Below are 72,089 nucleotides of genomic sequence, written 5' to 3'. Positions count from 1 at the left end.
CCATCTCACCGACTTCACCGCCATCTCATCTATATATTCACCAATGTCACCGACTTCACCGCCATCTCATCTGTATATTCACCATCTCACCGACTTCACCGCCATCTCATCTGTATATTCACCGTCCCACCGGCTTCACCGCCATCTCATCTGTATATTCACCGTCTCACCGACTTCACCGCCATCTCATCTGTATATTCACCGTCCCACCGAATTCACCGCCATCTCATCTGTATATTCACCGTCTCACCGACTTCACCGCCATCTCATCTGTATATTCACCATCTCACCGACTTCACCGCCATCTCATCTGTATATTCACCGTCTCACCGACTTCACCGCCATCTCATCTGTATATTCACCGTCTCACCGAATTCACCGCCATCTCATCTGTATATTCACCGTCCCACCGGCTTCACCGCCATCTCATCTGTATATTCACCATCTCACCGACTTCACCGCCATCTCATCTGTCTATTCACCATCTCACCGACTTCACCGCCATCTCATCTGTATATTCACCGTCCCACCGACTTCACCGCCATCTCATCTGTATATTCACCGTCTCACCGACTTCACCGCCATCTCATCTGTATATTCACCGTCTCACCGACTTCACCGCCATCTCATCTGTATATTCACCGTCCCACCGGCTTCACCGCCATCTCATCTGTATATTCACCAATGTCACCGACTTCACCGCCATCTCATCTGTATATTCACCGTCCCACCGGCTTCACCGCCATCTCATCTGTATATTCACCGTCTCACCGACTTCACCGCCATCTCATCTGTCTATTCACCATCTCACCGACTTCACCGCCATCTCATCTGTATATTCACCGTCCCACCGAATTCACCGCCATCTCATCTGTATATTCACCGTCTCACCGACTTCACCGCCATCTCATCTGTATATTCACCGTCTCACCGACTTCACCGCCATCTCATCTGTATATTCACCGTCTCACCAAATTCACCGCCATCTCATCTGTATATTCACCGTCTCACCGACTTCACCGCCATCCCATCTGTGTATTCACCGTCTCACCGACTTCACCGCCATCTCATCTGTATATTCACCGTCTCACCGACTTCACCGCCATCTCATCTGTATATTCACCGTCTCACCGACTTCACCGCCATCTCATCTGTATATTCACCGTCTCACCGACTTCACCGCCATCTCATCTGTATATTCACCGTCTCACCGACTTCACCGCCATCTCATCTGTATATTCACCATCTCACCGACTTTACTGCCATCTCATCTGTATATTCACCAATGCCACACGACTTCACCGCCATCTCATCTGTATATTCACCGTCTCACCGACTTCACCGCCATCTCATCTGTATATTCACCGTCTCACCGACTTCACCGCCATCTCATCTGTATATTCACCGTCTCACCGACTTCACCGCCATCTCATCTGTATATTCACCGTCTCACCGACTTTACCGCCATCTCATCTGTATATTCACCGTCTCACCGAACTCACCGCCATCTCATCTGTATATTCACCGTCTCACCGAATTCACCGCCATCTCATCTGTATATTCACCGTCTCACCGACTTCACCGCCATCTCATCTGTATATTCACCGTCTCACCGACTTCACCGCCACCTCATCTGTATATTCACCGTCTCACCGAATTCACCGCCATCTCATCTGTATATTCACCAATGCCACACGACTTCACCGCCATCTCATCTGTATATTCACCGTCTCACCGACTTCACCGCCATCTCATCTGTATATTCACCGTCTCACCGACTTCACCGCCATCTCATCTATATATTCACCGTCCCACCGACTTCACCGCCATCTCATCTGTATATTCACCAATGCCACACGACTTCGCCGCCTGCGTTACTCAGGACAGACTACTATTTTACAGCAGAGCTCAGAGCAGGGGAGGGAGAAGACGCACAAGAGTTTGGCAGTGCAAGGGACATGCTGATAGGAGCAGAGATAATGGTTTCTCCATTCTACTGCTTCTCATTACACCGTCCAATCACAGGGCGAGGGAGGGGGGGGGGCAAAATATGTGGCACTCAATTATAGCAGAGAATGATCAGGTCTCCTCTCCTTTGCAAAACCCAAACTCAACCCTTCGCTTCTCTTCTTCCGTCTCTTCTCTCCTCTTCCACTCTTTTCTCTTGTTTTCTCTTCCCTTTTATCTCCTCGCCCCTTCCCTGTTTTCTTCTTTCCCCATCTCTTTTCCTTCCCGTTCTTTCCTTTCCTCTGATCTACCCTTACCTTCTCTTTCCTTTCCTCTCATCTACCCTTACCTTCTTACCTTCTCTTTCCTTTCTCTTTTCTTGTTTCCCTTCTCTCCTCTCAGGTGATGACCAAATCTGCCTGGGTGGGATTCAAGAGGGGAATTCATTGAATCCCTAGTGATGCCTCTTGAAATTTGTGAAACCCAAACTCTCTTCTCTTCTCCCTTCCCTTCCCCTCTCCTCTTCTCTCCTCTCCTCCATTCCCCTCCCCTCTTCTCCTCTCTCCTTCCTTACCTTCCCCTCCCATCTCCTCTTCTCTCCTCCCTTCCCCTCCCCACTTTTCTTCTCTCCTCTTCTCTCCTCTCCTCCTCTCTTCTCCATTCCCTTCCTTTCCCCTCCCCTCTCCTCCATTCCCCTCCCCTATTCTCTTCTTCTCTCTCCTTCGTTACCTTCCCCTCCCATCTCCTCTCCTCTCCTCCATTCCCCTCCCCTCTTCTTGTCTCCTCTCTCCTTCCTTCCCTTCCCCTCCCATCTTCTCTTCTCCCTTCCCCTCCCCTCTCCTCTCCTCTTCTTTTCTTTCCTCTCTTCCCTTTCCTTCCATTCTCCTCTCCTTTCCTCCTTTCCCCTCCCCTCTTCTCCTCCCCACTTTTCTTCTCTCCTCTCCTCCACTCTCCTCCCTTCCATTCCCTCCCCTCTTCTCTTTTCTCTTCCCTTGCCCTCCCCTCTCCTCTTCTCTCCTCCCTTTCCCTTCCCACTTTTCTTCTCTCCTCTCCTCTTCTTTTCTCTCCTCCTTTCCATTCCCTCCCCTCTCTTCTCTTCTCTCCTCCCTTCCCCTCTCTTCTCTCCTCCCTTCCCCTCTCTTCTCTTCTCCCTTCCCCTCCCCTCTTCTCCTCTCTTCTCTTCTCTTCTCTTCTCTTTTCTTCTCTTTTCTTCTCTTCTCTTCTCTTCTCTTCTCTCCTCTCCTCTCCTCTTCTCTTCTCTCCTCCCTTTCCCTTCCCACTTTTCTTCTCTCCTCTCCTCTTCTTTTCTCTCCTCCTTTCCATTCCCTCCCCTCTTCTCATCTCTCCTCCCTTTCCCTTCCCACTTTTCTTCTCTCCTCTCCTCTTCTTTTCTCTCCTCCTTTCCATTCCCTCCCCTCTCTTCTCTTCTCTCCTCCCTTCCCCTCTCTTCTCTTCTCCCTTCCCCTCCCCTCCTCTCTTTTTCCTTCCCCTCCCCTTTTCTCTTCTCTTCTTCTCTTTTCTTTTCTTTTCTTCTCCTCTCTTCTCTTCTCCCCCCCAGGTTGTTGTTATCCTTTTAAGTCAATAGTAAAATGTTGTCATCTCTCCAACCAGCGGCTCTTCCAGATTTCCTATGACCTATATCAGGTGATTTTGGTGGCAGTTGGGTGACTCCAGGGGACCTCTGGCACATCCCATCACTCATCCTTTCGGGGGACACAACGTGAATTTTCCTGATATTTGAGACCCCTTGTTGCCCATGGAATGGAAACTGCTGAGCAATGCCATTGGGAGACTCATTAAGAAATTAGACGGCGGAACGAGGTTCTAATTAATGGAAGTGTTGGTGGAAGGAGACGTAAATACCGAGCGGGGAAAGTGGCGGATCAATAACGGCGGCAATGAAGGACATCAATCTCGTGTCTGGTTCCCCCGATCCATGGAAATAAATCTGACCCATTTACACCCCCCCTCCCCCGTATACCTCCAATTCATCAATAGACCTTTACAATGCAACAACGGGGGGGGGGGGGGGGGCTTATGTTCAAATCCAATTACTAGTCTGCCAGAGTTACGTACTAACCCAGGGATCGGAAGATCGGAAGATCGGAAGAGCTCCACCATCAACGCTCACCAAGTTCTTCCTCCTACACCTTGTAATGAACAGGCAAACCCAACTGGATTCCAATTCACCACCCCCATCCCCCCACTCTGTACACCCCCATCCCCCCACTCTGTACACCCCCATCCCCCCACCCTGTACACCCCCATCACCTTCACCCCCGTACACCCCCACCACCTCCACCCCTGTACACCCCCATCCCCCCACCCCTGTACACCCCCATCCCCCCACCCTGTACACCCCCATCCCCTCTCCCCTGTACACCCCCACCCCCTCCACCCTGTACACCCCCATCCCCCCCACCTCTGTACACCCCCATCCCCCTCACCCTGCACACCCCCATCCCCTCCACCCTGTACACCCCCATCCCCTCTCCCCTGTACACCCCCACCCCCTCCACCCTGTACACCCCCACCACCTCCACCCCTGTACACCCCCATCCCCCCACCTCTGTACACCCCCATCCCCCCACCTCTGTACACCCCCATCCCCCCACCCTGTACACCCCCATCCCCCACCCTGTACACCCCCATCCCCTCCACCCCTGTACACCCCCATCCCCCCACCCTGTACACCCCCATCCCCCCCACCCTGTACACCCCCATCCCCCACCCTGTACACCCCCATCCCCTCCACCCCTGTACACCCCCATCCCCTCCACCCCCGTACACCCCCATCCCCTCCACCTCTGTACACCCCCATCCCCTCCACCTCTGTACACTCCCATCCCCCCACCCTGTACACCCCCATCCTCTCACCCCCGTACACCCCCATCCCCTCCACCCCTGTACACCCCCATCCCCTCCACCCCCGTACACCCCCATCCCCTCCACCTCTGTACACCCCCATCCCCCACCCTGTACACCCCCATCCCCTCACCCCTGTACACCCCCACCACCTCCACCCCTGTACACCCCCATCCCCCCACCTCTGTACACCCCCATCCCCCCACCCCTGTACACCCCCACCACCTCCACCCCTGTACACCCCCATCCCCTCCACCTCTGTACACCCCCATCCCCCCACCCCTGTACACCCCCATCCCCCCACCCCTGTACACCCTAATCCCCCCACTCCTGTACACCCCCCATCCCCCCACCCTGTACACCAATGGCACCAATCACTCACTGTGTTTATACATAACTTAAGCATATAAAACTGTGTTTTATATATATAGATATAGCTCTCTATCTCCTGTCTGATCAATGTTTATAAACAATGTTACTTTGTATCTCTCTATCTCCCGTCTGATCAATGTTTATAAACAATGTTACTTTGTATCTCTCTATCTCCTGTCTGATCAATGTTTATAAACAATGTTACTTTGTATCTCTCTATCTCCCCTCTGATCAATGTTTATAAACAATGTTACTTTGTGTCTCTCTATCTCCTGTCTGATCAATGTTTATAAACAATGTTACTTTGTATCTCTCTATCTTCTGTCTGATCAATGTTTATAAACAATGTTACTTTGTATCTCCCAATCTCCTGTCTGATCAATGTTTATAAACAATGTTACTTTGTATCTCTCTTTCTCCAGTCCGATCAATGTTTATAAACATTGTTACTTTGTATCTCTCTATCTCCCGTCTGATCAATGTTTATAAACAATGTTACTTTGTATCTCTATCTCCTGTCTGATCAATGTTTATAAACAATGTTACTTTGTATCTCTCTATCTCCCCTCTGATCAATGTTTATAAACAATGTTACTTTGTATCTCTATCTCCTGTCTGATCAATGTTTATAAACAATGTTACTTTGTATCTCTATCTCCTGTCTGATCAATGTTTATAAACAATGTTACTTTGTATCTCTATCTCCTGTCTGATCAATGTTTATAAACGAATGAAACAAAAACGAAAAAAAAGAGTTTTTCGAAATTTCCTGAATTTCCAAAAAAGCAAAAAAACAAATGAAACGAAAACGAAAAAAAAAAACACGAAATTTTCGGCAGTGCACATGTCTATATCTAAATATGCTAGTACAGCCCCCCTCCCCCCCCAGACTTACAATGCTGCTGTCCAAAGAATGCAGCCACCACATCTAATGATTGGTAATCTGCAATATATTCCATTTTTGGCTTCAGGTTTACCGCACACCGCCATCATTGTACGTTGGTACTTCAATGCTAAATACCATTATGATGTCATCAGCTAGCTGCCATAACCCCCGTTATTTTCAGCAACGGTAGGCAAAACTGGTCAATGCGGAGGATTCGCCACAAGATCACTGGGTAAAAATAAAAAGTAAAATAAATAAGAAAAAAATATATATTTAAATCGCCTCGTCCGGACGAGCTCGCGCGCAGAAGCGAACGCGTACGTGAGCAGCGCCCGCATATGAAAACGGTGTTCAGACCACACATGTGAGGTATCGCCGCGATCGGTAGAGCGAGAGCCATAATTCTAGCCCTAGACCTCCTCTGTAACTCAAAACATGCAACCTGTAGAATTTTTTAAACGTCGCCTATGGAGATTTTAAAGGGTAAAAGTTTGACGGCATTCCACAAGCGGACGCAATTTTGAAGCGTGACATGTTGGGTATCAATTTACTCGGCATAAAATTATCTTTCACAATATAAAAAAAAAGTGGGATAACTTTACTGTTGTCTTATTTTTTAATTTACAGTTTTTCTCCATTGTTTTGGCTCATTTCTTGAAACAGAAATGACATTCTCAAAACAACATGGACAAATCTCCAAACCACTTCGCATATGTTCACAACTGAATGGCATTTCTCATTCATTTCATCAAATTGCAAATGTCTCAGTACATGTCTCACTGTCTCAGTACATTTTTCAAATGATTTAGTACAAGTAATCTACATTTAGCACAATTTCCAATTGAATAGATCTTGTTGATCTAAACTGATTGTCATTTCTTCAGTCTTATGGTCGTTCTCTCCAAAACAGGTCAGCGTCATTTCATTGTTTAAGTCATCACATGCACAATAGTCTGTTCAATTGTCAAAATTATTCAGGAACATAATACCATGAATACCATATATGAATCTCTTGGAACATTTCATAAAATGATTACAGCAATTGACAGTCGGGTGCAACTAGAACTTGACTAACGAAGGAGGAGTTGGAGTTGGTCTCAGATGACCAATCAAACAGTATGTTTAGTTACCTGACAGGTCCTGTCCATGATTGTGAATGCTGCCAAACATGTATATATAGAGCTTGACCATGCAGGACCAGTACAATTTCTGAACATGGAGTCACCTGGCCAAGTAAATGAACAATGGCAACTGTCTGCTTGAGGAAGAAGAAGAGGAGGAGGAGTAAGGGTGTGTGGTGGTGGAATAGGGGGAAGAGGCCGAGGAGCACGAAGACACCATGCTGTCCCTGATGAAATTCGGGCCACAATTATAGTCCATGTCATCAACCATGGCCTCACAATCAATGATGGAATTATATAATGTATAGGACAGGACACTGTGCATAGAGCAGTGTTTCTCAATTCCAGTCCTCAGGCCCCCCCAACAGGTCAGGTTTTCAGGATTTCCATTATTTTGCACAGGTGATTTGATCAGTCTCACTGCCTTAGTAATCACCACAGCCTTTTCATCTGAGGGAAATCCTGAAAACCTGACCTGTTGGGGGGGCCTGAGGACTGGAATTGAGAAACACTGGCATAGAGCAACAAATATGTTTATTCATTTACATATTCATTTAGTGTGTGTGATAGGCCTACAGTATAACAGTATCTTACCTCAGTGGGATGTTACGTATGATACTAACAATGACAAGAAAAATATTGTAGATGTAGCGCCTGTGTACTTCCAAGTACCGGTGCTATTACTGTAAAAGTTAAGGGATAATCAGAGTGTAGTTGACTCTGATTCTGATTGCAATTTTACAAAGGGTCTCTGTTTCAGCTGGGCTGTGCTGCGGGTCCATTCTGTGGTTGCTGGGGTGTCATACCACCCCGGGGCGACAGTGGAGTCCAGGCTGGGGTGCCTCTTGCCAGCAGCCAATCGGGAGGGAGTTTCTCTCGCGGGGCATGCTGGGGGAGGGTACTTCTGGAGGAGACGCTATTGAGGCGGGGTTCTTTTCCTGAGGTGGCACCCACCTTTAGGGTGACCACACATCACGGCCCCTGGGCGAGATGGCCTACCAGACAGGGTAGCGCGTGCCACGCGGTGTTCCTGGTTCCGGGACCATGTTGGCCCGGAACATTTAAAGCTGTGGCGGGGCCCCAGTATTCGACTGGGTCCCCAATTCTGAGAAGAACATGTACCCCAGGTTTGGAACCACTGGAATACTGGCCATTAGTATATTGAACTTGTGGAACATAGAACATTCCTATGTAGCTGTCTGTAACTCTAGTGTATGACTCTTCTGTATGACTGATTTGATGTTTTCTTTTTTTACTCTATTGTAGAGAATAATGGCACTGGAAGGAAACAAGACCTCTCACATACCCGTCTATGTGGATGAGGCTGGCTTCAACCTGGCCAAGGGCCAAAGACGTGGCCATAATTTTATTGGCCACCGGGCCACAGTGGATGTCCCAGGCCAGCGAGGGGGCAATATAACTATGTGTGCTGCCATTTCTGAGAATGGTGTGGCCACTCACATCCCCAGTCTTGGCCCATACAATACACAGAAGCTCCTCATCTTCTTGGACCACCTTCATTTGGATTTGATCCCTGAAAATGAGAGAGGTCTCATAGGACCTCACCTACTACAAAATATAATTGTATGGGGCAATGTGAATTTTCACCATGGCCCGCTTATCAGGGCCTGGTTCACTGCTCATCCAAGGATGGATATGGTGTTCCTACCACCTTACTCTCCTTTCCTCAATACTATTGAGGAGTTTTTCTCCGCTTGGAGGTGGAGAGTGTGTGACGGTATCGGTATGATATCCCCGTCAACGTTCCCTTCTTCCCATAACGAAAATCACCCCAATATTCCACGAGGAGGGATATCCCTGGAATCGCCCAGAAAGCCACACATGAGATCAGCTTACTGCTTGAACAACACAGACTTTAATGTTATAACACACAGCTTATATGTCATTTCCAAAACTGTTACAATGACAAATCTCCGCCCCCCTCACACTGGGGCTTCCATACAGATGACTAGGAAGACACGACGGGGCCAATGCTGAAAACACATTTTCTTTAGACAATGACATCAATGACGCTGAGCACTAGCTGTACTGAATACATCAACCAGACCGCTCGACCCCGCATATAGAGAGATAATTACCACAATGAAGCAATCAGAATAATTAACACAAGCCACTTAAACCCAGCTCTCCTTCACACAACACAATAGATCAATTAACCTTTAGAAATAGTGAGGGGACATTAGCACATCAATAACCTGGCTAGCAGGGAGCAGTAAACTGAGACATATAGGCAAATGTATCACAATGGCCCCCCTTTTGCTCCCTGCTCCGGCAAACCCGGTTGGACCTTCCCTGGTCCAGTAGGGTTGACGGGTTCAGAGCTATTAGTCAGAGGTTAACTCCGTTTGGCATGACTGACCTCCCTTGGCAACTGCTTCAGACTCAGGTATGTCACCGGGTCGTCAGATCACACGCCGGTCAGTCCCCAAGTCTTTGTGCGATCTGCAAAGTCACCAGAAGTCAGTGTGAAGACAGCGAATGGGTCTGTGCGCCGCCGTCTAGGTGTCCCGCTATGGGAGGGGGCAGGTTATGGCTCTGAAGTGACAATCCCAGGAGATTCATAAAAAGAAAAAGTTATATTTGTTGAAATGCTGTAGCACTGGTGCTCAGAGTCCGGGGGGGGGGGGGGGAGGGGAATCAGAGCCCCATAAGGTCAGCCACCCCCTGCTCCCTCCGCAGCCGCCGGTTCTCCTCTTGGAGCTTCTCCAGCTCCATCTCCAGTTCATGCTGCTGTGACCTCAGGTGGTTGTTCTCCTCCTCCATGCGGCTTATGCACTCCTCCAGCTCTATGTACTCACGGATCAGCTCCTGCTTGCTCATGTCCTGCAGGCTCTCCACGTGGTCCTTCATCATCAGGAACTGGGTGGTGGTGTAAGGGGCCACCGGTGGGCCCTTGGCGAACATCTCGGCACGCATCTGGGACGCCCGCTGCGACTCCCTCTCCTCCAGTCGCTTCTTCTCCTCCCAGGTCAGCTTGTTATACGGCTTCCAGGACCTCTTCTTCTTGAAGGGTGGCCGGCGGTGCCTCTTTCTGCCCAGCTCCCTCCAGGGCCCTTCCGGCTCAGGGCTGTCGCCCATGACCAGCTGACAATGGTGTTCCCTGTTGTCCGTAATAACAGATTGTACCATGAGGGCTTCGTAAGGGGTGCCCAATGGTTCTTCCTGACCCAGCTCCTTTGGATCCCAAGCCGAGTCTACACAATGGGCTGCTGCTGGTGGGCGGTACCCAGGTTGAGACCAATTTGACCTGGTGTTGTCATTCATGGGGCAATTCTGCTTGAAGTGACCCAGCTGTTTGCACCGGAAGCAGCGTTGTTCGTTGCCCTCCTGGCGTGGATAGAGAGGGCTAGATGTCACCGGTCTGTTAGGAGGTTGGTATCTAGCGGCTGGTGGGTGTGAGGGCGCCGTTGGTTGTGGAGGTTGTACCCGTGGTGTGACCTGGTTTGTCTTGCGAGTATCCGCATATTCATCCGCCAACTTCGCGGCCTCTGGTAGAGTCATGGGCCTGCGATCTCTCACCCAATCTTTGACGTCCGTCTGGATGTGATTGTAAAATTGCTCCAGGAGCATTAGTTGCAAAATGTCCTCTGCGGTGGTGGCCTGGCTGCTGTTAGCCCAGTTAGAGGCCGACCGGGACAATTGGCATGCCCATTCTGCGTAAGAGTCTTTCGTGGTTTTGCGTGAGTCCCTGAACTTCTGTCGGTGGGACTCTGGGGTTACTGCATAACGAGCCAGGAGCACTTCTTTAACCCGGGCGTAGCTATGGATATCCTGATCTGGCACGGTCCGGAAAGCATCAGAAGCTTTGCCTGACAGTTTGCCTGACAATATTGCAACCCAGTCTCCTCTAGCTATTCGGTGCAGGTTACATTGTCGCTCAAAATCCGCCAGGAAGTTATCAATCTCACAGTCCTTTTCATCAAAAGCTTTAAAAGCGCTAAACGGAATCTTCCTTGCGTCTGCTGTGCTGTACTCACTGTTTGGAGAATGTGCGGCTGCTTGTTGGACTGCTGCCAGTTTTAACTGTAGTTCTGCGTCCCTTATTTCTTTAGCCTCCTTCGCTAACAGGTCCATCACTTTCAGTACCACATCTGGCGTTGGGTTTGGGCCGAACCACGCTAGCTTCTCTCTCATTAGCTTGTTGGCTGGCGATTCCTCCTCCTGAATCACTGGTGTCTCCATCTCTTGTACTGCTGGCGTTGCTGCAATCCCGTCCTCCTGGTCTATCTCCATTGATTCCGCTATGATGACCCGCTTGGTTTTGTTGCTAGCAATCCTTCCACGAACTTCCAGTAGTTCTTCCAGTGTCTGCTTGGAATCCGGGTGTGAAGGGGAATAGAAGGGAAAAATCCCACCGCTACCAACCAATTGTGACGGTATCGGTATGATATCCCCGTCAACGTTCCCTTCTTCCCATAACGAAAATCACCCCAATATTCCACGAGGAGGGATATCCCTGGAATCGCCCAGAAAGCCACACATGAGACCAGCTTACTGCTTGAACAACACAGACTTTAATGTTATAACACACACAGCTTATATATAATTTCCAAAACTGTTACAATGACAAATCTCCGCCCCCCTCACACTGGGGCTTCCATACAGATGACTAGGAAGACACGACGGGGCCGATGCTGAAAACACATTTTCTTTAGACAATGACATCAATGACGCTGAGCACTAGCTGTACTGAATACATCAACCAGACCGCTCGACCCCGCATATAGAGAGATAATTACCACAATGAAGCAATCAGAATAATTAACACAAGCCACTTAAACCCAGCTCTCCTTCACACAACACAATAGATCAATTAACCTTTAGAAATAGTGAGGGGACATTAGCACATCAATAACCTGGCTAGCAGGGAGCAGTAAACTGAGACATATAGGCAAATGTATCACAGAGTGTATGAGCATCGGGCTCAAGATCAGAGGTCCCTGCTCCATACAATGGACGCTGCCTGTGAGGATATTACAGGAGATCAGTGTAGGGGATGGTTGCAACATGCACTCCGTTTCTTCCCTCGTTGCATCGCAAGGGAGAATATACGCTGTGATGTTGACGAAAATCTGTGGCCAGAAAGACAGCAGCGTGAGGATGGGCAGGAGGGTGAGGACGGTGGACAGGAGAGGGAGGGTGAGGACAGTGGACAGGAGAGGGAGGGTGAGGACAGTGGACAGGAGAGGAAGGGTGAGGACGGTGCCCAGGAGAGGGAGGGTGAGGACGGTGGCCAGGAGAGGGAGGGTGAGGACAACGACCAATGAAGAGATGTTACAGTAGTTGTAAAACTCCAGCTTTATTTACAGCATTGTAGGCTAAATGTAATTTTCCTTGTTTTATGTTTGTGTATTTATATTTCCGTATATTATGCTGTATACATTTTCTTTTTACTCTGATGTATGGAAGTTACTTTGTGTGTGAATGATAATGGTTACAATACTGCAATGTGTGATGTCAAACCTTGGAGGCGACTCTTACCCCAAAATCTTTTATTTATTTTCAGTTTTATACACAATTGTATTCAATTAGCTAGACAAAAACTGTACAGTAACCATTGTCAATGAAGGACTGGGCTAAGACTGAAAGGTGGACATGAGGGATATTTCAATGGTCCTCTGCCATAGAGACAAAACATCTTGACTTGTAGTGCTTACACAATGCCAAAGGGATGAAGCATTTTGGGGGCACTGACTATTTGAATGAGAAAGAAATTTAGTTTTGACACATGAATGAACTGTTTTGGGAAAGATATGAGCTTTTGAAGGTGAACCATGGTGTTGTGCCGAACCATCCGGGCTATTTTGGCAAAAGTACCAAGAGAGCTGAGAACGTCCGGTCTGTATCAAGAAATGAGCCAAAGCAATTGAGAAGAATATTTGCCATTTTGAGGGAACTGACTCTTTATATGGGAAATGAATACAGTTTTGAAGCAAGAGTGAACAGTTTTGGGAGAGATATGAGCTTTTGCACCTGAGTTATAGTGTTGTGCTGAACTGTAAGACTGTTTTGCCAAATGATCTTAGAGTTTTGAGAATGTCATTTCTGTTTCAAGAAATGAGCCAAAACAATAGAGAAAAACTGTAAAAAGGGTGTATTTTTTCCCCAAAAAATGCACTTGTAAGACCGCTGCGCAAATACGGCGTGACAGAAAGTATTGCAACGCCCGCCATTTTATTCTCTAGGGTGTCTGAAAAAAAATATATATAATGTTTAGGAGTTCTAAGTAATTTTCTAGCAAAAAAAAAAACACCCCTGATTTTAACTTGTAAACAACAAGTGCCAGAGGCTCGGTTCTTAGGCGGTTAATACCACATTAATCTGGGGGCCAGATTCACGTAGCTCAGCGGATCTATAGATCCGCTCGATCTACGTGAATTAAGATCCGCTCCCGCAAGTTTAGGAGGCAAGTGGCTAATTCACAAACCACTTACCTCCAAACTTGCGACGGCGGATCCTAAATCCCCCAGCGGAATTAAAATTCCGCGGCTAGGGGAGTGTCATATTTAAATCAGGCGCGTTCCCGCGCCGATTTAAATGCGCATGCGTCGTCCGGGGAATTTCCCGGCGTGCATTGCTCCCACTGACGTCAATAGGACGTCAATGGTTGCGACGTCAGCGGGACTTGCGACGTGCGTGTTCGTGAATCGGCGTACGCAAACGACGTAGGAAAATTTAAATTCGACGCGGGAACGCCGGCTATACTTAACATTGGCTGCGCCTGATAAAAGAAAGGGTAAGTATACGACGGAAAACCGCTACGGAAACGATGTAAAAACAATGCGACGGGTCCGCGTACGTTCGTGAATTTGCGTATCTCGCTGATTTACATATTATTTATTGTAAATCAGCGGGAACGCCCCCGGCGCCATTTTTAAATTTAAAAAAAGATCCGACAGTGTAACACTGTCAGATCTTAGCCCTATCTATGCGTAACTGATTCTATGAATCAGGCGCATAGATAGGACCAGTGTAAGTCAGAGATACGATGGTGTATCTGTAGATACACCGTCGTATCTCTTTGTGAATCTGGCCCTGGGGGTGCAAAATTAAACACGTTGGTACTTCGACGCTAAATACCGTTTTTATGGCATCAGCCAGCTGCCATAACCCCAGTATTTTCAGAAAAAAATTAAATTAATTTAAAGAGTCCCGTCAAGGTCGCACCCAGAGGCGAACGCACGCGTGAGTGGCGCCCCCGCATATGAAAACGGTGTTCAAACCACACATGTGAGGTATCCCCACGATCGTTAGAGCGAGAGCAATAATTCCTCTGTAACTCAAAATATGCAACCTGTAGAATTTTTTAAATGTCGCCTATGCGCGGAATTTTATTCTCTAGGGTGTCTGAAAAAAATATATATGATTGCCCATCAGTGCCACCTATCAAGGCCCATCAGTGCTGCTTATGAGTGCCCATCGGTGCCAGCTATCAGTGCTCATCAGTGCCACCTATGAGTGTCCATCAGTGCCACCTATCAAAGTCCATCAGTGACACCTATGAGTTCCCATCAGTGCCGCCTATGAGTGCCCATCATTGCCGCTTATGAGTGCCCATCAGTGCCAGCTATGAGTGCCCATCAGTGACACCTATGAGTGCCCATCAGTGACACGTATGAGTGCCCATCAGTACCACCTATGAGTGCCCATCAGTGCCACCTATCAAAGCCCATCAGTGACACCCATGAGGGCCCATCAGTGCAGCCTATGAGGGCCCATCAGTACCACCTATCAAAGCCCATCAGTGACGCCTATAAGTGCCCATCAGTGCTGCATATGTCTATCCTCTTCCAGAAGGCCCCCTTGTGTCTGTCTTCTTCCAGAAGGCCCCCTTGTGTCTGTCCTCTTCCAGAAGGCCTCCTTGTGTCTGTCCTCTTCCAGAAGGCCTCCTTGTGTCTGTCCTCTTCCAGAAGGCCTCCTTGTGTCTGTCTTCTTCCAGAAGGCCCCCTTGTGTCTGTCCTCTTCCAGAAGGCCCCCTTGTGTCTGTCCTCTTCCAGAAGGCCCCCTTGTGTCTGTCTTCTTCCAGAAGACCCCCTTGTGTCTGTCCTCTTCCAGAAGGCCTCCTTGTGTCTGTCCTCTTCCAGAAGGCCTCCTTGTGTCTGTCCTCTTCCAGAAGGCCTCCTTGTGTCTGTCTTCTTCCAGAAGGCCCCCTTGTGTCTGTCCTCTTCCAGAAGGCCCCCTTGTGTCTGTCTTCTTCCAGAAGACCCCCTTGTGTCTGTCCTCTTCCAGAAGGCCTCCTTGTGTCTGTCCTCTTCCAGAAGGCCTCCTTGTGTCTGTCCTCTTCCAGAAGGCCTCCTTGTGTCTGTCTTCTTCCAGAAGGCCCCCTTGTGTCTGTCCTCTTCCAGAAGGCCCCCTTGTGCCTGTCCTCTTCCAGAAGGCCCCCTTGTGTCTGTCTTCTTCCAGAAGGCCCCCTTGTGTCTGTCCTCTTCCAGAAGGCCTCCTTGTGTCTGTCTTCTTCCAGAAGGCCCCCTTGTGTCTGTCCTCTTCCAGAAGGCCTCCTTGTGTCTGTCCTCTTCCAGAAGGCCCCCTTGTGTCTGTCTTCTTCCAGAAGGCCCCCTTGTGGCTGTCCTCTTCCAGAAGGCCCCCTTGTGGCTGTCCTCTTCCAGAAGGCCTCATTGTGTCTGTCCTCTTCCAGAAGGCCCCCTTGTGTCTGTCCTCTTCCATAAGGCCCCCTTGTGTCTGTCCTCTTCCAGAAGGCCCCCTTGTGTCTGTCCTCTTCCATAAGGCCCCCTTGTGTCTGTCTTCTTCCAGAAGGCCCCCTTGTGTCTGTCCTCTTCCAGAAGGCCTCCTTGTGTCTGTCCTTTTCCAGAAGGCCCCCTTGTGTCTGTCCTCTTCCAGAAGGCCTCCTTGTGTCTGTCTTATTCCAGAAGACCCCCTTGTGTCTGTCCTCTTCCAGAAGGCCCCCTTGTGTCTGTCCTCTTCCAGAAGGCCCCCTTGTGTCTGTCCTCTTCCAGAAGGCCCCCTTGTGTCTGTCCTCTTGCAGAAGGCCTCCTTGTGTCTGTCCTCTTCCAGAAGGCCTCCTTGTGTCTGTCTTCTTCCAGAAGGCCTCTTTGTGTCTGTCCTCTTCCAGAAGGCCCCCTTGTGTCTGTCCTCTTCCAGAAGGCCCCCTTGTGTCTGTCCTTCTCAAGAAGGCCCCCTTGTGTCTGTCCTCTTCCAGAAGACCCCCTTGTGTATGTCCTCTTCCAGAAGGCCCCCTTGTGTCTGTCTTCTTCCAGAAGACCCCCTTGTGTCTGTCTTCTTCCAGAAGGCCCCCTTGTGTCTGTCCTCTTCCAGAAGGCCCCCTTGTGTCTGTCCTCTTCCAGAAGGCCCCCTTGTGTCTGTCCTCTTCCAGAAGGCCTCCTTGTGTCTGTCTTCTTCCAGAAGGCCTCTTTGTGTCTGTCCTCTTCCAGAAGGCCCCCTTGTGTCTGTCCTCTTCCAGAAGGCCCCCTTGTGTCTGTCTTCTTCCAGAAGGCCCCATTGTGTCTGTCCTCTTCCAGAAGACCCCCTTGTGTATGTCCTCTTCCAGAAGGCCCCCTTGTGTATGCCTGAGGACTGGAATTGAGAAACACTGGCATAGAGCAACAAATATGTTTATTCATTTACATATTCATTTAGTGTGTGTGATAGGCCTACAGTATAACAGTATCTTACCTCAGTGGGATGTTACGTATGATACTAACAATGACAAGAAAAATATTGTAGATGTAGCGCCTGTGTACTTCCAAGTACCGGTGCTACTGTATTACTGTAAAAGTTAAGGGATAATCAGAGTGTAGTTGACTCTGATTCTGATTGCAATTTTACAAAGGGTCTCTGTTTCAGAGGTTGGCTGTGCTGCGGGTCCATTCTGTGGTTGCTGGGGTGTCATACCACCCCGGGGCGACAGTGGAGTCCAGGCTGGGGTGCCTCTTGCCAGCAGCCAATCGGGAGGGAGTTTCTCTCGCGGGGCATGCTGGGGGAGGGTACTTCTGGAGGAGACGCTATTGAGGCGGGGTTCTTTTCCTGAGGTGGCACCCACCTTTAGGGTGACCACACATCACGGCCCCTGGGCGAGATGGCCTACCAGACAGGGTAGCGCGTGCCACGCGGTGTTCCTGGTTCCGGGACCATGTTGGCCCGGAACATTTAAAGCTGTGGCGGGGCCCCAGTATTCGACTGGGTCCCCAATTCTGAGAAGAACATGTACCCCAGGTTTGGAACCACTGGAATACTGGCCATTAGTATATTGAACTTGTGGAACATAGAACATTCCTATGTAGCTGTCTGTAACTCTAGTGTATGACTCTTCTGTATGACTGATTTGATGTTTTCTTTTTTTACTCTATTGTAGAGAATAATGGCACTGGAAGGAAACGAGACCTCTCACATACCCGTCTATGTGGATGAGACTGGCTTCAACCTGGCCAAGGGCCAAAGACGTGGGCATAATTTTATTGGCCACCGGGCCACAGTGGATGTCCCAGGCCAGCGAGGGGGCAATATAACTATGTGTGCTGCCATTTCTGAGAATGGTGTGGCCACTCACATCCCCAGTCTTGGCCCATACAATACACAGAAGCTCCTCATCTTCTTGGACCACCTTCATTTGGATTTGATCCCTGAAAATGAGAGAGGTCTCATAGGACCTCACCTACTACAAAATATAATTGTATGGGGCAATGTGAATTTTCACCATGGCCCGCTTATCAGGGCCTGGTTCACTGCTCATCCAAGGATGGATATGGTGTTCCTACCACCTTACTCTCCTTTCCTCAATACTATTGAGGAGTTTTTCTCCGCTTGGAGGTGGAGAGTGTATGAGCATCGGTCTCAAGATCAGAGGTCCCTGCTCCATACAATGGACGCTGCCTGTGAGGATATTACAGGAGATCAGTGTAGGGGTTGGTTGCAACATGCACGCCGTTTCTTCCCTCGTTGCATCGCAAGGGAGAATATACGCTGTGATGTTGACGAAAATCTGTGGCCAGAAAGACAGCAGCGTGAGGATGGGCAGGAGGGTGAGGACGGTGGACAGGAGAGGGAGGGTGAGGACAGTGGACAGGAGAGGGAGGGTGAGGACGGTGCCCAGGAGAGGGAGGGTGAGGACGGTGCCCAGGAGAGGGAGGGTGAGGACAGCGACCAGTGAAGAGATGTTACAGTAGTTGTAAAACTACAGCTTTATTTACAGCATTGTAGGCTAAATGTAATTTTCCTTGTTTTATGTTTGTGTATTTATATTTCCGTATATTATGCTGTATACATTTTCTTTTTACTCTGATGTATGGAAGTTACTTTGTGTATGAATGATAATAGTTACAATACTGTAAAGTAATTTTTCCTTGGCAGTATGAGCGCAATGTGTGATGTCAAACCTTGGAGGCGACTCTTACCCCAAAATCTTTTATTTATTTTCAGTTTTATACACAATTGTATTCAATTAGCTAGACAAAAACTGTACAGTAACCATTGTCAATGAAGGACTGGGCTAAGACTGAAAGGTGGACATGAGGGATATTTCAATGGTCCTCTGCCATAGAGACAAAACATCTAAACATTTTGACTTGCAGTGCTTACACAATGCCAAAGGGATGAAGCATTTTGGGGGCACTGACTATTTGAATGAGAAAGAAATTTAGTTTTGACACATGAGTGAACTGTTTTGGGAAAGATATGAACTTTTGAAGGTGAACCATGGTGTTGTGCCGAACCATCCGGGTTATTTTGGCAAAAGTACCAAGAGAGCTGAGAACGTCCGGTCTGTATCAAGAAATGAGCCAAAGCAATTGAGAAGAATCTTTGCCATTTTGAGGGAACTGACTCTTTATATGGGAAATGAATACAGTTTTGAAGCAAGAGTGAACAGTTTTGGGAGAGATATGAGCTTTTGCACCTGAGTTATAGTGTTGTGCTGAACTGTAAGACTGTTTTGCCAAATGATCTTAGAGTTTTGAGAATGTCATTTCTGTTTCAAGAAATGAGCCAAAACAATAGAGAAAAACTGTAAAAAGGGTGTATTTTTTCCCCAAAAAATGCACTTGTAAGACCGCTGCGCAAATACGGCGTGACAGAAAGTATTGCAACGCCCGCCATTTTATTCTCTAGGGTGTCTGAAAAAAAATATATATAATGTTTAGGAGTTCTAAGTAATTTTCTAGCAAAAAAAAAAACACCCCTGATTTTAACTTGTAAACAACAAGTGCCAGAGGCTCGGTTCTTAGGCGGTTAATACCACATTAATCTGGGGGCCAGATTCACGTAGCTCAGCGGATCTATAGATCCGCTCGATCTACGTGAATTAAGATCCGCTCCCGCAAGTTTAGGAGGCAAGTGGCTAATTCACAAACCACTTACCTCCAAACTTGCGACGGCGGATCCTAAATCCCCCAGCGGAATTAAAATTCCGCGGCTAGGGGAGTGTCATATTTAAATCAGGCGCGTTCCCGCGCCGATTTAAATGCGCATGCGTCGTCCGGGGAATTTCCCGGCGTGCATTGCTCCCACTGACGTCAATAGGACGTCAATGGTTGCGACGTCAGCGGGACTTGCGACGTGCGTGTTCGTGAATCGGCGTACGCAAACGACGTAGGAAAATTTAAATTCGACGCGGGAACGCCAGCTATACTTAACATTGGCTGCGCCTGATAAAAGAAAGGGTAAGTATACGACGGAAAACCGCTACGGAAACGATGTAAAAACAATGCGACGGGTCCGCGTACGTTCGTGAATTTGCGTATCTCGCTGATTTACATATTATTTATTGTAAATCAGCGGGAACGCCCCCGGCGCCATTTTTAAATTTAAAAAAAGATCCGACAGTGTAACACTGTCAGATCTTAGCCCTATCTATGCGTAACTGATTCTATGAATCAGGCGCATAGATAGGACCAGTGTAAGTCAGAGATACGATGGTGTATCTGTAGATACACCGTCGTATCTCTTTGTGAATCTGGCCCTGGGGGTGCAAAATTAAACACGTTGGTACTTCGACGCTAAATACCGTTTTTATGGCATCAGCCAGCTGCCATAACCCCAGTATTTTCAGAAAAAAATTAAATTAATTTAAAGAGTCCCGTCAAGGTCGCACCCAGAGGCGAACGCACGCGTGAGTGGCGCCCCCGCATATGAAAACGGTGTTCAAACCACACATGTGAGGTATCCCCACGATCGTTAGAGCGAGAGCAATAATTCCTCTGTAACTCAAAATATGCAACCTGTAGAATTTTTTAAATGTCGCCTATGCGCGGAATTTTATTCTCTAGGGTGTCTGAAAAAAATATATATGATTGCCCATCAGTGCCACCTATCAAGGCCCATCAGTGCTGCTTATGAGTGCCCATCGGTGCCAGCTATCAGTGCTCATCAGTGCCACCTATGAGTGTCCATCAGTGCCACCTATCAAAGTCCATCAGTGACACCTATGAGTTCCCATCAGTGCCGCCTATGAGTGCCCATCATTGCCGCTTATGAGTGCCCATCAGTGCCAGCTATGAGTGCCCATCAGTGACACCTATGAGTGCCCATCAGTGACACGTATGAGTGCCCATCAGTACCACCTATGAGTGCCCATCAGTGCCACCTATCAAAGCCCATCAGTGCCACCTATCAAAGCCCATCAGTGACACCCATGAGGGCCCATCAGTGCAGCCTATGAGGGCCCATCAGTACCACCTATCAAAGCCCATCAGTGACGCCTATAAGTGCCCATCAGTGCTGCATATGTCTATCCTCTTCCAGAAGGCCCCCTTGTGTCTGTCTTCTTCCAGAAGGCACCCTTGTGTCTGTCCTCTTCCAGAAGGCCTCCTTGTGTCTGTCCTCTTCCAGAAGGCCTCCTTGTGTCTGTCCTCTTCCAGAAGGCCTCCTTGTGTCTGTCTTCTTCCAGAAGGCCCCCTTGTGTCTGTCCTCTTCCAGAAGGCCCCCTTGTGTCTGTCCTCTTCCAGAAGGCCCCCTTGTGTCTGTCTTCTTCCAGAAGACCCCCTTGTGTCTGTCCTCTTCCAGAAGGCCTCCTTGTGTCTGTCCTCTTCCAGAAGGCCTCCTTGTGTCTGTCCTCTTCCAGAAGGCCTCCTTGTGTCTGTCTTCTTCCAGAAGGCCCCCTTGTGTCTGTCCTCTTCCAGAAGGCCCCCTTGTGTCTGTCTTCTTCCAGAAGACCCCCTTGTGTCTGTCCTCTTCCAGAAGGCCTCCTTGTGTCTGTCCTCTTCCAGAAGGCCTCCTTGTGTCTGTCCTCTTCCAGAAGGCCTCCTTGTGTCTGTCTTCTTCCAGAAGGCCCCCTTGTGTCTGTCCTCTTCCAGAAGGCCCCCTTGTGCCTGTCATCTTCCAGAAGGCCCCCTTGTGTCTGTCTTCTTCCAGAAGGCCCCCTTGTGTCTGTCCTCTTCCAGAAGGCCTCCTTGTGTCTGTCTTCTTCCAGAAGGCCCCCTTGTGTCTGTCCTCTTCCAGAAGGCCTCCTTGTGTCTGTCCTCTTCCAGAAGGCCCCCTTGTGTCTGTCTTCTTCCAGAAGGCCCCCTTGTGGCTGTCCTCTTCCAGAAGGCCCCCTTGTGGCTGTCCTCTTCCAGAAGGCCTCATTGTGTCTGTCCTCTTCCAGAAGGCCCCCTTGTGTCTGTCCTCTTCCATAAGGCCCCCTTGTGTCTGTCCTCTTCCAGAAGGCCCCCTTGTGTCTGTCCTCTTCCATAAGGCCCCCTTGTGTCTGTCTTCTTCCAGAAGGCCCCCTTGTGTCTGTCCTCTTCCAGAAGGCCTCCTTGTGTCTGTCCTTTTCCAGAAGGCCCCCTTGTGTCTGTCCTCTTCCAGAAGGCCTCCTTGTGTCTGTCTTATTCCAGAAGACCCCCTTGTGTCTGTCCTCTTCCAGAAGGCCCCCTTGTGTCTGTCCTCTTCCAGAAGGCCCCCTTGTGTCTGTCCTCTTCCAGAAGGCCCCCTTGTGTCTGTCCTCTTGCAGAAGGCCTCCTTGTGTCTGTCCTCTTCCAGAAGGCCTCCTTGTGTCTGTCTTCTTCCAGAAGGCCTCTTTGTGTCTGTCCTCTTCCAGAAGGCCCCCTTGTGTCTGTCCTCTTCCAGAAGGCCCCCTTGTGTCTGTCCTTCTCAAGAAGGCCCCCTTGTGTCTGTCCTCTTCCAGAAGACCCCCTTGTGTATGTCCTCTTCCAGAAGGCCCCCTTGTGTCTGTCTTCTTCCAGAAGGCCCCCTTGTGTCTGTCTTCTTCCAGAAGGCCCCCTTGTGTCTGTCCTCTTCCAGAAGGCCCCCTTGTGTCTGTCCTCTTCCAGAAGGCCCCCTTGTGTCTGTCCTCTTCCAGAAGGCCTCCTTGTGTCTGTCTTCTTCCAGAAGGCCTCTTTGTGTCTGTCCTCTTCCAGAAGGCCCCCTTGTGTCTGTCCTCTTCCAGAAGGCCCCCTTGTGTCTGTCTTCTTCCAGAAGGCCCCATTGTGTCTGTCCTCTTCCAGAAGACCCCCTTGTGTATGTCCTCTTCCAGAAGGCCCCCTTGTGTATGTCTTCTTCCAGAAGGCCCCCTTGTGTCTGTCCTTTTCCAGAAGGCCCCCTTGTGTCTGTCTTCTTCCAGAAGGCCCCCTTGTGTCTGTCTTCTTCCAGAAGGCCTCCTTGTGTCTGTCCTCTTCCAGAAGGCCCCCTTGTGTCTGTCCTCGTCCAGAAGGCCCCCTTGTGTCTGTCCTCGTCCAGAAGGCCCCCTTGTGTCTGTCTTCTTCCAGAAGGCCCCCTTGTGTCTGTCCTCTTCCAGAAGGCCCCCTTGTGTCTGTCCTCTTCCAGAAGGCCTCTTTGTGTCTGTCCTCTTCCAGAAGGCCTCTTTGTGTCTGTCCTCTTCCAGAAGGCCCCCTTGTGTCTGTCCTCTTCCAGAAGGCCCCCTTGTGTCTGTCCTCTTCCAGAAGGCCTCTTTGTGTCTGTCCTCTTCCAGAAGGCCTCTTTGTGTCTGTCCTCTTCCAGAAGGCCCCCTTGTGTCTGTCCTCCTCCAGAAGACCCCCTTGTGTCTGTCTTCTTCCAGAAGACCCCCTTGTGTCTGTCCTCTTCCAGAAGGCCCCCTTGTGTCTGTCCTCTTCCAGAAGGCCTCCTTGTGTCTGTCCTCTTCCAGAAGGCCTCCTTGTGCCTGTCCTCTTCCAGAAGGCCCCCTTGTGTCTGTCCTCTTCCAGAAGGCCCCCTTGTGTCTGTCTTATTCCAGATTGCACTTGTACACTTATGTGAGCACAATAATCAATGGGGTAGATTCAGGAACGATTTACGCCAGCGTATCCATAGATACGGCTCGTAAATTCAAAGCTACGCCGGCGAATCTATTTTCTGTATTCAGAAAGCTCGATACGCCGACATTAGCCTAAGATACGACTGGCATAAGTCTCTTACGCCGTCGTATCTTAGGGTGCATTCTCACGCTGGCCGCTAGGTGGCGCTTCCGTAGTTGTCAGCGTAGAGTATGCAAATTACATACTTACGCCGATTCACAAACGTACGTGCGCCCGGCGGTAGTTTTTTACGTCGTTTGCGTAACTCGTTTTTGGCATAAGGCTGCTCCTGCTATTAGGAGGCGCAGCCAATGTTAAGTATGGACGTCGTTCCCGCTTCGCGATTTCAAAATTTTACGTAGTTTGCGTAAGTCGTTCGTGAATGGCGCTGGACGCCATTTACGTTCACGTCTAAACCAATGACGTCCTTGCAACGTAATTTACCGCAATGCACGCTGGAAAATTTTAGGGATGGCGCATGCGCAGTACGTTCGGCGCAGGAACGCGCCTGATTTAAATGATCCACGCCCCCTACCGGATCATTTTAATTACGGGCGCTTACGCTGGCCCCTTTTACGCTACGCCGCCGCAAATTACGGAGCAAGTGCTTCGTGAATACAGCGCTTGCTCCTGTAATTTACGGCGGAGTAGCGTAAAGATGATACGCTGCGCCGCCGTATCAGTGCACGCCCCTACCTGAATCTACCCCAGTGTTTTTATTGATGATTTGACCAATTTTGCACTATGACTGTTCTCTAGAAACTTATGGGAGGAATAGAGAAGTAAAGGACACTGGATGCTTTGGTGAAGAAGAGGGAAAGTGACACCTGGTGGCCGGTTGTATAATTACCTTTGCCTGACATGACCCATTTATTTCTGAAGATCTAACTGTTTCGTAAGCTTTTATAAAAAAAATTCAAGCACTACGCAGATGATAATTTGAAGATTGATTCTTAGTGGCATTAAATATTATTATTGGCACAGATGGTATTTTGAGTCAGCAGACAGTGATTCTAAGCGCTGGGAACATATTGTTCATATTTGTAGAACATATTTGTGGGGGGGGGGTTATAGGGTTATTTCAGCTGCTGGAGTGATTTTATTTGCTTTGGGGAAAATCCTACGTGCTGAATCAATATTCATTTATTTTTACCAGTTCAGTGCAGTGAAGGTACCCCTCTACCAGTTCAGTGGAGTGAAGGTACCCCTCTACCAGTTCAGTGGAGTGAAGGTACCCCTCTACCAGTTCAGTGGAGTGAATGTACCCCTCTACCAGTTCAGTGCAGTGAAGGTACCCCTCTACCAGTTCATTGGAGTGAAGGTACCCCTCTACCAGTTCAGTGGAGTGAAGGTACCCCTCTACCAGTTCAGTGGAGTGAAGGTACCCCTCTACCAGTTCAGTGGAGTGAAGGAACCCCTCTACCAATTCAGTGGAGTGAAGATACCCCTCTACCAGTTCAGTGGAGTGAAGATACTCCTCTACCAGTTCAGTGGAGTGAAGATACTCCTCTACCAGTTCAGTGGAGTGAAGGTACTCCTCTACCAGTTCAGAGGAGTGAAGATACCCCTCTACCAGTTCAGTGGAGAGAAGATACCCCTCTACTAGTTCAGAGGAGTAAAGATACTGCTCTACCAGTTATGGAAGTGAAGATACCCCTCTACCAGTTCAGTGGAGTGAAGGAACTCCTCTACCAGTTCATTGGAGCGAAGATGCTCCTATACTGGTTCATTGAAGTAATGGTACCCCTCTGCCAGTTTAGTGGAGTGTAGGAATCCCTCTACAAGTTCAGTGGAGTGTAGGAACCCGTCTTCCAGTTCAATGGAGTAAAGGAACCTCTCTACCAGTCCATTAGATTGAAGGAACCCTCTGCCAGTTCAGTGAAGTTAAGATACCTCTCTACCAGCCAAGTGGAGTGAAGATACCCCTCTACTAGTTATTTGGAGTAATGACACCCCTCTACCATTTCAGTGTAGTGAATGAACCTCTCTACCAGGTCAGTGGAGTGAAGGAACCCTTCTACCAGTTCAGTGGAGTGAAGAAACCCGTCAAACAGTTCAGTGCAGTGAAGGAACCCTTCTACCAGGTCAGTGCAGTGAAGGAACCCTTCTACCAGTTCAGTGGAGTGAAGGAACCCTTCTACCAGTTCAGTGGAGTGAAGGAACCCTTCTACCAGTTCAGTGGAGTGAAGGAACCCTTCTACCAGTTCAGTGGAGTGAAGGAACCCTTCTACCAGTTCAGTGGAGTGAAGGAACCCGTCTACCAGTTCAGTGGAGTGAAGGAACCCTTCTACCAGTTCAGTGGAGTGAAGGAACCCTTCTACCAGTTCAGTGGAGTGAAAGAACCCTTCTACCAGTTCAGTGGAGTGAAGGAACCCTTCTACCAGTTCAGTGGAGTGAAGGAACCCGTCTACCAGTTCAGTGGAGTGAAGGAACCCTTCTACCAGTTCAGTGGAGTGAAGGAACCCGTCTTCCAGTTCAGTGCAGAGAAGGAACCCTTCTACCAGTTCAGTGGAGTGAAGGAACCCTTCTACCAGTTCAGTGGAGTATAGGAACCCTTCTACCAGTTCAGTGGAGTGAAGGAACCCTTCTACCAGTTCAGTGGAGTGAAGGAACCCTTCTACCAGTTCAGTGGAGTGAAGGAACCCTTCTACCAGTTCAGTGCAGTGAAGGAACCCTTCTACCAGTTCAGTGGAGTGAAGGAACCCGTCTACCAGTTCAGTGGAGTGAAGGAACCTGTCTTTCAGTTCAGTGGAGTAAAGGAACCCGTCTACCAGTTCAGTGGAGTGAAGGAACCCGTCTACCAGTTCAGTGGAGTGAAGGAACCCGTCTTCCAGTTCAGTGGAGTGAATGAACCCGTCTACCAGTTCAGTGGAGTGAAGGAACCCCTCGCTCATTCCCAGGATGAGATTCAGTCTGCGTGGTTTGCAGTGCCTTGGGGACCTGGATGGATGTCCTAATTAATTTTAGTCCATGCATTATCCTGCATTTTTTGTCACCAATATGGTTACCTCCATGGCTGACAGCACACTGGTTTTTACCAGTGATATTGGACACCGCACTCCTTATGACCCCTTCGGCACCAACCAGTGTGTTGTATTCCACCTTGTCTACCTGCCTGCTCTACATCAGGAATTTTTTTCCTCTTCTGCCCCAGTCCCTAAAGCATCCACAGATTTCACCGCTGTGAGAATGCGCATTATCCCCCATGTCCGCCGCGAGGGGGGGAATCATTTGGGTGGCCCGCCTCCGCACCTATTTTACTACTCATTGGATTGGCTCTCCTGAAGAAGCGGTACACCCGCGAAACTAGTAGAGACTTTGCCCAATCTTTGATTTGTATGATTGTTGCATTTTTTATCTGTAATAAATCTTTTTAATTGTACAACTTCTATTGTTCTTTATTTCCGAGACAGTCCACTTACATTTGGGTGGGCATGTCCTCAAGTCTAGCTTCAGCAACTATTCTTTTGCCCCTACCCTTCCTCTTTTCCACAATAACTCGGATGATGGTACGTTATTAAAATGATTACTCCCTTATTATATGAGGCTATACTCCAATTTTGTTCATGTGTGTCTGATAATATGGAATTTATTAATTCATTAAAACAGCCAAATGGCTACTCACTAAAAAGTAGTACAAAATGCGCTCATATGAAGGGAAGTGTAGTCACTGTGGATAGTCAGCCGATGATGGTGGCTTCTCTGGTGAAGATATTGTTGGTTGCTGTCCAGGAAATAAGCGAGGCAGAGCACTGCGGGAACAGCGAATCCCAGAAGTACCTGTTCAGCGTCGTGCATTTCAGCCTGGAGCGCACACGGCTCTCGGCGACAGGAAGTGACGTCAGACAGGGGCTCGTAGTGATGACGCGTTTCAATGCTTCCGAATTTTCATCAGATCTAATGGGAGGAGGAGACTGGTATGCTTATATACAGTATGCTCTGTAGAACGAGATGGGGACAGTCCAGAACTAAACTGTACACAAATACCGGACTCCCATGAACACTTTTCACAGGCGACTGCGTGTACTCGTTTCATTCATTGTTCAACTACAGCATGCTTCAACTCTTTTGAAGCATTGACTTACATGATAGTTTCTCTAAATTCCATATTATCAGACATACTGCACTTAGTAGGCGCATTTTTTCTTTTTGTTAGATCTCACCCCCAGCACGCAGATTGGTCCTTCCCCAGTGAGCTCCCACCCCCAACACGCAGATTGGTCCTTCCCCAGTGAGATCTCACCCCCAGCACGCAGATTGGTCCTTCCCCAGTGAGCTCCCACCCCCAGCACACAGATTGGTCCTTCCCCAGTGAGCTCCCACCCCCAACACACAGATTGGTCCTTCCCCACTGAGATTCCACCCCCAACACACAGATTGGTCCTTCCCCACTGAGATTCCACCCCCAACACACAGATTGGTCCTTCCCCACTGAGATTCCACCCCCAACACACAGATTGGTCCTTCCCCAGTGAGATCCCACCCCCCAACACACAGATTGGTCCTTCCCCACTGAGATTCCACCCCAAGCACACAGATTGGTCCTTCCCTAGTGAGATCCCACCCCCCAACACACAGATTGGTCCTTCCCCAGTGAGCTCCCACCCCCAACACACAGATTGGTCCTTCCCCACTGAGATTCCACCCCCAACACACAGATTGGTCCTTCCCCACTGAGATTCCACCCCCAACACACAGATTGGTCCTTCCCCACTGAGATTCCACCCCCAACACACAGATTGGTCCTTCCCCAGTGAGATCCCACCCCCCAACACACAGATTGGTCCTTCCCCACTGAGATTCCACCCCAAGCACACAGATTGGTCCTTCCCTAGTGAGATCCCACCCCCAACACACAGATTGGTCCTTCCCCAGTGAGATCTCACCCCTAACACACAGATTAGTCCTTCCCCAGTGAGATTCCACCCCAAGCACACAGATTGGTCCTTCCCCACTGAGATTCCACCCCCAACACACAGATTAGTCCTTCCCCAGTGAGATTCCACCCCAACACACAGATTGGTCCTTCCTAACTGAGATTCCACCCCAAGCACACAGATTGGTCCTTCCCCAGTGAGATCACACCCCCCAACACACAGATTGGTCCTTCCCCAGTGAGATCCCACCCCCAAAAACACAGATTGGTCCTTCCCCAGTGAGATCCCACCCCCAAAAACACAGATTGGTCCTTCCACACTGAGATTCCACCCCAAGCACACAGATTGGTCCTTTCCCACTGAGATTCCACCCCAAGCTCACAGATTGGTCCTTCCCCACTGAGATTCCACCCCCAGCACACAGATTGGTCCTTTCCCACTGTAATCCCACCCCCAGCACACAGATTGGTCCTTTCCCAGTGTCCCGGTTATTTACAAAGTCCCAATAAATGACAAACTATCTACAGGATATGTTTTTCCTCTCTGGGTAGCGAAAACCAATTACACAGCAGAAAGGTTCATGCGTTAAAAAGCTTTATTGCCCATGCAGTCCCAACAACAAATCCAGGCGGATACATTATATATGATACACATTGGGGTTGATTTACTAAGGCAGAAAGAGGAACAGGGACAGCAGGGGCGTGGAGGCAGCATTTACTATAATCAATCAGTTGTATTTTCCTGGAGCAGCCGATTGGCTGCAGGAGGGGGAGAAGAAAACTTTCAGCTGAATAGCAGAACAAGAAGTGGCACAATGGAGGATCACAGAGTGACTATGGAATGTCTCCTCTTGCCAACTGGTCTTCCAGAGGGGACAGAGGTTTGTTTATTATGTAGTTAATGGGGAAACCATAAACTAAAATAGGAAAAAAACACTGATATTTATTCAACCTGTTACAAAAAACTTACAACATTTTATAAAGTATGTGGAAACTGCATCCTGTGCACTTGGTTATAAACCATGGGAATAGCTTATCGCGGAGTCAGAAAGTCTGTCTAAGATGTGGATTGAGGGGGACTCGTTAGCACCCCTTTGTGTGATGTTGTGGGTGGAGTGAGTCATTGTCCAGATTTGGTTTCTAACTGTATATAACCAGCTGAGTTTACCATTAAAGTATTCATTCTTTTGGAACCAGAGACAGAGCTGTGTGTGTCTCGTTTCTGTGGGAAATCCAATGGATCGTGTCTGCTGGATTGTGGAGTGTCAGGATAAGCTGTCTTGGGTTGGTGGAATGGAATATCGTAAACGGTGTTAACCCCTGACCGTTACACCACTTCAATGCTTACCTTGGATATGTAGCCCTGGAGTTTAGTCAGGGAGCGCCTCACAAATTGACTTGCCAGGAGTAAGCACACAGATTGGTCCTTCCTCAGTGACATCACACCTACAGCACACAGATTGGTCCTTCCCCAGTGACATCACACCTCCAGCACATAGATTGGTCCTTTCCTAGTGACATCACACCTCCAGCACACAGATTGATCCTTCCTCAGTGACATCACACCTCCAGCACACAGATTGGTCCTTCCTCAGTGACATCACACCTCCAGCACACAGATTGGTCCTTCCCCAGTGACATCACACCTCCAGCACACAGATTGGTTCTTCCCTAGTGACATCAAACACTCCAAACAGGCTGTGGGTACAGATTCAAGGCTTGTCAGAGCTCCTAGCAGACTTGAAACAGGAACTAGCTGTGAAAAGCAGAGCTGAAAAAGATGACAGCAGGATAGGCCTTGAGCCAAGAGTGAGAGCACAGCCAGAAACAGCAGCGTGGTCACAGGAATAGCCGAGGTCAGCAGCAGGCAGGCAGTGAGGTACCGAGTCATAAGACAAAGACGTGGTCAAGAATGAAGCCGGGGGTCAGGGACTGGTGACAGAGCAGAAGCAGGATCCAAGTTCAGGTCAAAGGCAAGCCAAGTCAGCAACAGGGGAACAAGCAGAGTATATAGCAGGACACAGTGAACAGCTGACAGACCAGTCAGCACTGGAGCATGAGCAGGAGCCCCTTTAAATATTACCTCTGGTGCCAACATGCATTGAGTGTGTGCCCATGCTCGTGTGCACGCGCTTGGGCACATTCCTGTGGGCATGCGCCCCTAGTCACCATTCTGCTGAGAATTCTGCATGCATACGCATTTCTATTAGCCAGTCTTTATCTATGCACATTTCTATAAGCCAAACTTCTGGTAGGCATTCTCTGACAGCAGCTAACTGAAATGCTGCTCCATTGACCCAGGGAGGATGTCCCCATGTTGATGGGGACAAGGGCCTCATCCCCACAACCCTTGCCCAGTTGTTGTGGGGGTCTGCGGGCAGGGGGCTTATCCAAAGGGGGCTTCCAGATTCTAATAAGCCCCCCACCCACAACCACCAGGCAAGGGTTGTGGGGATGAGGTCCTTGTCCCCATCAACATGGGGACATCCTCCCTATGTTGAGGGCAGGTGGCCTGGTACGGTTCAGGAGGGGGGCGCGCTCTCTCATCCCCCCTCTTTTCCTGCAGCCTGCCAGGTTGCGTGCTCGGATAAGGGTCTGGTATGCATTTTTGGGGGGAACCCTGCGCCATTTTTTTTCTTTTTTGACGTGGGGTTCCCCTTAAAAATCCATACCAGACCTGAAGGGTCTGGTATGGATTTTAAGGGGACCCCTACGCCATTTTTTTATTTAATTTGGCACAGGGTTCCCCTTAATATCCATACGGGCCTGGTGATGAAATTTGAGGCATTTTTTTTTTGTTTCAGGGATTTTTGGGGGGAACCCCACGCCATTTTTATTTTGGCATGGGGTTCCCCTTAAAATCCATTACCTAGACCTGAAGTGTCTGGTATGGATTTTGAGGGGACCCCTACGCCATTTTTTTTATTTGGATTTTGAGGGGACACCCAGGCCATTTTTTAATTTGGCGCAGGGTTCCGCTTAATATTCATACCAGACCCCAAGGGCCTGGTAATGAACTGGGGAGGGGACCCATGTAGTTTTTTTCAATTACTTTTATCTGTATTGCCTGAACCCGACAATTCATTATAGCCGAAAGTAGTTTTAAATGACTTTTTTTCCTTTAGAAATTTCATTTTGTGCAGGGACTGTTCTAAGCATGGGAAACATGTGCTACTTCACAGGCATACTATAGACACCCCCAGGTACGAAATTTAAAGGAATATTTCACTGCTCCCGAAAAAACTTCCATTTTTAAAACTTTTTTTGCATTGATACATGTCCCCTGGGGCAGGACCCGGGTCCCCAAACACTTTTTATGACAATAACTTGCATATTAACTTTTAAAATTAGCACTTTTTATTTTTGATGTTCGTGTCCCATAGACTTTAACGGTGTTCGAACAAATGTTTTGCCTGTTCACATTTTCGTCTGCGAACCAAACCGGGGGGGTGTTCGGCTCATCCCTATTTATTGTGTTCAAGAAGCTTCCAGCTCATCATATTAATACTCAACCAATGGTACCCTCCTGAATATATTTATATATAGAACCAATTCTAGCTTGTAGCGAAGTAAGTATATTGGTTAATTATGAAAATCTATCTGTACTATGCATTGGGGGACCAGTGATATTACCGGTCGGTTGCAGTGTGCCGTCTCCAGTGAGCTCTTCGGTGTATAAATCATGTCATATAAAGTATACAGCAATATTGGGCTCTGCATTCCCACACAGACCTCCGACTGACACAGCAGGGACTCCACAACTAATATACACTGCTCAAAAAAATGAAAGGAACACTTTGAAAAGATATCAGATCTCAATGGGGAAAAAAAGCATGCTGGATATCTATACTGATATGGACTGGGTAATGTGTTAGGATTTATACTGGTATGGACTGGGTAATGTGTTGGGATCTATACTGGTATGGACTGGGCAATGTGTTAGGAACGAAAGGATGCCGCATCATTTGATGGAAATGAAAATTATCCACCTACAGAGGGCTAAATTCGAAGACACCCCGAAAATCAAAGTGAAAAAATTATGCAGCAAGCTCGTCCATTTTGCTGAAATTTCATTGCAACAACTCAAAATGGTCCTTAGTAGTTTGTATGGCCCCTATGTGCTTGTATGCATACCTCACAATGTCGGGGCATGCCCCTAATGAGACGACGGATGGTGTCCTGGAGGATTTCCTCCCAGATCGGGACCTGAGCATCACTGAGCTCCTGAACAGACTGAGGTGCAACCTGGCGGCACCGGATGGACCGAAACATAATGTTCCAGAGGTGTTCTTTTGGATTTAGGTCAGGGGAGCGTGGGGGGCTCCCCTGACCTTGAATGGTATCAATTTCTTCATCCTCCAGTAACTGGCTGCACGCTCTCGCCACATGAGGACGGGCATTGTCGTGCACCAGGAGGAGCCCAGGACCCACTGCACCAACGTAGGGTCTGACAATGGGTCCAAGGATTTCATCCTGATACCTAATGGCAGTCAAGGTGCAATTGTATAGCCTGTAGAGGTCTGTGCGTCCCTCCATAGATATGCCTCCCCAGACCATCACTGACCCACCACCAAACCGGTCATGCATAACGTTCTCCATGGCTTCTCTAGACCCTTTCACATCTGTCACATATGCTCAGGGTGAACCTGCTCTCATCTGTAAAAAGCACAGGGTGCCAATGGTGGACCTGCCAATTCTGGTGTTCAATGGAAAATGCCAATCGAGCTCAACAGTGTCCGGCAGTGAGCACAGAGCACACTAGAGGACGTCGGGCCCTCAGGTCACCCCTATGAAGTCTGATTCTAAATGTTTGGTCAGAGACATTCACACCTGTGGCCTGCTGGAGGTCATTTTGTAGGACTCTGGCAGCGCTCATCCTGTTCCTCCTTGCACAAAGGAGCAGATACCGGTCCTGCTGATGGGTTAAGGACGTTCTACGGCTCTGCCGAGTAACTGCCTGTCTCCTGGAATCTCCTCCATGCTCTTGAGACTGTGCTGGGAGACACGGCAAACCTTCTGGCAATGACACGTATTGATGTGCCATCCTGGAGGAGTTGGACTGCCTGAGCAAACTTTATAGGGTCCAGGTATTGCCTCGTGCTACCAGTGGTGACACTGACCCTAGCCAAATGCAAACCTAGTGAAAAACATTTAGAAACGATGAGTAGAGGAAAAAATGTCAGTGGTCTCCGCCTGTAAAACCATTCCTGTTTTGGAGGTCGTCTCATTGTAGCCCATCTAGTGCCCCTGTTGTTGTTTTTTTTTATTTATAATTTGTATTTTATTTTAAATTCAAATTCTAAACAACCCTGTTGTTAATTTAATTAACACCAAAGAAGTTGAAACTGATTAACAACCCCTCTGATACCTAACTGACCAGATCAATATCCCACGAGTTTCATTGAATGGATGCTATACTCTGATTAAAAAATGTTCCTTTAATTTTTTTGAACAGTGTATATAATGGGAAGGGTGGCCCTCAGGCCCAGACTGGGACAAAAAATAGGCCCAGGGCCAAAGAGCACAGGGGGGCTGGAGAGCACAAGTGGGGGCAGAGAACATGGATAGCACAGAGGGGCTGGAGAGCACTGGGGGGGGGCATGATCACAGGTAGGGGCTGGAGAGGACTGGGGGGAGCGGAGAGTACAGGGGGGGCCTATGAGGATGAGCATGGGGGCTGGAGATCACAGGGGGGGTGGAGAGTACAGGGGGGCCAATTAGCACAGGGGGGCCTGAGAGCACTGCGAGGGGCTGGCGAGCATAGAGGGGAGTTTGAGGTCACAGGGGGGACTCGGAGAGAACTAGGGGGAGCGTGAGAGCATGGGGCGGGGGCACCTGAGAGCACTGGGAGGGGCTGGAGTGCATAGGGGGAGTTGGCGGTCACAGGGGGGAGTCGGAGAGCACTAGGGGGAGCGTGAGAGCATGGGGCGGGGGCACCTGAGAGCACTGGGAGGGGATGGAGTGCATAGGGGGGAGTTGGCGGTCACAGGGGGGACCCGGAGAGCACTAGGGGGAGCGTGAGAGCATGGGGCGGGGGCACCTGAGAGCACTGGGAGGGGCTGGAGTGCATAGGGGGGAGTTGGCGGTCACAGGGGGGACCCGGAGAGCACTAGGGGGGAGCCTGAGAGCATGGGGCGGGGGCACCTGAGAGCATGGTGGGAGCCTGAGAACACAGGGGGGGCAAGGTGCACTAGGGGGCAGTAGAAAGAAGCTGGATAGGAGAAGCGGCTGCGTACACAGTAGAAGAATCCATCTCTTTATTATTCTCCTACAGCCTCTGAATGCCCACGGGAGGGAGAGAATGAGAAGCAGGCATTTAGCGGCTGTAGGAGAAAAATAAAGAGATAGATCCTTCTACTGTGTATGCAGCTGGGGAGCCGCACTCACTTTCCCTCCTGACCGGAGTCTCTTGTAGATCCCCCTCCCTCTTCATGGTCACAGGTAACATGACCTGTGTAGTCTCCGTCCACCGGCCCACTGGGCAAACTGAAATAGTGGCCGGCCGCGGAGAGGCCTGGTTACCGGCAGGGGCTCAAGGAGCAGCTCAGCTGCACTGGCCTCACAAGAATATGCGACCTGGCAGCCCCGACCCACTGGGCAAGAACCCGGTGTGCCCTATGGCCAGTCCTTAACCCTTTCTTCACCCTGAAAGTTCACAACGTGCAAGCAGCAAGGGGGGAGTTAATACAAGTCATATAGACAGTGATCATCCAATAGCTTTTAGCGGGAAGGTTTGCCCCAAATAATTGTCTCTGAGAATTTTTCGGCAGAAATTTTATTTTTGTTAGGTGGCGGTAAGATATAGTTTGTAGGTGGAATGGCGGCACTGATTGCCTTCCGGATACTGGCGAACGTACCATCATGTCCATTGGCCTCTAGGCGTTAGAGCGTTCTCCAACCTTTGGAGAGACTGCAGAGTGCCCGGTAGTGCCCCATCATGCTGCTCAGGAGAGTGCTGGACAGAACTGCTGGGAGGACATGGTGACCTATAAGAAGCAGATAAAGGCGAGGCCGGGGGTGACAGTAAGACGTTTAGGTCATCAGTTGGTCGCCGTGTCCGTACATCTGTCTGTGATTGGAGAATTTTGGATATTTCATTCTCTGTGGCCTGGTAGCCAGCTGTCATTGGAGCAGATGTACGGGATGGAATAATGTGTAGAAGAGACGGGGCAATGCTGCAAGGAACCAGAAAGACGACATTCGCCTGCCTCCCTCTCGGCTAGACCTGCGTCTTTTCTGTGGAAACAAAAAAAAGAGAAATTTCAAAACATTTATATAGGAAGAGCGCTATTACTTATTGTTTCATCCAATTTCCAATCCTATTCTTTACTGCAGGCTGTGACCCTGGCATGCAGATCCTCCCATCCCCAGGCCCATTCTGACCCCTCCTCAGCCTACTAAATGCATGCACTGGTTGCTGCCTATGTCCCCATCAGAAAAATATGACATCACTTCCCTATCACGGGACAGGAAGTAAGGGTAAATTTCCGCCTACCCCCCAGTGCCGGGATCCTATACACTCTGGGCTAGATTCATGTACCTGCGCTTCTTCTTACGGCAGCGCAGCGTATCGTATTTACGCTACGCCGCCGCAACTTACAGGAGCAAGTGCAGTATTCACAAAGCACTTGCTCCGTAAGTTGCGGCGGCGTAGCGTAAATGGGGCCGGCGTAAGCCTGCGTAATTCAAATGTGGAAGGGGGGGCGTGTTTTATGTTAATGTGTGATGACCTGACGTGATTGACGTATTTTACGAACAGCGCATGCGCCGTCCGTGTACATATCCCAGTGTGCATTGCTCCCAAGTACGCCGCAACGACGTATTGGTTTCGACTTGAATGTAAATTCCGTCCAGCCCTATTCGCGAACGACTTACGCAAACTACGTAAAAAAATACAATTTTGAAGTGGGAACGACGTCCATACTTAACATTGGATGCGCCTCCTAATAGCAGGAACAACCTTACGCCGAAAAAGCCTAACGTAAACGACGTAAATAAATTGCGCCGGCCGTACGTACGTTTGTGAATCGGCGGATCTAGGTAATCTGCATATTCTACGCCGAAAACAACGGAAGCGCCCCTAACGGCCAACGTAATATTGCACACAATTCTACGCCGCCGTATTCAAGTTACGTCGGTGGAGGAAGCCTATTTTTTTTAGCACATCTGCCTTTGAGAATCGGCGAAACGATACGCCGGCGCAGATTTGAAATTACGGCGGCGTATCTGGAGATACGCCGCCGTAAAAGCTACCTGAATCTACCCCTCTATTGTCAAAAGTATTGGGACTCCTGCCTTTACACGCACATCAACTTTAATGGCATCCCAGTCTTAGTCCGTAGGGTTCAATATTGAGTCGGCCCCGCCCTTTGCAGCTATAACAGTTTCAACTCTTCTGGGAAGGCCGTCCACAAGGTTTAGGAGTGTGTCTATGGGAATGTTTGACTGATATTTTAGAAGAGCATTTGTGAGGTCGGGCACTGTTGTTGGATGAGAAGGTCTGGCTCACAGTCTCCGCTCTAATTCATCCCAAAGGTGTTCTATCGGTTGAGGTCAGGACTCTGTGCAGTCAAGTTCCTCCACCCCAAACTCGCTCATCCACATCTTTATGGACCTTGCTTTGTGCACTGGTGCGCAGTCATGTTGGAACAGGAAGGGGCCGTCCCCAAACTGTTCCCACAAAGTTGGGAGTATGAAAGTGTCCAAAATGTCTTGGTATGCTGACGCCTTAAGAGTTCCCTTCACTGGAACTAAGGGGCCAAGCCCAACCCCTTAAAAACAACTCCACACCATAATCCCCCCTCCACCAAATTATTTGGACCAGTGCACAAAACAATGTCCATAAAGACATGGAGGAGCGAGTTTGAGGTGGAGTAACATTCCCATAGACACACTCCTAAACCTTGTGGACGGCCTTCCCAGAAGAGTTGAAGCTGTTATAGCTGCAAAGAGTGGGCCAACTCAATATTGAACCCTACGGACTAATAGCTAGATTCAGAGAGAGTTAGGCCGGCGTATCAGTAGATACGCTGACCTAACTCGGAATCTGCGCCGTCCTAAGTTTAAGGCCCCGTACACACGACCGATTTTCTCGGCAGAATTCAGCCAGAAACTCGATCGGAGCCGTATTCTGCCGAGAAACCCGGTGGTGTGTACACTTTTGGCCGAGGAAACCGACAAGGATCTCGTCTGGCCAATTAGAGAACATGTTCTCTATTTCCTCGTTAGTCAATGAGGAAACTTGGCTCGCCGAGATCCTCGGCGGCTTCACAAGGAACTCGACGAGCAAAACGATGTGTTTTGCCCGTCGAGTTTCTCGGTCGTGTGTACGGGGCCTGAGTGTATTCTCAAACTGAGATACACTTAAACCTATCTAAGATACGACAGCCTGCGCCGTCATATCCAAGGGTGCAATATTTAGGCTGGCCGCTAGGTGGCGCTTCCGTTGAGTTCGGCGTAGAATATGTAAATGTCTAGATACGCCTATTCACGAACGTACGTGCGCCCGTCGCAGTAAAGATACGCCGTTTACGTAAGGCGTTTTCAGGCGTAAAGTTATTCCATCAAATAGCTGGACTAGTCAATGTTAAGTATGGCCGTCGTTCCCGCGTCAAAATTTGAAAATTTTACGTCGTTTGCATAAGTCGTCCGTGAATAGGGCTGGACGTAATTTACGTTCACGTCGAAACCAATACGTCCTTGCGGCGTACTTTGGCGCAATGCACACTGGGATATGAATCTCAGGAAATTCGAGGTAGAGGATGAGTTTCACACACGATGTCTAGAAGTCACTGACCTTCACAAATGACAGAGGCATCCTGGGAGTGGACACAGAGGTTCTTCTTGGACATCACAGCCCCACAGTGTGACAGCTCAGTCTCCGTGCCATTGCAGAACACTTTCTCCAGCCATATGTCTCCATTTCCTGGGCCGAAATGTGCTCCACCGGGCGCCTGAACTGCAGGACCGCAGCCAACCTGTCTACACACCACCTCAGCATCAGAAAGGTCCCAGTCCTGGTCACACACTGTCCCCCACCTCTTCTTATACTGGACCTCCACCCGTCCAGAGCAGGAATGGGGACCACCCTCCAGCCTCACCTCCGAGACACCTGCAACAATAACGACATCAGCCTTAGACAAGAAAAAGACAACGCCCTCTCCCCAAACAGAGCCGGGCACTATGGTATGTTCTGGTGAACAATGGTGTGACTAGTGCAGGAACACATGAATATTTGGCTGTAACATGCTGTATACTTAGCCCAAAACCGAATTACCTAGCTCAGGGCTCGACAAATCCCGTGCGCCAGGTCGCCATGGCGACTAGAAATGGTGTCCTGGCGACTTGGCTTGAAAGGTGGGCAAAAAAAAAAAAAATTTTGTGCGCTGGCGCCATCTGGTGGTGGCCGTTGGTATTACAAGTTAAGCATTACAAGTTAAACAGCAATTCTAATGTCATTTTTCACTATTTTTCACTGCCACCTTCTTCCCTCTAATTAGAACCCCCAAACATTATATATATTTTTTATCCTAACACCCTAGAGCAGTGATGGCGAACCTTGGCACCCCAGATGTTTTGGAACTACATTTCCCATGATGCTCAACCACAATGCAGAGTGCATGAGCATCATGGGAAATGTAGTTCCAAAACATCTGGGGTGCCAAGGTTCGCCATCACTGCCCTAGAGAATAAAATGGCGATCGTTGCAATACTTTCTGTCACCCGGTATTTGCGCAGCGGTCTTACAAGCGCACTTTTTTGGGAAAAAAATACACTTTTTTTAATTAAAAAATAAGACAACAGTAAAGTTATCCCCATTTTTTTTTTTTTATATTATGAAAGATAATGTTACGCCGAGTAAATTCATACCCAACATGTCACGCTTCAAAATTGCGTCCGCTCGTGGAATGCCGACAAACTTTTACCCTTTAAAATCTCCATAGGCGACGTTTAAAAAAATCTACAGGTTGCATGTTTTGAGTTACAGAGGAGGTCTAGGGCTAGAATTATTGCTCTCGCTCTACCAATCGCGGCGATACCTCACATGTGTGGTTTGAACACCGTTTACATATGCGTATGTGTTCGCTTCTGCGCAAGCGCGTCGGGACGGGGTGCGTTTTCTGGCTCCTAACTTTATTAGCTGGCTCCTAGATTCCAAGCAAATTTGTCAAACCCTGACCTAGCTCCTGACCCATAGCTCTCACCACCTAGCCCTTAACTGCCACTGTAATCTTAAAGCGGGGGTTCACCCTAAAACATCTATATACCGTTACTTCCAGCATACTGCTGACTTCAACAGTATGCTGGATTTTTTTTTTCCGATGTACTTCCGGTTTTTTTTCCGTTCTTTTCATCCGCCTTCCGGGTTCTCGCTTCCCCGGGGAGTAGGCGTTCCTAAGACGAGGCATAGGTGATTGACGTGCGGGTGGGGCGCGTCGCGCCTTTCCCGAAGATATCCGAGACGGGACTCGGCACTTTACGGCGCCTGCGCAGTCAGCTCTACACGGCAGGCGCAGGCGCCGTAGAGAGCCGAGTCCCCCTCGGATGTTTTCGGAAGGCGTGACGCGCTTTGCCCGCATCTTAGATTGCAATATTTCGGATGGCCGCTAGGTGGCGCTTCCATTGCGGTCGGCGTAGAATATGTAAATTAGTAGATACGCCGATTCACGAACGTACGCCCGGCCGCCGCAGTACATTTACGCCGTTTCCGTAAGCCATTATCAGGCCTAAAGTTATTCCATCTATTAGGTGGAATAGCAATGTTAAAGTATGGCCGCCGTTCCCGCTTCGAGATTCAACATTTTTACGTCGTCCGCGAATAGCGATTTACGTCGTTTACGTCCACGTCGAAATCAATAGGCCCGTACGGCGTACTTAGCCGCAATGCACACTGGGAAATGTAGGCGCCCGGCGCATGCGCAGTTAAGAATGAAAGAGTGAAAAACGTAAGGTCAAGCACAATTAACATACAACACGCCCCCCTTACACACATTTGAATTAGGCGCCCTTACGCCCACCCGCTTTAGGCTACGTCGCCGTATATTAGCAGGCAAGTACATTGTGAATCATGTACTTGCCTAGCTAACTTACGCCGGCGTAGCCTAAACATGCTAAGCTACGCCGCCGCAAGTTTAGGCACAGCTACTTGAATCTACCTATTAGTTCCTAACATTAACCCTTAACTCTAAGGCCGGGTACAAACCATCGGTCCAAACCGATGAAAACGGACTGAAGTTCAGTTTCATCGGTCCAAACCGACCGCGTGTACGCCCCATCGGTCTGTTGTCCTTCGGTCCAAAAAAAGAGAACTTGCTTTAAAATCGAACCGATGGACGGCTGACCGATGGTTAGTACGCAAAAGCATCGGTTCAAAACCCACACATGCTCAGAATCAAGTCGACGCATGCTTGGAAGCATTGAACTTTGTTTTTTTCAGCACGTCGTTGTGTTTTACGTCACCGCGTTCTGACCCGATCGGTTTTGGAAACGATGGTGTGTACGCACATCAGACCATCAGTCTGCTTCAGCGGTGAACCTAGCCCTGAATCTTGACCTTAACCCCCACAGCCTGGCCTCTGACCTCTCACACTTACTCATTTTAAACCTCACCCTAAGCTTTAACCTTATCTCCAATTTAGCAGCAGTTCTGCCACACTTATTTGGTCTTACACTGAAAGCATCCCCTCTTTTCTCCCTAATCCCTAACTGCCTATTCTTAAAGGGGAGGTTCACCCTAAAACTACTTTCTAGTATTACAATGTCCCGACACATTACAATACAGTTATGCCTATTTTTTTTTTTTTTATGCTGTACATACCTCGAGTCGGCGCTATACTGCGCCTGCGCACTGCCGTTCGGCTCCTTTCGGCAATCGTGACGCAGCTTACGTGACGGGGGGAGCTCGTTTTTGGTCATCACGTCAATCATCAGCAAGTTAGGAATGCCCACTCCCGCGGGATTCACAACCCGGAAGCCGCGGGTGAATTAGCTGTACCGAGGTATGTACAGCATAAAAAAAAACAAAATAGGCATAATTGTATTGTAATGTGTCGGGACATTGTAATACTAGAAAGTAGTTTTAGGGTGAACCTCCCCTTTAACCTTATCTGTAATCTTTTTCCTTACAGACATGAGTAGATGCCAAGCTTAAAGGGGAGGTTCACCCTATAAAAAATTTCTAACACTACATCCAGCCCAGTTCTGCATATAAAATTACACTGACCTTTTTTTTTTGTTGCCGTAGATAGCGTTTAGCCTTAGAATTCACTGCGGCTTCCGGGTAGGGAATCCCGCGGGAGTGGGCGTTCCTATTGACATGCCAATTGATTGACATGCTAAACGACGGCGCACACAGCGCGTCACGACTTCCCGAAGGTGCACCGGCGCCGAATAGAGCCGAGCCGACCTGAGCTTCTTTCGGGAAGTCGTGACGCGATGTGTGCGCCGTTGTTTAGCATATCAATCAATTGGCATGTCAATAGGAACGCCCACTCCCGCGGGATTCCCTACCCGGAAGCCGCGGTGAATTCTAAGGCTAAACGCTATCTACGGCGGAAAAAAAAAAAAAGGTCAGTGTAATTTTATTTGCAGAACTGGACTGGATGTATTGTTAGAAATTTTTTATAGGGTGAACCTCCCCTTTAACTATTGGGCCTGTCTATATCCCTTGCATCACTATTGCTACCGGTCATTTATTGTTACCTGTTGGTGAACACGAGACCAAGGCCTCCCAGGAGTAACATTTGTATCCTCTGGACATGACGGTGCTGCATTGAGACAGATGCGTTTCGGAGCCACTGCAGTGCACGTTGCGGAAATTTGTATGCGGCGTAGTTACGCCCCTTCTAAAAACCACCTTCTTGACTTCAACTAGCTCCAGTGCTGGGCCGCACCCCTGCTGCTTACAAAGCACCGCTTCTTCGGCTGCACTCCATTCTGTTGCACAGACCGTGCTCCAGAGCTCATTGGAGAAGATCTTCACCTTTCCGGAACACTTACCACTCTCCTCAGCTACTGACACCTTGGAAATTGCTGAAAGAAAATGGAGAAGGAGTCTATGAGCGTGACTCAAACATCCAATGCTTGTGGGTCCATAAGCGATGGATGTTGGGGTCCAATGCTTGGTAGTCCATCAGATACACACTAATTGTGCTATTATAGCTACAGTCAAAGGCAGCCCCTCTACAGTACATGATTGGGCCACTGAACCCGGCCTACATGCAGGAGCAAGAGTCTGGATCTGAAGGGGCATTGCCAAATTTAACTGGTCTAGATGTCACTCTCTAGACCAGGGGGGTCTCCAAACTTTCTAAACAAAGGGCCAGTTTACTGTCTTTCAGATTTTAGGGGGGCCGGACTGTGGCCATTGGGATTAGAAAAGGTCCAGACATCAGTGAGAAAAAAATAATGCCCCACAGTTTGTCTCAGTGGGAGTAATTGTGCCTCAGCATTTGTGTCACTGGGAGGAATTGTGCCCCCTCATTGGGCTCCATTATTGGTGTCATTGGGAGAAATTGTGCCCCGTACTTGGTGTCACTAGGAGGAATTGTGCCCCGTCCTTGGTGCCACTGAGAGGAATTGTGCCCCATCCTTGGTGCCACTGGGAGAAATTGTGCCCCGTCCTTGGTGCCACTGGGAGGAATTGTGCCCCCTCATTGGGCTCCATTATTGGTGTAATTGGGAGAAATTGTGCCCCGTACTTGGTGTCACTGGGGTGGATTCAGTAAGCAATTGCGTCTGCGTAACCATAGTTACGCAGCGCAATTGCTTAGTTGCGCCGGCGTAACGACTTTTCTGTATTCAGAAAGCTTGTTACGCCGATCGCAGCCTAAGATATGACTGGCATAAGGCTCTTATGCCGTCGTATCTTAGACTGCATTCTTACGATGGCCGCTAGGTGGCGTTCCCGTAGTGGTCAGCGTAGAGTATGCAAATTGCATACTAACGCCGATTCACAACCGTACGCGCGCCCTACGTACGCAGTTTACGTCGTTTACGTTCGTCGGGTTCCGCGTAAGGCTGCCCATGCTATTAGCAGGGGCAGCCAATGCTAAGTATACCCATCGTTCCTGCGTCGCGATGTTTAAAAATTATGTCGTTTGCGTAAGTGAATCGTGAATGGCGCTGGATGCCATTTACGTTCACGTTGAAGAAAATGACTTGCGACGTCATTTGCCGCAATGCACGTCGGGAAAGTTTCCCGACGGAGCATGCGCACTACGTTCGGCGCGGGAACGCGCCTAATTTAAATGATCCACGCCCCCTACGGGATCATTTAAATTATGCGCCCTTACGCCGGGCAGTTTTAAGGAGCGCCCGCGCAAATTACGTAGCTACTGCTTCATGAATGAAGCGTAGCGCAGGTAATTTACGGAGGCGCAGCGTTAAAACGGTACGCTGCGCCTCTGTATGAGGGCGCAATTCCTACCTGAATCCAGCCCACTAGGAGGAATTGTGCTCCGTCCTTGGTGCCACTGGGAGGAATTGTGCCCCGTCCTTGGTGCCACTGGGAGGAATTGTGCCCCGTCCTTGGTGCCACTGGGAGGAATTGTGCCCCCTCATTGGGCTCCATTATTGGTGTCATTGGGAGAAATTGTGCCCTGTACTTGGTGTCACTAGGAGGAATTGTGCTCCATCCTTGGTGCCACTGAGAGAAATTGTGCCCCGTCCTTGGTGCCACTGGGAGGAATTGTGCCCCGTCCTTGGTGCCACTGGGAGGAATTGTGCCCCGTCCTTGGTGCCACTGGGAGGAATTGTGCCCCCTCATTGGGCTCCATTATTGGTGTCATTGGGAGGAATTGTGCTCCATCCTTGGTGCCACTGAGAGAAATTGTGCCCCGTCCTTGGTGCCACTGAGAGAAATTGTGCCCCGTCCTTGGTGCCACTGGGAGGAATTGTGCCCCGTCCTTGGTGCCACTGGGAGGAATCATAACCTGTCCTTGGTGCCACTGGGAGGAATTTTGCCCTGTTCTTGGTGTCATTGGACCTCATTATTGCTGTCATTGGAAAAAATGATGCCCTATCGTTGGTGTCATTGGGAGAAATAGTGTCCCATCATTGGTCTTATTGGGGGGAATAGTGTCCCATCATTGGTGTCATTGGGGGAAATAGTGCCCCATCTTTTGTGTAATTGGGAGGAGCTTGCGGCACGTGCGCGCCCACAATGCCGCGTCTTAAAGGCAACGTATATATATATATACGTCGATCTGCCCAGCCGTGCCGTTCTGCCGACGTATATAGTCGTGCAGCGGTCGGCAAGTGCTTAACTTTCACATCCATCCACCATGGCTGGGTGCTGGACTGGTTTGTCATACCAACAGATAAGTGCCAAGGACATAAAGGATTCATCGCACAACTTAACTGTGGAAAATGTCACTATCAGTTTATTACAATGCATAGGAAATGGCCATACACACGATCGGTTTTCCCGACAAGAAAACTGCCATTTTTTAGATTGGTTGGGAAAACCGATCGTGTGTATGCTCCATAGCAGTTCTCCCGATGAGAAAACGGCCATTTTTTTGATTGGTCGGGAAAACCGGTCATGTGTATGCTCCATAGCAGTTCTTCCGACGAGAAAACGGCCATTTTTTTGATTGGTCGGGAAAACCGGTCGTGTGTATGCTCCATAGCAGTTCTCCCGTCGAGAAAACGGCCATTTTTTTGATTAGTCGGGAAAAGCGGTCGTGTGTATGCTCCATAGCAGTTTTCCCGACGAGAAAACGGCCATTTTTTAGATTGGTCGGGAAAACCGGTCGTGTGTATGCTCCATAGCAGTTTTCCCGACGAGAAAACGGCCATTTTTTAGATTGGTCGGGAAAACCGGTCGTGTGTAGGCTCCCTAGCAGTTTTCCCGACGAGAAAACGGCCATTTTTTAGACTGGTCGGGAAAACCGGTCGTGTGTATGCTCCATAGCAGTTCTCCCGACGAGAAAACTGAATTTTTTTAGATTGGTCGGGAAAACCGGCTGTGAGTAGGCTCCATAGCAGTTTTCCTGACGAGAAAACGGGGCGCAAAAAAATTCGAACCTGCTCTATTTTTTCCCGTCGTGTTTCCCACCAGTGTTTTTCTCGGCGCGAAAACCGCTCATGTGTAGGCTTTTCCGAGGGGAAAAAAAGGGGATGCTCAGAATTAAGTATGAGACGGGAGCGCTCGTTCTGGTAAAACTATTGGGCCAGATTCTCAAAGGCGTTACGACGGCGCAACACCATTAGCGCCGTCGTAACTCCTCATCTGGCCCCGGGTATCTATGCGACTGATTCTTAGAATAAGTTGCGCATAGATACCCATTAGATCTGACATGCGTAAGGCTGTTACGCTGTCAGATCTTAAAAGTATTTTTTTTTTTCGCCGCTAGGTGTCGCATCGTCGTTTTCCCCGTCGTCTATGCAAATGAGGTAAGTACGTGAGATTCCCGAACCTACGCGCACCCGACGCTGAGAATTTACGTTGTTTCCGTAGCGTACGCGACGCGTAAGGTTGCCCCTGCTATTAGCAGGGGCAACCAATGTTAACTATGGCCGTCGTTCCCGCGTCAAAGTTTAAAAAAAATACGTTGTTTGCGTAAGACGTCCGTGAATGGCGCTGGATGCCATTTACGTAAACGTCTAAGCAAATGACGTCGGGGCGACGTCATTTAGCGCAATGCACGTCGGGTAATTTACCCGACGGAGCATGCGCAGTACGCTCGGCGCGGGAGCGCGCCTAATTTAAATGGTGCCCGCCCCATTTGAATTGGGCGGGCTTGCGCCGAGCGAATTAACGATACACCGCCGCAAGTTTACAGGTAAGTGTTCTGAGAATCAGGATGTAAACCTGTAAACCTGCGGCGGTATAGCGTACAGCACATACATTACGCTGCCCAGGAGCAACGTTAATGTATGAGAATCTGGCCCATTGTTCGTAATGGAGCTAGCACATTTGTCACGCTGTAATGGACTGAGCGCAAATCGTCTCTCACCAAACTTTTACTAACACGAGGATCAGCAAAAGCAGCCCAAAGGGTGGCGCCATTGGAACGGAACTTCCCCTTTATAGTGCCGTCATACGTGTTGGACGTCACCTTGCTTTGGTCAAGCGTTTTTTTTGACTGAACGTGTGTATGCAAGGCAGGCTTGAGAGGAATCGCGTCGGGAAAAATGTTGGGTTTTTGGCATGTCAGGAAAACCGGTCGTGTGTACGAGGCATAAGAGTTAATCATCTAAGAAAGACATTTTCCAGAGTTGGTTGTGTGGTGATTTTCTTCTATTCTACACTTCTAATATCAGCTGTACTGGGTGTCTACCTGTCTCTGAACACACTACGGCAGCATGTACGTCCGGTAGTTTAGTGTCAGCCTTCCAAAGACCAATTCTGCACTCCGAAAACGTTGACTCTGACCCAAAACATCGGGATCTCTCCACCGCCTGGGTGCCAGAAGTGGAAAAGACCTCCTTCACCTTCACCAGTGGTCCACAGCCCATCTCTCGGCAAACGACTGCGCCCTCCCTCAAGTCAAAGTTCCATAGGGAGAGCCTCCTCCATACGTTGTCCACAGACACCTCCACAGTCCCGTTACAGCGACCAGACCCGTCCACCAGCCTGACACCACTGACACCTGCAAGGCAAAGGCCGCCATTATACCAGTGATCATAAAACATATCGTTCTATGTGTAGATGACTACGATGGACTCACCAGAGGATAGGCAGGTGACACCGGCACTGTGCTCACTCCTTACATCGTCTCTCCCAGTCCAGGCTCCCAATAAGCACTGTGAAACGTCACTCTCATCCCCTGTACAATCCACCTTTTCCAGGACATGGCCCCCAAATGTGTCGCCCTTCTGAGCCTCCACCGAGGGGCCACACTTCAGCTGTCTACAGATGACGTCAGCAGCTTGCCTGTCCCAGTGTTTGTCACTCAGGGTGCCCCACGTCTGGTTGTAGAACAGCTCCACCCTACCTTGACATGGTCCATTTCCACCAACCAGACGAACCTCAGACAGAACTGCATAGAAAAGGAGAAAATGGTTATTACAAAATCGCAGGACAGCTCTGGAGTGCAACTAATGATGATCAGGCTGAATTGGGCACCCTGGGGGCACGTAAAGGGTCTTTGTCGGTGAACTTTGGACTTGTATAATGGTTGCCCATTAATGTGCGTCTGAGTTTGAGAATCCTTTAATAGGATTGCTTCCTCGTTTTAGGGTCATTCACACTAGAATGTGGTGCGGGAAAGCTACGTTCCTGTGCGGCTTCCCACACCCCATTCCAGTTGCACTGCCCTTGTGATCTTCTGTGGGTGTCAGTCCAAAGTTAACGAAACCCCAAATTTAGGTTGCAAACGCAGTCTCGTTTGCCTGCAACGGATCTCATGGTACAAAAGTACCACGCGATAGGGTTGCCCTGCTTTTAAAAAAGTAGTGCATGCATTACTTTTGATGCGGTGAAAATCGCACTGCACAGAACTGCATGTGAATCGCAGACAGTTCCTAGTGTGAAAGGACCCTTACTGTGGTTCTCTGCTAGGGCTACCTGTCCCTAATCCATTGACTGATACCAACGGTGGTGCGTCCATAAAGGGCGCAGGAGCGCCGCACCCCTCTCCTGTCTCTCTCTAATACCCATAGTTAGATTTATGCATTGAATGAATCTATCTATGGTCGCAGCTGACACCCCTTATTCAGGTGCCCGACCCCTTTTCGGTCACGGGCACCTGAATTACAGCGTGGGGGTGTTTTTTGGATGCACCTGATTAGAGCGACGTCCAAAAAAGTGAGAAGGGGGTGCAACGCTGTGCGTTCGCTTCTCACTCAGCTGTATGTTAGGAAAGCGAAGAAATCCACTTTCCTAACATTAAACTGCTAATCAGCCAATCAGGTGCACCGGGTCTGTGTTACCCGTCACCTGATTGGCTGAAGCGTCAGGCGCTGTGATTGAATGCCTATGGTGTCCAATCACAGCACAGAATGAGAGGAGGAGCGGGTGGAAGAAGCAATCGGGGTTGGGGAAGATGGAGGACACGGACACCGGACACCCCTCGCCGCCTGCCGCCATCACCCACTGCCCACCCGGGACAAGGTAAGTGCCGGGCAGATGACGGGGGGCACAGTGGCACCACATGGGGCACAGTGGCAGCACATGGGATACAGTGGCAATATTTGGGGCACAGTGGCAGCACACGGGGCACAGTGGCAGCACACGGGGCACAGTGGTTGCTTTTGATGGACACAGTGGCTGCATTTGATGGGCACAGTGGCTGCATTTGATGGGCACAGTGGCTGCATTTGATGGGCACAGTGGTTGCATTTGATGTTTTTTTCCCAAAAAATTTCAGTTTGTTTGCACCCCCCAAAAATGTTGAGCACCAGCCGCCACTGACTGATACTGTGTTTGCTGCTTTGGCAGATTGGTAACCTTTGGGCTTATATATTTTATAGAGATTTATCCCTGTGGATCTGAGTGCTTAGAATTTTTGGGGGGTACTTTTGGGGTGGTAAAATCAGAATCCCCAGCCACTTTCTGGGGATTACATGTTTCTAAATACCCATCTTTCATTCCCGTAAGCCAGGCACGCAGGGGCCAAAAGTCAGCCGATAACAGTCGGTTCAGCAGGAACTGCCTGACTTTTGGCCCACCAGTCTTAGGAGCATGCTGGGAAAACAACATCCAATCAGTGCTTACAGCCAAAGTGTGTCCTGGTGGGGGGGGGGGTGTCCTCCTGTCAGAACACAATAGCTCAGCGAGGGGATCGCTGTACTAACATCTGATGTGTTAGTACGGCGATCTGTGTTTTTTTTTTTCCTTCAGCCCGCTGGGTTGAACCAAAAAAACTTCCTGGCATAACGCTGTGCCCTCTCTCCTACCGCACACAACCTGTAAAGTTTTAGTTTGCCTCACCCGCCAATTGCCTGTAGGCAGTGAGTGCAAATATCGTGGTGTGGGGGGGTTGCTTTGTGGGTGGGTGGGGCAGCAAAATGCACCTTCGCCTGAGTAGACAAAAATCCTTGCACTGGCCCTGCAGACATACCTAAAAGCTTCCTGGCGAAGAGGAGTAAAAAATTCCACCAGTTTCCTACCGACTGCGGGATAAGGACAAAGCACAGGCCGCGCCCCCTGGCATAGATGGTGTACAGCGTGTCAGAGCAAAGGCCGGCTCATTGCCCTTCCTCCCCAAGCAGGGCCCTTGCCGCGCTTCCTATAAATGCTGCAGCCGCCTGAGGGCTCTATAGAGAGCCTCAGGCGGCTGCAGCACTGCTGCCTCTTTCGCCACTTCTTCCCCTTCCCTGTAGCGTGGCCAAGCTCCTCTTCCTTCCTCCTGTCAGTCCGGCCGGCTACCTCGCGGTACAGAAGATTCAGTTTCCTGTTCCCGGCCCGACTGACAGGAAGTGCACACTGAGTGCTTACTTCCTGTCAGTCTGGCCAGGAACAGGAAACTGAATCTCCTACCGCGTGGTACGGTAGGGAGGGGGGGGGGTAAAAAGAACATAGGGAGGGAGGGGGGGTAAAAAAAACACAAAGTGTGGGTGAACTTAAACTGTATCACTATGCCGTGGTTCCTGTAGGCTTTGCGTGCAGGGGGGAGGCTTGGGGGCCTCCATCTCCATATTTCTTGGGGCCCCCAAATTCCTTCAAACGGCCCTGCTCCTCCTCTGGCCAGACCCAACTGAGCCACCCCATCTTCCCCCTGCAGCCCTCAGCCGCCCCCCTGATGGTCAGTTCGGAAACCCGTAGTCGGTGAAGCAGGTGCTGTTTAGCCCGACCCACCCGATCGGCAGAGATTACCTGGAACAGAGCTTTAGCTTGAGGTGGGGATTGGGAGGAGGCAGGGAGAGGGGGACCGAGTTGCTGCACCATGGGCCTCAGGGTTGTACTTGCCCCCTGGGCCAAAAGTTGCCAGTCAGCCCCTGGTTATAATGTATTGTCATGTCTGTGTTCTTTTTTGTTACAATTAATCAAGAGCTCAGCCATATGGCCAGCACCAGACTGGAGTCGTATCTTCAGAAGCTTTCCAACATAGACCTATCCTGCAGAAGTATCTCAGAGCATACTAGATACCATTACTATAATGCCGCGTACACACGGTCGGAATTTCCGATGGAAAAAGTCAGATGGGAGCTTTTCGTCGGATATTCCGACCGTTTGTATGCCCCATCTGACTTTTTCTGTTGGAATTTCCGACGGACTTAGAGAGCAGGTTCTCTATCCGTTCGTCTGTATGGAATTCCAAAAACACGCATGCTCAGAAATATTTTGACGCATGCTCGGAAGGATTGAACTTTCTTTTCTCACATCGTCGTAGTGTTGTACGTCACCGTGTTCTTAACGCTCGAAAGTTCAGAGAACTTTTGTGTGACCGTGTGTATGCAAGCCAAGCTTGAGCGGAATTCCGTGGGAAAAACCATCCAACTTTTTTCCGACGGAAATTCCGCTCGTGCGTACAGGGCATAAGTCCAGAGGGCCAGATTCATGTAGATCAGCGGATCTTTACATCCGCTAGATCTACGTGTTTTACGATCCGCCGGTGCAATTTAGCGAGGCTAGTGCAGTATTCATCAAGCACTTACCTCGCAAATTGTAACTCCCCCCGGCGGAATGCAAATTCCGCGGCTAGGGGGAGTGTACAATTCAAATCAGGCGCGTTCCCGCGCCGATTTAACTGCGCATGCGCCGCCGGCGAAATATCCAAGTGCGCATGCTCCAAATGACGTCGCTAGGACGTCATTGTTAGCGGCGGGTACGTCAATTGCGGCCATCGGTATTCCCGATCGACTTACGCAAATGACGTAAAAATTTGAAACTCGGCGCGGGAACGACGGCCATACTTAACATTAGCTACCCCTCATATAGCAGGGGTAGCTATCCGCCGGAAAAAGCCGAACGCAAACGACGTTAAAAAAAAGCGACGGGCGGGCGTACGGACTTGAATCGGCGGTTCTCCTTATTTGCATATGCGATGCGTAAAAAAAAAAAAGCGACGACACCTAGCGGCCGGCGGGAGATTGCAGCCTAAGATTCGACTGGTGTAAGTCACTTACACCAGTCGGATCTAAGGGAGATCTATGCGGAACTGATTCTTATGAATCAGTCGCATAGCTCCGACCGTGGGATCTCACAGATCCGACCGTCGGCTCTCACAGATACGACGGCGGATCAGGAGATCCGCCGTCGTATCTCTTGATGAATCTGGCCCACCGAGTTTAGGTGATGTAACATCGGAAGGCAAGACAACACAAGTGATGCAGCCCTGGCGCACAACCCGCCATCTTGTGTATTTACGGAGAATGAATATTGTTAGTACATGGGTGTACTCACGCTGTTTCTTTGCTACGCGTTCCTTTGCCTCGATATTCCGACATGCAGATCTCACAAGGGCCTCGGCGGCACGGTCACTGCTCTGGAAGTTCATCCGGCTGTACGAGTGCCACTCTGCTGGGTAGGTGGCCACTTCCTCCAGCTCGTACTCTCTCAGCGCTCCATAGACCAGTGTGAAGATCTGGAACCCGGCCCTCTTCAGCTTGTGGATTTTAGGCTTCATGAATACGTGAGGATAAGAGTGGCTCAAAAGCAGGATAAGGATATGTGACTTGCGCTCGGTGGTGGCTGGTGGCTGCCATATCATGGAGTCTATATATGTTATAATGTAATCCTTAGTCACAGAGTAAGCAGCTGATCCAAGGGCCTGATGCGTTCTGATGTAATTTCCCAGCATCTTGGGGTCATACGAATAAAGCTCAATCTTGACTTCATTGGAGGAACTGTTGAAGGCTTCCACCAACTTTCGGATAGTCTGAAAGTCTTCTAGATGTCTCAGATATTCAAAAGCATCACTATATATGATTATGTGAGCAGAAGAGGGCACACCGCTGGAACAGCCTGGAATGCCAACAGAACAGATATTCTTTACCTGAGGGTTACCATATAATCCACATGTGAGTTCACCTCTAGAGCCCATCAGATACTCCCCACTGATTACCTCAAGAACACAAATTACTCCACCTCTAGAACATGAGATATCTCACCTCTGATTGTCTCAAACCCCACTTCTAGAAAATCAAGTTCTCCACCACTGATCACCTCTAGAACACGTGATATTCTACCAAAACCCACTTCTAGAACATTAGATACCCCACCACTGATCACCTCTAGAACACATGATATTCTACCAAAACCCACTTCGAGAACATTAGATGCCCCACCACTGATCACCTCTAGAACACGTGCTATTCTACCAAAACCCACTTCGAGAACATTAGATACCCCACCACTGATCACCTCTAGAACACATGATATTCTACCAAAACCCACTTCGAGAACATTAGATACCCCGCCACTGATCACCTTTAGAACACATGATATTCTACCAAAACCCACTTCTAGAACATTAGATACCCCACCACTGATCACCTCTAGAACACATGATATTCTACCAAAACCCACTTCGAGAACATTAGATACCCCACCACTGATCACCTCTAGAACACATGATATTCTACCAAAACCCACTTCTAGAACATTAGATACCCCACCACTGATCACCTCTAGAACACGTGATATTCTACCAAAACCCACTTCTAGAACATTAGATACCCCACCACTGATCACCTCTAGAACACGTGCTATTCTACCAAAACCCACTTCGAGAACATTAGATACCCCACCACTGATCACCTCTAGAACACGTGCTATTCTACCAAAACCCACTTCGAGAACATTAGATACCCCACCACTGATCACCTCTAAAACACATGATATTCTACCAAAACCCACTTCGAGAACATTAGATACCCCACCACTGATCGCCTCTAGAACACGTGATATTCTACCAAAACCCACTTCTAGAACATTAGATACCCCACCACTGATCACCTCTAGAACACATGATATTCTACCAAAACCCACTTCTAGAACATTAGATACCCCACCACTGATCACCTCTAGAACACATGATATTCTACCAAAACCCACTTCTAGAACATTAGATACCCCACCACTGATCACCTCTAGAACACGTGCTATTCTAACAAAACCCACTTCGAGAACATTAGATACCCCACCACTGATCACCTCTAGAACACATGATATTCTACCAAAACCCACTTCTAGAAAATCAGGTTCCCCACCACTGATCACCTCTAGAACACGTGATATTCTACCAAAACCCACTTCGAGAACATTAGATACCCCACCACTGATCACCTCTAGAACACATGATATTCTACCAAAACCCACTTCTAGAAAATCAGGTTCCCCACCACTGATCACCTCTAGAACACGTGATATTCTACCAAAACCCACTTTGAGAACATTAGATACCCCACCACTGATCACCTCTAGAACACGTGATATTCTACCAAAACCCACTTCGAGAACATTAGATACCCCACCACTGATCACCTCTAGAACACGTGATATTCTACCAAAACCCACTTCTAGAACATTAGATACCGCACCACTGATCACCTCTAGAATACATGATATTCTACCAAAACCCACTTCGAGAACATTAGATACCCCACCACTGATCACCTCTAGAACACATGATATTCTACCAAAACCCACTTCTAGAACATTACATACCCCACCACTGATCACCTCTAGAACACATGATATTCTACCAAAACCCACTTCGAGAACATTAGATACCCCACCACTGATCACCTCTAGAATACGTGATATTCTACCAAAACCCACTTCTAGAACATTAGATACCCCACCACTGATCACCTCTAGAACACATGATATTCTACCAAAACCCACTTCTAGAACATTAGATACCCCACCACTGATCACCTTTAGAACACATGATATTCTACCAAAACCCACTTCTAGAACATTAGATGCCCCACCACTGATCACCTCTAGAACACGTGCTATTCTACCAAAACCCACTTCGAGAACATTAGATACCCCACCACTGATCACCTCTAGAACACGTGCTATTCTACCAAAACCCACTTCGAGAACATTAGATACCCCGCCACTGATCACCTTTAGAACACATGATATTCTACCAAAACCCACTTCTAGAACATTAGATACCCCACCACTGATCACCTCTAGAACACATGATATTCTACCAAAACCCACTTCGAGAACATTAGATACCCCGCCACTGATCACCTCTAGAACACGTGCTATTCTACCAAAACCCACTTCGAGAACATTAGATACCCCGCCACTGATCACCTTTAGAACACATGATATTCTACCAAAACCCACTTCTAGAACATTAGATACCCCACCACTGATCACCTCTAGAACACATGATATTCTACCAAAACCCACTTCTAGAACATTAGATACCCCACCACTGATCACCTCTAGAACACATGATATTCTACCAAAACCCACTTCGAGAACATTAGATACCCCACCACTGATCACCTCTAGAACACATGATATTCTACCAAAACCCACTTCTAGAACATTAGATACCCCACCACTGATCACCTCTAGAACACATGATATTCTACCAAAACCCACTTCGAGAACATTAGATACCCCACCACTGATCGCCTCTAGAACACGTGATATTCTACCAAAACCCACTTCTAGAACATTAGATACCCCACCACTGATCACCTCTAGAACACATGATATTCTACCAAAACCCACTTCGAGAACATTAGATACCCCACCACTGATCACCTCTAGAACACATGATATTCTACCAAAACCCACTTCTAGAACATTAGATGCCCCACCACTGATCACCTCTAGAACACGTGCTATTCTACCAAAACCCACTTCTAGAACATTACATACCCCACCACTGATCACCTCTAGAACACATGATATTCTACCAAAACCCACTTCGAGAACATTAGATACCCCACCACTGATCACCTCTAGAACACATGATATTCTACCAAAACCCACTTCTAGAACATTAGATGCCCCACCACTGATCACCTCTAGAACACGTGATATTCTACCAAAACCCACTTCTAGAACATTAGATACCCCACCACTGATCACCTCTAGAACACATGATATTCTACCAAAACCCACTTCTAGAACATTAGATGCCCCACCACTGATCACCTCTAGAACACGTGCTATTCTACCAAAACCCACTTCTAGAACATTAGATGCCCCACCACTGATCACCTCTAGAACACATGATATTCTACCAAAACCCACTTCGAGAACATTAGATACCCCACCACTGATCGCCTCTAGAACACGTGATATTCTACCAAAACCCACTTCTAGAACATTAGATGCCCCACCACTGATCACCTCTAGAACACATGATATTCTACCAAAACCCACTTCGAGAACATTAGATGCCCCACCACTGATCACCTCTAGAACATGTGCTATTCTACCAAAACCCACTTCGAGAACATTAGATACCCCACCACTGATCGCCTCTAGAACACGTGATATTCTACCAAAACCCACTTCTAGAACATTAGATGCCCCACCACTGATCACCTCTAGAACACGTGCTATTCTACCAAAACCCACTTCGAGAACATTAGATACCCCGCCACTGATCACCTTTAGAACACATGATATTCTACCAAAACCCACTTCTAGAACATTAGATACCCCACCACTGATCACCTCTAGAACACATGATATTCTACCAAAACCCACTTCGAGAACATTAGATACCCCACCACTGATCACCTCTAGAACACGTGATATTCTACCAAAACCCACTTCGAGAACATTAGATACCGCACCACTGATCACCTCTAGAACACATGATATTCTACCAAAACCCACTTCTAGAACATTAGATACCCCACCACTGATCACCTCTAGAACACATGATATTCTACCAAAACACACTTCTGGAACATTAGATACCCCACCACTGATCACCTCTAGAACACATGATATTCTACCAAAACCCACTTCGAGAACATTAGATACCCCACCACTGATCGCCTCTAGAACACATGATATTCTACCAAAACCCACTTCGAGAACATTAGATACCCCACCACTGATCACCTCTAGAACACGTGATATTCTACCAAAACCCACTTCGAGAACATTAGATACCGCACCACTGATCACCTCTAGAACACATGATATTCTACCAAAACCCACTTCTAGAACATTAGATACCCCACCACTGATCACCTCTAGAACACATGATATTCTACCAAAACACACTTCTGGAACATTAGATACCCCACCACTGATCACCTCTAGAACACATGATATTCTACCAAAACCCACTTCGAGAACATTAGATACCCCACCACTGATCGCCTCTAGAACACATGATATTCTACCAAAACCCACTTCTAGAACATTACATACCCCACCACTGATCACCTCTAGAACACATGATATTCTACCAAAACACACTTCTGGAACATTAGATACCCCACCACTGATCACCTCTAGAACACATGATATTCTACCAAAACCCACTTCGAGAACATTAGATACCCCACCACTGATCGCCTCTAGAACACATGATATTCTACCAAAACCCACTTCGAGAACATTAGATACCCCGCCACTGATCACCTTTAGAACACATGATATTCTACCAAAACCCACTTCTAGAACATTAGATACCCCACCACTGATCACCTCTAGAACACATGATATTCTACCAAAACCCACTTCGAGAACATTAGATACCCCACCACTGATCACCTCTAGAACACGTGATATTCTACCAAAACCCACTTCGAGAACATTAGATACCCCACCACTGATCACCTCTAGAACACGTGCTATTCTACCAAAACCCACTTCGAGAACATTAGATGCCCCACCACTGATCACCTCTAGAACACGTGATATTCTACCAAAACCCACTTTGAGAACATTAGATACCCCGCCACTGATCACCTTTAGAACACATGATATTCTACCAAAACCCACTTCTAGAACATTAGATACCCCACCACTGATCACCTCTAGAACACATGATATTCTACCAAAACCCACTTCGAGAACATTAGATACCCCACCACTGATCACCTCTAGAACACGTGATATTCTACCAAAACCCACTTCGAGAACATTAGATACCCCACCACTGATCACCTCTAAAACACGTGATATTCTACCAAAACCCACTTCTAGAACATTAGATACCCCACCACTGATCACCTCTAGAACACGTGCTATTCTACCAAAACCCACTTCGAGAACATTAGATACCCCGCCACTGATCACCTTTAGAACACATGATATTCTACCAAAACCCACTTCTAGAACATTAGATGCCCCACCACTGATCACCTCTAGAACACGTGCTATTCTACCAAAACCCACTTCGAGAACATTAGATACCCCGCCACTGATCACCTCTAGAACACATGATATTCTACCAAAACCCACTTCGAGAACATTAGATACCCCACCACTGATCACCTCTAGAACACATGATATTCTACCAAAACCCACTTCGAGAACATTAGATACCCCGCCACTGATCACCTCTAGAACACATGATATTCTACCAAAACCCACTTCTAGAACATTACATACCCCACCACTGATCACCTCTAGAACACCCGATACTCCTAAAAACTTTACTTCTAGAACATGAAATAACCCACCAATTATTACCTCTGTAACCCCAGATACTCTATCAAAACCTGTGACAGACCTAGCTGGGAGGCTTTTGGAGGGGACTGAATGCTAGCCTCTTGCTCACAGATCATGGACCCTGGCATTTGGGGGAACGGTGCTCTTTGTGAGCAGTATGCCTGGGGACCCTTGAGGTGGTGGTACTTTGGATTCAGGTCCATGTCCCCCCAAGACACACAGACTCTGGGAACCCTGTATATGCCATATTAGAAAGAGTGACTGATTCATAATGTTGAGACACATAGGGCCAGATTCAGAGAGGAGTTACGACGGCGTATCTCCGGATACGCCGTCGTAACTCTGAGTTGCGGGGTCGTATCTATGCGACTGATTCATAGAATCAGTTACGCATAGATTTCCCTAAGATCCGACCGGCGTAAGTGTCTTACACCGTCGTATCTTAGGCTGCATATTTACGCTGGCCGCTAGGTGGCGCTTCCGTATATTTACGCGAGGAATATGCAAATTAGGTAGATACGCTGATTCAGAAACGTACGTCCGCCTGGCGCATTTTTTTACGTCGTTTACGTTAGGCTTTTTCTGGCGTAAAGCTACCCCTGCTATATGAGGGGTATCCTATGTTAAGTATGGACGTCGTTCCCGCGTCGAATTTTGAAAATTTTACGTCGTTTGCGTAAGTCGTTCGCGAATAGGGCTGTACGTAAGTTACGTTCACGTCTAAAGCAATGGCGATTTGCGGCGTAATTTCGAGCATGCGCACTGGGATTCTTTCACGAACGGCGCATGCGTCGTTCGTAAAAAACGTCAAATACGTGGAGTCACACTAAATTTACATAAAACACGCCTACATCAGCCACATTTGAATTAGGCGGGGCTTACGCCGGACCACATACGTTACGCCGCCGTAACATAGGGCGCAAGTTCTTTCTGAATACGGAACTTGCGCCCTAATTTACGGCGGCGTAACGTATCTGAGATACGTTACGCCCGTCGAGAGATAGGCAGATCTCTCTGAATCCGGGCCACAGACTCTGGGAACCCTGTATATGTCATATTAGAAAGAGTGACTGATTCATAATGTTAGGACACATACTGTTAGAAGATGATGATGTCATCTCCAGCCACCTGTCTGTCTGTTGTCTCTTATAATGTAAATGAGTCTAGTATACTGTATATACTCGAGTATAAGACGACCCAAATATAAGCCGAAGCACCTAATTTTACCACAAAAAAATGGGAAAACGTATTGACTCGAGTATAAGCCCAGGGTGTCCATCTGCATGCCTCACTGTGCCTCACTGTGCCCATGTGCATGCCTCACTGTGCCCATGCCTCACTGTGCCCATGCTTCACTGTGCCCATGACTAGACTGACGTTTAACATGGGAGTCTATGGAAGGGGTTCCAAGTTCCGGGTCCAGGGGACCTACGATCGGCCGATACTGGGTCCCCAAATTCACTGGAGAAATGACCGTTTAACATGGGAGTCTATGGAAGGGGTGCCCGGATTTGAAAAATCGGCGCTCCCCGGCCATAGGTCCCCCGGACAACAAACTTTGCACACTTGTAGAGGAAGAGTGGGGCTACATGCCAAGTTGGGGTCCAGGGGACCTATGGCCGGCCGGTACCGGGTCCCCAAAGTCTGGGAGATCAGGCATAAAAAGGTGACTCGAGTATAACCTGAGGGGGGCATTTTCAGCACCAAAAAATTTGCTGAAAAACTCGGCTTATACTCGAGTACATACGGTAACTTCTAAGAGTCTTTCACCCATTTTTATTTGTGCTAATTAACCCTGCAACTGTATGAAGGAGTTCTGTGTTGATATGTATGATAATGTGTATTGTAGTTAGGGAGTCACATCGGCTGCTTTAAGGGATTCGTTAATTAGCTCATGTTAATTTATGTTTCTGATTACAGTTGTACTGTGATGCCTCGTACACACGATCAGTTTTCCCGACGGGAAAGCTGTGAGGAGAGCTTTTGGCTTTTGGAATCCCGGCCGTGTGTATGCTTCTCGCAGTTTTTCCAAAGGGAAAACTGCCCAAAAACCACCGGACAAAAAAAAAAGAGAACCAGTTCTCTTTTTTCCCGCCAGGGAAACCGGCGGACTTTTGCCCGGCGGTTTTTGGCAGTTTTCCTATGGGAAAATCTGCGATGGAGCATACACACGGCCGGGATTCCCGGCCAAAGCTCCATCGCAGTTTTCCTTTTGGGTAGGGACCGGCTCACTGATTAGTTGCTAGAGGTTACAGCACATGATTTCTTTCTTGTTGATTGATTGCTAGAGATTACTGTACAGTAATACTGCTCACTGATTGGTTGCTAGAGGTTACAGCACATCATCTCTTCACTGCAGATTGGCATGATATACATATGAATGCCGCCTTTATTCACAAATGAATGCCGCGGGCCTCAGCTATTTACCGTATTTATCGCGGTATAACGCGCTCCCGCGTATAACGCGCACCCCTAAAGTGACCCCGAATCCTGTGGAAAAAAAGTTTTTTTTGTACTTACAGTTTTGGTGTCTTGCGCGGCGTCCATCGGCGGCCTCGTCGGGTCCGGCGTCCTTCTGCGGCTTCGGGTGTCCTCTTCGGCGGGTCCGGCGTCCTTCTGCGGCTTCGGGTGTCCTTCTGCGGCTTCGGGTGTCCTTCTGCTGCGGGTCCGGTCCCCTCTTCGGCGGGTCCGGTGTCCTCTTCGGCGGGTCCGGCGTCCTTCTGTGGCGTCCTCGCACGTTTTCCCGCGGCGAGTTTTGAATACTGCGCCGACATATACCGAGCGCAGTACACTCGGGTATAGTCGGGCAGTCTCGGCAACTTCCGCGCTCACGTCCTGGATGTACAGGACGTCAGCGCGGGTAACCGAGCATTGCCGACAATACACAAGTACACTGCGCTCTGACACTCGTGTATTGTCGGCAATGCTCGGCTACCCGCGCTGACGTCCTGTACGTCCAGGACGTGAGCGCGGATGTTGCCGAGACTGCCCGACTATACCCGAGTGTACTGCGTTTGGTATATGTCGGCGCAGTATTCAAAACTCGGCGCAGGAAAGCGGGTATCGACGTATACCGCGCACCTACGATTTTGCCCTGATTTTCAGGGCAAAAAAGTGCGCGGTATACGCCGATAAATACGGTACATATGAATCCTACCGCTATTTACATATGAATTCTACCGATATTTACATATGAATGATCCTGTTATTTACATGTAAACACAGGGTCTGCAGGTGAGTCATCTGTACACAACAATAGGGCAGAGCTGGGCAGCATTAGGAGCAGCACTGAGATATCAGGACACAGCACAGGACTAAAACTTTAAGGAACAAGGGAATTTAAAATGGGACAGCTGGTAAGTATGAGGCAGCTGCTTTGGGCCCCACAACAATGACAGGGCCCAGGGCAGCTGTCCCTTTTGCCCTGCCTTAAAGACGGCCCCGATCACAGCTACAGCAGTGGATTTACCCACCAGCAACAACCTTTGAAGGAGCAGATTTCCCTACCAGTCTAGAACACAAGGGAGATCTTCTGGTATCTACTAGACATGTGCATTCGTTTTCGTTAGAATGCATTTTCGTCCGAAAATCTGTTTTTTTCGTTATCGTTTTAACAAATGATAACGAAAGTGCAAGAAACGAAAACCGAAAGATCCGACATAAAAAATGCTTTATTTTCGTTTTCGTTGCGGTAAAAATTAGATATAGAGAGATTCGACATTATAGGGAAAAGATTCGACATCATAGGCCCCATACACACGATAGAATCCATCCGCTGAAAAATCCCAGCGAATGGGTTTCAGCGGATAGATCCTATGGTGTGTACACGCCAGCGGATCTTTTTCCGCGGATATTTATCCCCTGGGATGGATTCCAGCAGATCAAATATTCGCTGACATGCAGAACAAATCTATCTGCTCGAATCCATCCCAACGGATGGATCCGCTGGTCTGTATAGACTCACCGGATCCATCCGTCCAAAGGGATCCCCCGCATGCGTCGTAATGATTCGGCGCATGCGTGGAATTCCTTATATGACAGCGTCGCGCACGTCGCCGCGTCATAATCGCGGCGACGGCGCGACACGTCATCGCCAGAGGATTTCGGCGCGGATTTCAATGCGATGGTGAGTACACTCCATCGCAGAGAAATCCGCTGAAATCCTCGAGAGGATTTATCCGCTGGACCGTATTCGCGGATAAATCCTCTTGTGTGTATGGGGCCATAGAGAAAAGATTCAACATCATAGAGAAAAGATTTGACACTATAGAAATAATAGATTTGATATTACAGAGAATAGATTTTGATTTATGAGAAAATAGATTCGACATTATAGAGAATAGATTCGACATTATTACTAGTCATACAACATTAGAATTCTTGTAGGCGGAACATTCGAACGGAAATGTACGATTCGACGTAAAGATTCAACGTTCCGTCGAATATTTTTTGACCATTAGACCGAAACCAACAAAGATTCGACGTTCCGGCGAATATTCTTTTGACCATTCGGCAGAAACCAAGTTTTATTGGATTTTCGGACGAAAGCTATTCCCCAACGAAAAACGAAATAAATCAAAACGATTTTCGGGAGTAACTAAATAAATTTTTTTTCTAAAACGAAAAAACGAAATGAAATATTCCAGTCTGCACATGTCCAGCCTGACTTTCTTTCATCTATGTCAAGGACTATCTACTAGCTGCTTAACGATTAAATCTCCTGACACCAAAAACACAAGACTTACCTTGAGCACTTACTGACAGGCAGGTTGTGCTGATGATCAGGAGGATAAGAAGCAACATGATTGAGGATCACAGAGTGACTGTGAAGAGTCATCTCCTGTCACAGTTATTTTATCGGAGGGGGCAGAGGTTCTGTTTATCATCTGGTTAATGGAAAAACTTTAAACTGAGCTTTGTAGCACATTGATATTTGCTCAACCTAAATACCACATGAACTGCAAATACTATAACCTTTCTGAGACAGAGATATCATGTTGCCCCCCTGTACAAATCATTAGTAAGACCTCATCTGGAATATGCAGTTTTGGGCCACCGTTCTCAAAAAGGATATCAGGGAACTGGAGAAAGTGCAGAGAAGGGCAACCAAACTGATAAGAGGCATGGAGGAGCTCAGTTATGAGAAAAGATTAGAGGAACTGAATTTATTCACTCTTGAGAAGAGGAGAATAAGGGGGGATATGATCCACATGTACAAAAATATAAGGGGTCCATACTTGGTGTTGAGTTATTCACTTTACGGTCATCACTGAGGACAAGGGGGCACTCTTTACGTCTAGAGGAAAAAAGATTTCACCTCCAAATACGGAAAGGTTTCTTCACAGTAATGCCGCGTACACACTGTCGGAATTTCCGACAACAAATGTTCGTGCTTGTTGCCGGAAAATCCAACCGTGTGTAGGCTCCATCGGACATTTGCTGTCGGAATTTTATTCAAAATTAATAAAAATTTGAGAGCTGGTTCTCAAATTTTCCGACAACAAAAGTTGTTGTCGGAAATTCCGTCCGTGTGTACACAATTCAACGCACAAAAATTCTACGCATGCTGGAAATCAATTCGAGGCATGCTTGGAATCATTGAACTGTACGTCATCGCGTTCTTGACATTCGCTATTTCCGACAACATTTGTGTGACCGTGTGTATGCAAGACAAGTTTGTGCGAACATCTGTCGGAAAAAAAATCCACGGTTTTGTTGTCGGAATGTCCGATCGTGTGTACGCGGCATAAGAGCTGTGAAAATGTGGAACAGACTCCCTCCAGAGGTGGTTCTGGCCAGCTCAGTAGATTGCTTTAAGAAAGGCCTGGATACTTTCCTAGATGTACAGAATATAACTGGGTACTGATATTTATGGGTAAAGTTTATAGGTAAAGTTGTTTCGGGGAAAAGCCAATTGCCTCTCGGGGGATCAGGAAGGATTTTTTTCCCTGCTGTAGCCAATTGGATCATGCTCTGCTGGGGTTTTTCGCCTTCCTCTGGATCAACTGTGGGTATAGAATTGGGTATATGGGATTGTACGATTTATTTTCTATGGTTGAACTAGATGGACTAACTATGTAACTTTCAGGGAATTTGTGCTAAATCTCTCTGGTTGCTCATAGCCTTGTCTTCTGAATGGTCCAGAGATTCCTCAATCTGAGACAATGAAAATTCAAGCCAAATTTTTGAGGTTTCCAAGTACTACCCTTGAGGAAAGCAGCCTGTACGTACATCAGCCAACGCTCGAGGGTCCAAACATTCTGTATGCCAAGTTCTAGGTCTCTGCAAATCAATCTCTCCCTCCCTCAGGTCCCTCCACTGGTTGCCTGTAAAAGATCGAATCACGTTTAAGGCCCTATGCCTGATGCACAAATGTGTACAAGCAGTGCTTTAACTGGGCCGGAAGGCGGCGGTACTCAGTACCGCCACTTCCAAAAATGGCCCTGGAGAGTACCAGCACCACTCCGTGCGCCCAGTACGTGGGTTTACAGTACCGGAACGCAGCCGGTGGGCTTGTCGAGTTGCGGGCCGGTAATGTGTGTCAGACAGGCAGCGCAGTCACAATAGAAACTGTATGCCGCCCCGCCGGAGCCAACTCACTGTTGCCGAGTGCGCTCCTGGCTCCCTTTCCTCTGTCCTGTCACTCCTGTCCTGTGCGTTTCCTCGACCCCCCCCCCCATGAAGGAGAGTTGGTTCATTCCCCGCCGTGCGCCGCGTGACGTCACGCCGGAGGCGAGGTGAGAGGTGAGAGGAGGACTCGCGCAGGGAGCTGTGTCGGCGGCAAGGAAAGAAGCCCAAGTCACGAGGAGCCTCAGCTCAGCCTGCGTCTACAGTTCCTAGTGCTGCTACTGTCTGGATCCTGGACTCAGGACTGCAACAGAAGAAAGTAAGAAAATAATTGACTGTATTGGAGGGGGGGGGGGGTGGAATGAGGTGACCATCAGTTTTTTAATAAAAAAATGGCAGAAAAAAATATTTTTGAGTTATTTTGAGCTTGCCTTCTCTAACTAAAAAAAACCCCCATTAATTGCAGCCTCACTGTGCCCATCAAACGCAGCCACTGTGCCCATCACACGCAGCCACTGTGCCACCAAACGCAGCCACTGTGCAATCACATGCAGCCACTGTGCGAACACACGCAGCCACAGTGCCCTCAATTGTCGCCACTGTGCCATCACATGCAGCCACTGTGCCAACTCACACTGCCACTGTGCCATCAATTGTCGCCACTGTGCCATCACATGCAGCCACTGTGCCCATCAAACGCAGCCACTGTGCCATCACACGCAGCCACTGTGCCATCACACGCAGCCACTGTGCCATCACACGCAGCCATTGTGCCACCACACGCAGCCACTGTGCCACCATCAATTGTCGCCACTGTGCCCATCTAATGCAGCCACTGTGCCCATCAAATGCAGCCACTGTGCCCATCACACGCAGCCAAGGGTATTTTCATGTTCAGTATTGGGGGGGGGGGAGCACCGGCGCCTAATAGAGTACCGGCACCTCTTTTGGCCCACTTAAAGCACTGTGTACAAGTAAGTGCGCCCCAATATCTATGTGAAAAATTTAAATGTCACAACCCAAATTCGCGTCCTCTGATCGACCAACCAAAATCTACTCCAAATACCCAAGGCCCGATACAAGGCCAAAGGAGAACAAAGATTTGCAGTCCAAGGACCTCGACTATGAAATGCTTTACTAACCAGTATCTGAACGGAAGGGAATCACCAGGCCTTCAGAAAAAAACTCAAAACCCATCTATTCTGAAGGCAAAAAATATTAGGAAATGGATACCAAGCGCCTTGAGGCGATTCAGTTCACATGTGCAGCGCTATACAAGTTTTTCACTCACTCACTCAACAATTAAAGTTCTCCACTGTTTGGACAGCATAACCAGGCATAACATCAGGATCTTCACGAGGTCAATGGCTTATCTGGCAGTAGTTAGCCAGTTAGTTATTTAGGTTCACTGTCAGCTTTTTATAGCAACCCCCATATACTACCTAATAAAGGTTTTAACCCCCTGATTGCCCTCTAGTTAACCCTTTCACCCCCGTCACCAGTGATCACTGTACAAGTGTTACGGGTGACGCTGGTTTGTTTTTTATAGCGTCAGGGCACCCGCCGTATATTACCCAATAAAGGTTTAACCCCCTGATCGGCCTGGCGGGTGATATCAGTTAGGTTTTAGGGTCAAGTTAGGGTCTGCGTCGCCCAAGGCAGCATCAGATTAGTGCCAGTAGTGCTAACACCCACGCATGCACCATACACCTCCCTTAGTGGTATAGTGTCTGAACGGATCAATATCTGATCTGATCAGATCTATAGTAGCGTCCCCAGCAGTTTAGGGTTCCTAAAAATGCAGTGTTAGTGGGAACAGCCCAGATACCTGCTAGCACCTGCGCTTCTCTCTATGGATCTATTGTGGACCAAAGTAATTTGTATGCTGGTCAATTCATCGCCGCTAATCCCCAGTTGTCCTCCCTTGACAGAGAATGGAAACCAATTATGGTTTCCGAATTTAAGACCTTTCTGGGCCTATCCCTCAACATGGACATAGTTAAAATGAGTATGTTGCGGTCATATTGGTCCATTGACCCAATTCACCATTTGCCCGTGTTCTCTGCCTCCATGGCCACGGCACGATACGAGCAGATCAATGACAATGAACTCTGTCATCCTCGTGGAGACCCTGGATACGATCGGCTCTACAAAATTAGGTCCCTCGTAAACCACTTCAACCAAAGTTTTGCAGCCTTGTATACTCTCCATCAAGTTGTCTGCATTGATGAGTCCCTGATTAAATTTTCTGGCTGCTTGTCTTTCAAACAGTATCTTCCCAGCAAGCGTGCCAGATACGGGGGTCAAGATGTATCAGCTCTGTGACAGGGCAACAGGCTATACAAATTGTTTTACGGTTTACGAGGGAACAGATAGTCACGTACAGCCGGGGAACTACCCCGACTACATAGGGAGAGCTGGTAAAATTGTTTGGGACTTGGTGTCACCCTTATTCGGAAAGGGGTACCACTTGTATGTGGACAATTATTACACGAGCGTGCCACTTTGTAGTCACTTGTTTGATCATCAGATTGGCGCATGTGGCACAGTGCGATCTAATCGCCGGGGCTTACCCCAGAGGCTTGCAGATTCCCGTCTTAGGCTGGGGGAGAGAGTCTGCTTCAAGTGTAATAATTTGTTCGCTGTGAAGTGGAGGTATAATAAGAATGTTTTCGTTCTGTCCTCCCTTCACGCAGACACGACGGTCCAAATTCCTACCATGACTGGTGTTGTGAGGAAACCCCTCTGTGCCCACGAATATAACCAAAACATGGGAGGGGTGGACCTCAATGACCAGTTGTTTGCGCCGTACCTAGTTGCCCGTAAAGGCCAGACGCTGGTACCAAAAAGTGTTTTTACTTATTTTAATTGGCTTTGCTGAATGCTCATGTGCTATACAGAGCTTCAGAACACACGATCCTTCCTTAAATTCCAGGAAGATAGCGTCAGGGCCCTTCTGTTCCCAGGTGGTGCTTCACCTCACCATCCCAATCCAAATGCAGTAAGTCGGCTGCATGAGAGGCATTTTCTGTATGTCCTCCCTGGTACCCCTACCCAACGAGCCCCTCAAATAAAATATTGTGTCTGTAGAAAGCACGGATATAAGTGTGACACCCGCTATTTCAGGCTTTCTAAGGGCGTACATTTTTGATTTCACTTCTCACTGCCTATCACAGTTTCGGGGGCCATGGAATGCCCAGATGGCACAACCCCCCCCCCCCAAATGACCCCATTTTTGAAAGTAGACACCCCAACCTATTTTCTGAGAGGTATGTTGAGTATTTTGCAGATCTCGCTTTTTGTCACAAAGTTTTGAAAATTGAAAAAAGAAAAAAAAAATGTTTTTCTTTTCTTTCTTAATTTTCAAAAACAAATGAGATCTGCAAAATACTCACCATGCCTCTCAGCAAATATCTTGGGGAGTCTACATTCCAAAATGGGGTCATTTGGGGGGGTTTTGTGCTATTTTGGCATTTCATGGCCTTCGAAACTGTGATAGGTAGTGAGGAGTGAAATAAAAAATTACGCCCTTAGTAGGTGTTACCGGTCCCAAAATATAGATTAAGGGAACCGATGATTGTAGACGTACTGATGTGATGTGATCATCTCGGCGGGTACTACAAAAATACACGAACAGGAAAATATATGACCATGCTTCTTTATAATGTGAAATGTGTTTCACTTTTACATAACAATACATACAGTTTTTTATAGTTACATGTTCATAATTGCCAACATAACAGTACAGATTGGACTGAAATACTTTGAAATATAGCTGCAACAATGAATACCATTATATTTTAATAAACATGCATTTTCCTTCTATTTCGTGTTATAGACACTTATCTTTATCTCTATAGCACACTTTAGCTGTGTCATAATGAGAATTATACTGCATTGCTTTATAAATATAAATCCTGAAGCAATTCTCTCTTTTGACCACTAGATGGCGCATCTTGCATAAATGAACAAGCAGTGTATAACCTTTCCATGTGGCTAATAATATAATTTTAACATGTGCTTCTAATATATGTAATTTTGCATAAATCAGGTTGAAATATACCCATATATAACAGTCTAGTGCTTATAATAAACAGTTACTCCGACCAGTACAATAGTCCTAGGGTTTTTCGCTATTTTCACTGCTCTCAACACATGCTGCTTTGAAAGTCTAATTACAACAAAACTATTGCACAAAATCTACTAAAACTTTCTCCTGCAACTGCTCTAGATGTTTAGGAATCTTTCTAGTACAGTTAAGTAAGAATGAGAATGGTTTAAAGTACATACCTACAAAAATACACGAACAGGAAAATATATGACCATGCTTCTTTATGACTAAAATGAGTTTCACTTAGTCACATGGTGCATGTGGCCTTATATAGACTCTGTTCGGGTACCCTCTCTGCCATCTACTGGTTGTTTTATAGAATAGCAGGATATCAAAAAAATAACGATAAAATAAATGAATGTAGGCTATGAGGTGCCTGTTTTGTCTTTCATGTGATACCCCAGCCCGTCACACTCTCCCCTCCTTTAGTTAATGGCTCCTGACATTACACTGAATTGTACTCTGAACTCTATTGAGTGATTTAAGAAACCCAAATAGGTACTTGCTGCCACCACGGAGCTATGTTAACTACCTGGTATGTCATGGGAGTAGCTAGCATTGTAGGAGTTTGTACGGTGTGAACCTGACTTGGTCTGTAGGTTGGCTGACCTAGTGTATCATATGTAAAGATCTCTTTAGACTTAGTTTGCCTGGTAGATCTTCTTACAGGAGTTGAGTCTTCTCCATCAACATCATTCTCTATTAGCATATCTTGGCTCACAGGCAAGTCTTGACTTAATGGGGGTAATTCTGCAGTGTCTAGTTCCACCATGTCTGAAGCACAAACTTGGTCGCCAACTACTGTTCCATCATTTTGTTCTTGTTCAAGATTGGGTGTGGTAGTTGTAGGATAGAACTCTGGAGCAGAAATTCTTAATGGCGGTTTCTGTACGTTCTGAGAGTTTTGTTGAGGCACAACGTGATCATGACTTTCTGTAGTCTCTGGTACATAAGAATAATACCATCCTTCATCATCGGAACCTTCCTTCTCCTGGTTCAGATCCATGCTAGTCTCTTTCCTGTTACTTGATTGTCTTTTGTTCATCGGTACTCTTGGAATGTGTCTTTCAATGGGTAGGTCATTTACTGGTAGTAACAGATTTCTGTGCAGTACTCGAATAGTCTTTTTACCACTTTCAGGCTGAATTTTGTACACAGGCCCATCTTTGATTCTTTCTACTACTTTGTGTACTGATTCTTCCCAGTATGAACGAAGTTTACCAGGACCTCCTCTTTCAGAGAGATTTCGCACTAAGACCCGATCACCCGGTTGGAGAGGTGCTCCTTTTATCTTCTTGTCATAGTACTTCTTCCCTTTGGCAGATGATTTTTGGCTATTCTCGGATGCGATCTTGTAAGCTTCTTGCATTCTGGATGCCCATTTCTGAGTAAATGTTGGTTGACTTTCCATTTCTTTTTCCAAATTTAGATTGAACATTAGGTCAATCGGCAAACGAGGAGATCTCCCATACAATAGAAAGAATGGCGAGTATCCAGTGGCTTCATGCCTGGTGCAATTGTATGCATGAACCATGTGTGGAAGATGTTCTTTCCAATCTGACTTTTTCTCTTCCTCTAAGGTACGAAGCATCTGTAACAAAGTACGGTTCAGTCTCTCCACTGGGTTACCCTGTGGATGGTATGGGGTAGTTCTTGAATGAGAAATCCCTGCCAATCGTTGCAATGTCTGAAACAAGTTGTTTTCAAATTCTCTTCCTTGATCATGGTGGAGTTTCTCTGGATATCCAAAACGTGGTATGAAATCTTGAAAGATCTTTTCTGCTGCCGTTTTTCCAGATTTGTTCTTAGTTGGATACGCTTGTGCAAAGCGTGTGAAATGGTCTACCATTACGAGTATATACTCATATCCTCCTTTGCTTCTCTCCAAGTGGAGGTAATCAATGGATACTAGCTCCAAGGGTGAACTGGTAGTAATCCCACCCATAGGTGCTCTTTCTGGGATATTTGGACGCTTTTGTTTGATACAGTTACACGTCTTCAGCACATATTCATCAATGTCTCTTTGCATAAATGGCCAGTAAAACCGTTCACGTGCTAGGTGGATTACCTTGTCAGTGCCAATGTGACCCATGTCATCGTGAAGGCTTCTTAAGACCAATGGTTTTAGCTTTTCTGGTAGAACTAGCTGTTTTCGGGTTCCAGAGTGTCGATATAGGATTCCTTCCTCCACTATGAGTTTGTTCCATTCGTGTATCAAACGTCTTGTTTTACTGGTCATACTCTCCTTTTCTTTGTGGTTTGGAGTCCAATTGTTCTCCTTAAGCCAGACCACTTCTCTAATGTTGGTATCATCTTCTTGTAATGCTCTGATATTCTCCTGAGTCATTGGGCAGATTGTCCGTCCTTTCAGCAATTCTTCTGCCACATCACTTTCTGAGTGAAGAGTCAATGAGGCCACCCATGGTGCCTCTTCTTCGTTGACAGCTTTGCTCCCTTGCCACATAGCTGACACAACCTCGAATGGTACAAGCTCTGTGTACTCACTCAGATTCTCAGTGAGTTCCACCGGAAATCGTGACAGTGTATCCGCGTCAGCATTCTGTTTACCTGGCCTGTACTTGATATCAAAGTGGAAATCGGCCAGCTCACCAACCCAGCGATGACCCACAGCATTCAGTTTGGCGGTACTCAAGACATATGTCAATGGGTTGTTGTCTGTATAGACTGTGAATGTTGGAGCGTAATACAGGTAATCTCTGAATTTGTCACAGATTGCCCACTTGAGAGCTAAAAACTCAAGTTTACCAGAGTGGAGATGGTAATTGCGTTCCGCTGGGGTCAATGTTCTGGAGCCAAATCCAATAACACGAAGGTGTTCTCCTTGTCGTTGGTACAGTACAGCACCTAGGCCTTCATTGGAAGCATCAGTGTGTAAGATGAAGGGTAAGTCAAAATCAGGGTATGCTAGTATTGGTGGATTGGTTAGCATGTCCACCAATCTGACTACCACAGCTTGATGTTTGGGTGTCCATTGGATCGGTGTTTTAGATGGCACTTGTGTTTTTATCCCGTCTCTCTTTGTCGCTTCCCCGCGACGGTTTTTGGTGATGGATGTAGCAGATTCTTTCTCCGTGTTCTGCAAAAGTTCATACAGTGGTTTAGCAAGTCGAGAGAAATCTTGAATGAAGGACCTGTAGTAGCTCAGGAATCCTAACAAAGTTCTGACTTCTCCAACTGTTTTTGGTTCTTTCCTTTTCAACTGCAATACCGCTTCAAGATCATTTGGGTCAATTTTTATGCCTTCTTCTGACACCATTCGCCCAAGGTATCGAATCTGTCGTTTAAAGAGTTCACACTTCTTCGGTCTAAGTTTGATACCATGCTCACGCATTCGACTAAGCACTTGCCTAAGATCATCGACATGCTCCTGAAAAGTTTTGGAGTAGCAAAGTACGTCATCCAGGTATGGAGAACAGCATTTGTCTCTGATGCCCTCTAGTACATTCTCCATGCATCTCTGAAAAGCTGCTGGGGCATTAGTTAATCCGAACGGAATGCGATTCCACTCCAGGAGTCCCCAGGGGGTGCTGAAAGCTGTCAGGTGTCTGGAGTCTACGTGCACAAAGCCTTGATGATACGCACTACCCTGGTCCAGGATTGAGAACCATGTAAATCCTCCTAAGCTATCCA

At 48.0% G+C, this 72,089-nt stretch overlaps 2 protein-coding genes across 2 annotated transcripts; one reads left to right on the top strand and one right to left on the bottom strand.

Annotated features, from left to right (window-relative positions):
- Nucleotides 1–25,318: 25,318 nt before the first annotated feature.
- On the top strand, nt 25,319–26,329 carry LOC120935546 (repetitive proline-rich cell wall protein 1-like). Its single transcript, XM_040347596.1, has 2 exons — nt 25,319–25,915; nt 25,967–26,329. The coding sequence occupies exons 1-2, from the start codon at nt 25,319–25,321 to the stop codon at nt 26,327–26,329; spliced, it is 960 nt and encodes a 319-aa protein (XP_040203530.1).
- An 8,678-nt stretch (nt 26,330–35,007) lies between these two features.
- LOC120935957 (antigen WC1.1-like) lies at nt 35,008–62,612 on the bottom strand. Its single transcript, XM_040347990.1, has 7 exons — nt 62,506–62,612; nt 51,542–52,102; nt 46,923–47,234; nt 46,533–46,844; nt 41,950–42,279; nt 38,045–38,359; nt 35,008–35,484 (listed from the first exon to the last, which is right to left on the bottom strand). Exons 1-7 carry the CDS (start codon nt 62,561–62,563, stop codon nt 35,468–35,470), a joined length of 1,905 nt encoding a protein of 634 aa, XP_040203924.1. The 5' UTR covers nt 62,564–62,612; the 3' UTR covers nt 35,008–35,467.
- Nucleotides 62,613–72,089: the final 9,477 nt, after the last annotated feature.

Source organism: Rana temporaria, chromosome 4 (assembly GCF_905171775.1).
Source record: "Rana temporaria chromosome 4, aRanTem1.1, whole genome shotgun sequence".
Taxonomy (NCBI): domain Eukaryota; kingdom Metazoa; phylum Chordata; class Amphibia; order Anura; family Ranidae; genus Rana; species Rana temporaria.
The sequence above is the reverse complement of the archived record's forward strand: the minus strand, read 5'-3'. Positions and strand labels throughout refer to the sequence as shown.

Bases quoted from the DNA above. Each gene is read 5' to 3' on its own strand.
- LOC120935546 (XM_040347596.1), top strand. From the start codon at position 25,319: ATGACACCCCTCTACCATTTCAGTGTAGTGAATGAACCTCTCTACCAG. The intron at 25,916-25,966 runs GTATAGGAACCC...CCCTTCTACCAG, and splicing joins CCTTCTACCAGTTCAGTGGA to TTCAGTGGAGTGAAGGAACC.
- LOC120935957 (XM_040347990.1), bottom strand. From the start codon at position 62,563: ATGTTGCTTCTTATCCTCCTGATCATCAGCACAACCTGCCTGTCAGTA. The intron at 47,235-51,541 runs GTGAGTACACCC...TTTTCTATGCAG, and splicing joins ACGCGTAGCAAAGAAACAGC to TTCTGTCTGAGGTTCGTCTG. The intron at 46,845-46,922 runs GTGAGTCCATCG...TTTGCCTTGCAG, and splicing joins TGTCACCTGCCTATCCTCTG to GTGTCAGTGGTGTCAGGCTG.